General features: G+C 40.9%; 6 protein-coding genes across 8 annotated transcripts in view; all 6 read right to left on the bottom strand.

The window, feature by feature from the left end:
• Positions 1-9,550, bottom strand: part of l3mbtl1 (L3MBTL histone methyl-lysine binding protein 1) — an 11,464-nt gene extending 1,914 nt beyond the window's left edge. The window contains exons 1-17 of the mRNA XM_054609560.1: positions 9,385-9,550; positions 8,188-8,357; positions 7,410-7,539; positions 6,695-6,857; positions 6,097-6,235; positions 5,843-5,891; positions 5,252-5,340; positions 4,650-4,754; positions 4,344-4,479; positions 3,789-3,880; positions 3,149-3,300; positions 2,307-2,383; positions 1,961-2,046; positions 1,291-1,401; positions 878-1,019; positions 225-327; positions 1-86 (exon numbers count right to left, since the gene is read on the bottom strand). The exon at positions 1-86 is cut by the window's left edge and continues 103 nt beyond it. Of these exons, the coding sequence (XP_054465535.1) occupies positions 1-86; positions 225-327; positions 878-1,019; positions 1,291-1,401; positions 1,961-2,046; positions 2,307-2,383; positions 3,149-3,300; positions 3,789-3,880; positions 4,344-4,479; positions 4,650-4,754; positions 5,252-5,340; positions 5,843-5,891; positions 6,097-6,235; positions 6,695-6,857; positions 7,410-7,539; positions 8,188-8,357; positions 9,385-9,550 (1,996 nt within the window). The remainder of the gene's footprint in view (positions 87-224; positions 328-877; positions 1,020-1,290; positions 1,402-1,960; positions 2,047-2,306; positions 2,384-3,148; positions 3,301-3,788; positions 3,881-4,343; positions 4,480-4,649; positions 4,755-5,251; positions 5,341-5,842; positions 5,892-6,096; positions 6,236-6,694; positions 6,858-7,409; positions 7,540-8,187; positions 8,358-9,384) is intronic.
• A 1,453-nt stretch (positions 9,551-11,003) lies between these two features.
• Positions 11,004-16,188, bottom strand: LOC129100344 (serine/arginine-rich splicing factor 6-like). 2 transcript variants are annotated; one of them, XM_054609948.1, is made up of 6 exons: positions 16,002-16,188; positions 14,998-15,158; positions 13,288-13,406; positions 12,950-13,152; positions 12,730-12,792; positions 11,004-12,563 (listed from the first exon to the last, which is right to left on the bottom strand). In XM_054609948.1, the coding sequence occupies exons 1-6, from the start codon at positions 16,106-16,108 to the stop codon at positions 12,134-12,136; spliced, it is 1,083 nt and encodes a 360-aa protein (XP_054465923.1). In that variant the 5' UTR covers positions 16,109-16,188; the 3' UTR covers positions 11,004-12,133. The 2 variants fall into 2 exon arrangements, with proteins under 2 accessions (XP_054465923.1, XP_054465925.1); XM_054609950.1 differs by having other exon boundaries at positions 15,025-15,158.
• Positions 16,189-17,379: 1,191 nt separating this feature from the next.
• eif2s2 (eukaryotic translation initiation factor 2, subunit 2 beta) lies at positions 17,380-22,934 on the bottom strand. The gene is made up of 9 exons (XM_054609951.1): positions 22,751-22,934; positions 21,153-21,336; positions 20,931-21,031; positions 20,684-20,813; positions 20,507-20,607; positions 19,652-19,800; positions 19,479-19,535; positions 19,240-19,325; positions 17,380-18,788 (listed from the first exon to the last, which is right to left on the bottom strand). The coding sequence occupies exons 1-9, from the start codon at positions 22,763-22,765 to the stop codon at positions 18,613-18,615; spliced, it is 999 nt and encodes a 332-aa protein (XP_054465926.1). The 5' UTR covers positions 22,766-22,934; the 3' UTR covers positions 17,380-18,612.
• A 1,084-nt stretch (positions 22,935-24,018) lies between these two features.
• On the bottom strand, positions 24,019-29,058 carry LOC129100343 (charged multivesicular body protein 4b-like). The gene is given in 6 exon segments (XM_054609947.1): positions 24,019-25,339; positions 26,304-26,430; positions 26,975-27,089; positions 27,534-27,711; positions 28,874-29,019; positions 29,021-29,058. Coding segments are annotated over 6 exon segments (669 nt in total). The 3' UTR covers positions 24,019-25,274.
• A 2,566-nt stretch (positions 29,059-31,624) lies between these two features.
• On the bottom strand, positions 31,625-36,774 carry LOC129100342 (vesicle-associated membrane protein-associated protein B-like). Of its 2 annotated transcripts, none has more exons than XM_054609946.1 (6): positions 36,529-36,774; positions 34,605-34,757; positions 33,772-33,875; positions 33,292-33,372; positions 32,712-32,843; positions 31,625-32,466 (listed from the first exon to the last, which is right to left on the bottom strand). In XM_054609946.1, exons 1-6 carry the CDS (start codon positions 36,584-36,586, stop codon positions 32,293-32,295), a joined length of 702 nt encoding a protein of 233 aa, XP_054465921.1. In that variant the 5' UTR covers positions 36,587-36,774; the 3' UTR covers positions 31,625-32,292. The 2 variants fall into 2 exon arrangements, with proteins under 2 accessions (XP_054465921.1, XP_054465920.1); XM_054609945.1 differs by having other exon boundaries at positions 32,712-32,894; positions 36,529-36,772.
• A 1,759-nt stretch (positions 36,775-38,533) lies between these two features.
• gnas (GNAS complex locus) lies at positions 38,534-62,802 on the bottom strand. The gene is made up of 12 exons (XM_054608548.1): positions 62,596-62,802; positions 57,795-57,867; positions 53,293-53,347; positions 53,054-53,173; positions 48,749-48,846; positions 45,553-45,607; positions 44,991-45,064; positions 44,750-44,808; positions 44,534-44,654; positions 42,899-43,029; positions 42,730-42,797; positions 38,534-42,075 (listed from the first exon to the last, which is right to left on the bottom strand). The coding sequence occupies exons 1-12, from the start codon at positions 62,732-62,734 to the stop codon at positions 41,929-41,931; spliced, it is 1,140 nt and encodes a 379-aa protein (XP_054464523.1). The 5' UTR covers positions 62,735-62,802; the 3' UTR covers positions 38,534-41,928.
• Positions 62,803-71,177: the final 8,375 nt, after the last annotated feature.

The following is a 71,177-nucleotide window of genomic DNA, read 5'->3' as shown; positions in this document are numbered from 1 at the left end:
CCAACGGGCAGCCGGATATGCAGTGATGGGCAGTGAAACGGCCGGTTACGTGGCCTGAACCATCGCAACCAGGAGTTGGACACTTCCTGTTTCAAAGACAGAACCCGATTAAGAAGACACATGACTTTAAACTGTTTTGATGTCAGGTATTGATGTGTATCTTGAATGGTTGACCTGGTGAGTAAAGCCTCCATGAAATGATGATAGAGTTGATTTCAGCTGACCTGTTGTGGAAGCTGTACTTGTTGGCTCTGGGGTGGTTGATGGGTTTACAGGGAACAGAGGACAGGTAGGTGGACAGGCCTGTGGCAGGAGGCTCCCTCACACCTACATCCATTCAAATACAGACAGATAAACTCTCACACATAGTATTGGGAGATTATGCCTATAGCTTACTTATGGTGTGGATGCAAAGAGGCCTTTTTAACAGCAGACATTTTGACTTCTCATAGCAGGAAAACCACAGGTGTTACTAACAAAATGAATGCCGGCTCTGTTCTATTCAAGCATGCCAGTAAGCCATGACAGTGAGGTAGTATGAACAATATCAGGACTCTGAAACTGAAGAAGATAAATGAATTCTTACACAATGTATTCATTGTGTAAAAATAACACACAGGTGCATAAATACTTGAGGATTTTTTTTAAACAAAATTAAAGAGGGGTTCTAACTTCAATTAGCATTGAAATTTCCCTTTCTACTTTTCCGTTTGCTGGTGTAATTTTCCTTTAAATGACACTTAGGGGCTAAAACAAGCTAAATCAGAGCTCAAAACAATTGTTGTTGCTAAGATTTAATGCAAGGTATCAAGAACAACTTTGATTTGAATTTTAAAGAAAATCAACTTCCAGTTTTGACCGAAGTGCTGGTTGCTACCATGTGGCTGCTGTGTTTGGGCATCCCGAGGGGGAACTTTGAGTGGGTGACTGGTCGCCTCACACCAGCCTGCTGGGTGGATGTCGGGGTGATCTGAGTCCATCCACTCATCATAGACATGACTCCAGCCGTCATAATGGACCTGAAGGAGGAATAGAAATATATGGTTGGTTAGAAAGATGTACATTACAGTATCACCACATGGAAGCTCTTATTCCAGTGGGGACATCAAAGCCTTGAGCCCAAAGCCACAACTCAGAAGTACACTTGGTTAAAGCTGTCATGGACCTGAGTGTTTGAGAAACATTTTAAACAAAATCACACATATACATGATCATGACCTTCTTTACCTAGGACATTTAGTACTTAAATGTTCAATTATACAAGCTGACAACACACAAACAGAGCATTACCTTAATGCGATGAGTCTCGACCTCCTCCACTGTCGCCACTCTGATCAGACCAGGACTTCTCTTGTCCACAGCCTCCAGTTTCATCTGAGGCTGGAAGCTGTGTGCCGCTCGCTGGAGACAGAGCAGAGGATGATTGAAAAACACCAGCCAAACAACCAAACATGTTGAATATACTTTCCATAAAGCATTGACTTTACCTGCAATAAACATCATTTCTAATATTTAATTTGGGGCATTTTATGCAATTTAGATTTTACAGGAGAAAGATGACAGGAAATGAGGGGAGGGAAATAACATGTAACGAAGTTGACAAACTCAAACGCAAGACGTTGCAGTTCATGGTCTGCATTTCAAGTTCTTTTTGTTCAATCAGTACATATGCATAAGCATTGGATCAGAAATTGAACATTGATTCCCCCCTGTTTTGTATATGATTAAGACAGGTTGGGAAACCGAATTTGGTCTCACTTTGTCAGATGAATAGTGGGACGATGCTCTGGTTGCAATCATTCATCCTCCTCCTGTGCAAGGCTACAATAAATATTTCAATTACTATCCAACATTATTTATTTATTTGATCTATTTATCATATTTTTGGTGAGCAGAGAGGGGCTTGTTGGGGGGGGGGTTATGATTATTATTACTATTATTTTTTATTCTTTGTTCTCACCACATTAAAGGCGTCAGCAGCCACCGCCTTTGAACCAGTCTCCTCCAGGTACTGAGACCAGGAGAACCGGGCCTGGTCTGGGTAATCTGGTGCAGCAAAACACAAGTTCAACAAAAAAAAAGAAAAACAGTCAGTGAATACACACATAAAAACTCCTTCCCTGCATATTCTTCTTATTTTCTTCTAGATTATGTTACAGACAATGCTCTAAAATCTTTGGAAACAACTATGTTTCAAAAAGAGGACAAAATGACTAAGTGGGCAGAGATGTGTTTTTAAGTTAATGGCCCATGTTATGACTATGAACATGATTAAATCAATGATTAACATTGAACACACTTTTCACCTTGGGGTGGTGTTAGGGGGAGGTTCCTCTCCTGGCACCAACCAATATGGTGAATGTACGGACTGCTGGAATCACACCTGCATCATTTGACAAACAACAACGTCCAGCAGTTTAATGGTTTCATTCTAAGAAAATGTTTTTTGTGTTTTTTTCGAGCTGCTCACCTTGATGCTGAAAAAGATTTAACTGCAGACTTAACTGATGTTTATTTGATGCTTTATACTAACACTATAAAGTGTTCAAATAACTACATATGATGTGAATGACCTCACTCAAACCCAGAGCTAACTATCCCTTAAATGTACAGCTCTAATGTGCTTGTTAACCTCATTTAGTTTGTTGTTTGGGGATTATGACAACTTAACTAGTTCACTTACTAACCTAGTTTACAGCAGCAGCAGCTGTTATCAACAGAATGATTAAAATCCTGTTTGCTGTATAAGAAAAAACTGTGTAACACTGACACAGTTAGCAGCTAGTGAATGAAAAAGGTAGAGCATCTAACGGCGAAAGTATTACTACAGTATGTAAGCCATAGCAACTCTAGATAAAGGTAATGGGGGTCAGTTGGTTTTTGAGTTGTTCGTCCCCTTACTGGCCATGTTTAGATTAAGGTAACCTTACTACACCTGTAGCTTGGTTCATTCTGTCAGGCCAACATTGTTGACTTTAAATTCTGGTCCTCTTCTGGTTCACACTGGCTTTTTACAAATGAACCAAATCTGTAAACATGAAGTGAAACCGTCTAAAAGAACGGACAGTTCAACCATAGGCCCAGTGGTTCTGGTCATTTCTCAGTCATTTTCTAAAGCCCATACAGCCCCAATGTTTTTGAGGCTCACCAGTAGTCGTATGTATCATCCCAGTTGTCAAAATGAACCAGGAAGCGCTCGTCCACCATGTCAGTGACGGTTGCTACACAGATGAGGGAGGGGTTCATACGGTCGACGGCCTCAAGCTTCATTCCTATCTCAAAGCTGCACTTCACATCGATCTAAACAGAAAGCAGAAATATTACAAATGACCTGGCAAGTTCAAAGAAGGAAGTAGAGACTGACAGAGCTGTGGGCTAGCTGATCAATGATGTGCCAATTGTACTGTTTGACTGTTTCTACATTTGTTTAAGAATTTAACAATCTTTAAAAAACTGATGCAGTTTCATACGTTGAAGCTTGAACATTAGCTTAAACATTAGCCTGCAGAAGCAAGTCAACATCAACCCAAACAAGCATAACGCTTTTTGATGTCCTGGCGTTAATTATGAATACTACAACAATATCAGACACGACATCGGGCCTGACTTTTGGTCTTGTGAAGTGAAAATGTTTTCTGAAAGAGATAGAACCTGTAAATTGTTTAAAAGAACGTTTTATTATAGCTGCTTCTTGTTGGAGTTGGAGTTTTCCCAACCCCAAATCATTCACCTCATCCATTCATGCTTGTAGATAATACAACTACCGTATATTATATAGTGGCAGTTACCCTCCCAGGACTGGCAAAGAGTTCTTTGGTCGCCACTTGTGCTTTAGTCATTCTCAGGTAGTTGGTCCAGGTAAACTCCTCCTCTTTACAGCCTGTAGGGAAAAAGAGGTAGAGAGAGAAGATTAAAATGATTCATATTTGGTAAAACATCCCATCATTTAAAGAAATAGTTTGGCTCTAAAAGGTAACAATATCCACTTACCAGCACTTCTAAATTTCACTCATCAACATTTTATATCTTGTTTGTTTAATATGTACAAAAGCTTGGCTCATTGACTTCCTGGAGTGTTTTCATCAACATGAGGTTGCCAGGCAACAGGCAGAGACTCCAATATTTGAGGGGAAGTTAATCAGTGAGTTTTAAAGGTGGATTTAGTTAACTATGGACAGGGCAAGTGAATATGAATGAGTGTATTTCACAAAATGTCAAACTATTCCTGAAGATTTCTCCTGTGAAAGGTAAGATCGAGCACAAGTGTTCCTGATATTTCATTCTCTTTAGGTTCTACTTGCCCCTTAGACTTTCAGTATGTCCAGAGTGTTTTGACCTCTCACCTTTGGGAGTGTGCAGTTTGTGTCCTGTGCTCTCACACCACCCTGCAGGGTGGATGTCGGGGGAGTTGGCATTCACCCAGAAGTCGTGGCAATCAGAGTAGCCGTCAAAATGAAGCCGCAGACGGTATCCGCACACCTGGATGATGACATGATACGTTAGATAAACAAAAGCCGGCTGGAGAAGGCCATACAGGGCGGAACTCCTCCTGCATGCAAAGCAGCCTTTGAGTGAATGATGATTTTAATCCTAACTAATCAGCCGGGCCATTAAGATCCATCGACCGTGTTAATGGACGTCTGGCTCACCTCGGCCACAGTGAGAACAAAGTACATGGACGGATGCTGCGGGTCGATGCCTTCCAGCTTCATCCCCTGCTTAAAGCCGTTCTTCACTGTTGGCACTCTCTGGGTCTGGACACGTGGAAAACAAAAGCAAATATTTCATCACATATCACAGAGATTCAAACTAAATGAATTGAAAACAAGGAATAGAGGGAAATTGGATCAGGAAAACCAACAAAAAAAGGACAGAAAACACAGCAAATGGAAAGTTTATTATTCTCATACTACTTACAATGTTGGAACAGAAAGTATATTCAAGACAAAGCTTGTGTTGCAAAAATGTTTAGATTGTTAAAAAAATAAATCAAAAATGAAATTCCCTCAACCGTACTCTCTGTAACAGAATAGGAAGATTAATGTATGAGCTTTGGCTGCATACATCTCTTTCTCCAAGGTAAATTTACATTTTGTATTCCCTTTCTTGAAAATGCGCCACTATTTTTTCAATCAGGGCAATAGATTAGCGACTATGCTAAAGGAAGAGCTGCATTGATGGGTGAACCTGTGTGTACACTGTGCTGCAGCTGAGCCTGAGACTGCAGTCTGAATCTTGAACTCAAACGTACCTCTTGGAAAAGCTTGTTGGGCGCAGCAACAGCTTTGGTTTCCTCCAGATACTGAGCCCACGTCCACTGCTCTGTCTTACTGTCTCCAGCTTCACCAAATATACAAATTCAATAATTAGTTGATTAATTTATACAAGGAGCAGCCAGTGTTTGAAGATCAGTAATCTTATGCACAAGTTCTGAGTGAAAATGTTATTCTCCAAACACTTCCATTCCTCTATAAGGGATACATTTTATTTTTATTACATTTATTACATTTATTAAAGAAAGAAAAATACTCAAAGGTTAGGGAAGGACCATTGAAAAGATATTGAGAACATATAAGGGCTGGATGAAATCATTACTTGACACTACAATAAAACACAATTCAATGCATGTTCAGTGTTAATTAATGTATGGAATTGCATTATATTGTCAGGGAAACGTTATTATGACACTGCATCTGTATGTAATGTGGGAAAAGAGGAATGGAGGAAAAACAGATGTACTGTACAGCAAGCAAATAAGCAAATAAGCAAATAAGCAAATAAGCGCAAAAAAGAATGAAAGAAGACATAACAGAAAAACTTAAAAATAAAAGATCAGTCCAACCTCCTCTGATGTGTCTGCCGTCTGCTTTAGAATCATCCATTTTCTCATCCTAAAACACACGTAAAAGAAATAACACAAGAGCTAAGAGTAAAAGGAAGGTGTAGTCACTGAGTTAGAGCAAACAAACAACAAAGCACTTAACTAAACTTTCAGTAAATGAAACCACATTTATGCTTATCTGTCTGAATGCATCAGATATGAGAACATCTATATTTTTATCTTGATGTTAAATGTAAATAACAATGCCGTCCCACCGTGCCTTCGTTGTCAGAGTCTTCCTCAGAGGGACTCAGGTATTCCTTCCTTTTCCTCTTCCTCATGGGTTTCAGGTGATCTAGGTTAAGGGAGGAGACCCTCCCGCCTGCTGGCACCTTCTCCACCCCGACACTCCTCCTGAGGTGCCGAGAGGACAGATACAGTTTGGCTCAGATCTCAACACATCAGCAGACTGTATTCTCTTTCCCTATTTTTCTATTATCAGGGTATTGTACGCTCCACTGCAGGATTGATTTTGTTGTACTTTACAGTTTCGATGTACCTTATTTGTCTCAAGGTGTCTACTTCAGTAATTTCTTGGCTTATAAATGAAAAAACAAAAACACTTCATGTAATCCTCACTGCTTTTGCATGTTTGTACTTTCAATCTACAATAATAAAAACACATATTATGTTATTTGCCTTTTAAAACGTCCTGTGTTTTAATATTTATATGATTACGTAATTAAGGTTTAACAACAAAATGAAAGTACATAGGCCGCTTTTAATAATGAAAAAGTATCAGCATTGATATCTGCGATTCTGGCCCCGTATTACTTGGTATTGCGTTATCTCCCACAGCTGTTACCAACATACTTGTCAGTGATGGGCTCTCTGCGTAGCTCCTCTGTGTAGGTCCTCTGAGCTCTGGCATCATAGTTCTGATGTCCCAGTCCAACCTGGACCTCAAGTTTGACCGGCACCAACCTCTCTGGCTCCACTACTGCACCTCTCACAGAGCCGACAGGAGCCGAGACGTCTGACATGTAGGAGACAAGAGAAGATATTTAAATGACTACAGGTAAAGAATGATGATAAGGTTAACATTTAAAATCTAATTAAAACTCTGCTGTTCTCTCGTGTCTTTGATGGATTTTTACTTCCTTTACCGGACTCATGTGGGGGCTGTTATCATTATCATTTGTGACTATTTCCACTACTTATTGATTACTTTCAACCATTTTTCAGATGGATTTAGATTTTTCTCAACATGTGAGTGATGCCTGCTTGATATTTTAACATGAACCGGCAGCTGCTCTCTCTTCTCTTGTCAAGAGTCAAGAATTATTGCCCAAGTGATCACTGACAGGGGCATGATGTGAAACACTTAGAACAACAGTCCTTAACTAGTGTGACCTGCAACACTAGGAAATACACTCTGCATTTGTATTCCTATCAAGCAAAATATTTGTTTATCTAGAACAAAAGCAAATAGAACTTCAAGGTATCTAATTTAGTGTCAGGCATTAAAAAAGTGCAGTATTTAGTGTTCAGATCCTGCGTTACTACGTCCTTATGTAACCACGACTACCTGGCTTGTCTGCTGGAGCTCTCTCTGCGTCAGCGGATCTCCCAGAAGTCCCGGCTGCTGGTTCAGTGGTGCTGCTGGCGGCCGCTGGAGTGATCAGCGTGCTCAATGTTCCTACATCACTCACACAGAACTGCAACACACGCACAAACACACACACACACGCACACACACACACACACACACACACACACACACACACACACACACACACACACACACACACACACACACACACACACACACACACACACACACACAATCAATCCATCTGTTTGAATGTGTCTTGATGGGAGATGTCGTTTTGTCCATCCAACCCTTTCTCTTCCTAAAAACAATTTATCAGACTATTTCAAAAGATGCAACGTTGCCTGGTTTGTTTCCATTTTACCAACCTGTTCCCATTCTAGCACAGCTTCTCTATAATGTGTTACGGTTCGACTGTCTATAGCAGTTTGGCTTTGTTACTGTGGCCTTCTTTATGCTAAACCACTGCAGTGAGTTTCTGATCAATATCATTCACATTAATAAAGCGTCTTTTTTAATGATTCAGGATTTTGTTAAGACATTATTCATCATCAGAATCTGAAATAACGCTCCTAATTGTAAACATGTTGTTGGCTTATTTGCTTTTGTATGACAGATGCAGGTTAAGACAGACAAGTGAAATGCCCTTTCCTACAATTCCATACTGGTCCATGATACTTTCACAGAGTCCATTTCAAATCCACATCGTAGTCCAGGTGATAAACAATAAGCAATGGCACAGTTTCATTTTTACCTTGAGGTTGCTGCTGGGCAGGATGGCCATCCCCTCCTTCCACTCTAGGACGTGGACGATGCTACAAGCCCCGCCCACCTGTGCAGTGAGGGTGGGAGTGCCTCCTTTACCTGGGTCTCCCATGGCAACAGCGGGAGTCACCTCGATCTTCTGTTGACTGACAGCAGGAGCTGAGGATAGAGATGCATCTAAATTCATTCAACTTTCTGCCTGAGCTCACCCAAGAGAAGGCATGGGACGATATGAAAATGTAATGTCTCAATTATCCTGGCCAAAATCATTTTGATTCATCATATTTTCTACGATATTATTAGTATAATATAAAGTACATAAACAAAAGATAAAAAAGCAACATTGTGTGAATTTTTTTCTAAAGCTAGCAGCGAGGAAGCTTTATCATGTCACTTATGTGAGGATATTTATGATTGTCTCGATAATAAAATTCACTCTGGTCAACTTGTATTTTTTTCTTTCATGCGAAATGCAAAAAAAAATCATTTAATTTCTGTTTTGTCCTACAATATATTTTACCTTATGGTCCACAAAACTGAGTTGTTCTATGATGACATGTTAACCTGTGTTACTAGAGACACACAATCATTTAAAGGAGTCCTGTGGCTGCGGCTCAGGAGGAGAAGAGGATCATCCATTAATCAGAAGATCAGCCCTTCCCAGTCCAGTCCTCTTCCTTAAACCTGGCGCCTACATTTCCAACAATGCAACTCAACTGCCAACAGATAGTTCAAATTCTGGTGTGTTATGCTAATAGCGGCTAACTTAGCCTTGAGTCACTCGTCTCAACCAGGCCTGAGGAGCAGAGAGGTCTAGTCAGCTCACTCGTTTCTCTCTTGACATCCACAGATATTTTCAAACTTTTAATCTCCATCCCCAACCGACGCTGACTCAAGTGACACTACTTGAGAACCCCGCTCCATCTTGAGCCTCAAAAGGCTTTATATCATTTTTTTTTCACAAGGGCAGCATAGCCCTGAACACTGTGGACAGACTTTGATGTGCAAAGATGATGAGTTCCCCTTTAAAGGACCGGTGTGAAGGATTAAGTGGCATCTAGTGGTTGCAGATCCTCCCCTCCACTCACTTTTCAAGCCCATACAAGAAGCTTCAGTGGTCTTCAACATATAACATGAAAGGCCCTCTCTAGAGTGGGTGTCACACTGGCACCCTCAGACAGCTCACCTGGTAGGAGGAAAGCCGTGGTGGTGTGGGTTTGGGGCCGAGCCTTCTTGGCCACACCATCACTCCCACAGATGAGGACGGCCTCGCTAGGGGACGAGGAGCACGGATCCAAAGGGGTGCGATCGGCTTCTTTGGGTAGAGCCTCCATGTTCACTTTGGCACTCATAACGGCGTCCCTGTCCTTTACTCCGGAGCACTACAGGGACCGCACAAAGCAACGCTCTCAAAGAATAAACAGGTAACAGGTTTGCAGCACAGAGAGGTGAACCTTTTTACGTAGATTGTAATCATCTGAATTGAGTCATGGGTGTTGTATGTGGACAGGCTGTGAATCCCTCTTATGGTCTATATATAATCAACGGACTTGGATAAAAAGTTATGGATCCTCAGTCCTGCCAACCTTAAATGTTGTTTCACAGTTGTTTGTGTCATCTGATTTTATTTTTCTTGCACCAGTTATCTTTAATTATAAAGGTATTTATAAAATGCACATTCATAAGAACACTTTGGTGCATTTTTCAACATTTTACAACAAATTATATCACCACCATTTTTAGATCATACGACTAAAAGCCCCTGCTGATAGGCACTTCTCTTTTTCACTTTTTCTCCGGCTATGAGAAACATGGATTAAGATTTATCAAATGTAAAACTACAAGAACATACTTTGAATTTGATTTATTTCCCCCCAGCTCCAAAAATAATTATATTCATAATTATATTTTAAGGATGCCATTTACAAAATGATGGCAGAGCTTTCCTCCATCAAAGCCATGACCCCGTGTGACTTTCTAAAAGCCATCCATGAGGATACCTCCAATAAAAAGGCAATAATGGTGACACACCAATATTTACGCACAAATCAAGTCCACACACACTAAAGAAAATACATTTCAGATAAAATGGCGGAGGCCAACACATCCAGGAGACAGATGATGAATAAAGCAGTGTTTCAAACCCTGTGAAAATGTCATTTAGTGAAAAATGAACCTGTCACCATCCAGCTGCATGTGGGATGAATGAGCAGCATCTCCTCCAGCAGCAGCAGCAGGCTGATGGAAGCGGCCACTGCTTACTGACTGGTTATCCCCACAGGTTAATGAGTCCGGTGGATATATCAAACATACATTAAAACGCAAAGGTTTGATTCCACACACAGAGACACACACACACACACACAGAGACACACACACACTGGTCTCTGACGCGTGTGTGTTCAGAGGTTCTGATCTAACACGAGCAGAATTTTAAATATAAATGTGAAATAAATTCTTGGTTTCACATCAATTCGGAACTGAAATTTGGCTTACCAGCTATTATCTCCTGCGGCTCCGGGGCTCCAACTGCGCATGCGTGAGCCCCCAGTACAGTCACCGCTCGGTGGCTACAATGTAACAGAGAGACTCTGAGTCGACATGTCGGTGAGCTGGACCACCTCAGCACCACCTCAGCACCGACCGTCCTCAGCTCCACACGGACCCAGCCTCTGCAGCGCTCGGCCGGCTCTCCCCAGACAGAGCCGCCCTCCATGAGAGGTTACATAAGCAGCAGATATAGGTCATGTCGGGACTGCAGACAAGGCTTGTGATGCAGAAAGGAAGCACATTCACACGGCAGGATTTCTTCATTAAGATCTTTAATTGAACATACAAAAAAAACACATTTTTATTTTATATCTCATTTGCACAGAGAAAAAAAAAAATCTGTTCCACAAGATGGAGAAAGAGGTGTATTTACTAAGTCTGGTGGTGTTTGATAAACCCACAGACACTCATGTGAATGATGCTCCTTTTAAGTACAAAAACTCCAGAACTAGATGCACACTTTAAATGAGCAGAGGCTTGACAAAACCCAGAACCCCAGGATCTAACTCGCAGGGAAATACAAATTGAAAATGACTTCATCATGGCTGCAATCCAAACTAAGCGCTAAATGTGAGAAAAATGGGACGTTGGATTTGAGGCCTCGGAGCGCTAGGATGACAAAAATCCAGAAAGTAAAGGATCTTCCACAAGTTTGTAACAACAAAAGGAAGAAATCGGTTTTCGTTGCGGATCACGCAGTTTATGTACAAGTTAAAATGAGATCATAATAGTCCCCCAAGAATGCCAGTTGAAATACAAACCCTTATTCTTTTGTAAATGTGCGATTCTTCAGTACAAGTTCTTGCATCCCAGTTGTGCATTTTGGAGTACCGCAATAAAACACAAAGATTGGCCAATTCTATGAGAAAGCAATTATTGAGACTGCAGCTCAAAAGGGATACCCCACTCCGATGCTCCAGCCAAGCGCTACTTTTCTCCCACAACCACACAGCTGAATGAATGTGAAAACAGAACTGTTGCATCAGACTGTCTGACGGTTGCTCCACACAAATGGACTGGGACCACTTACAGTAAAATAAAACTAAAGTTTTACTGAGCTATATTCAGTCTTTGATTAAAACAGACTGGTATGACAAGCCTACAGTTTACCAATCAAGTTTAAGTTATTGTGACTCAATCACACTTTGAATTAAAGTAAACTTTTTTTTTTTTAAGAGGAGCCGATACATAAATCAAAATAAGAATTATGGTGCATCCTCTAATAACACTGAATTTAAAACATGTTTAAGACAAGTTAACACTTGTAGGAGAAAAGTAGACAAGCAAGGAAGCATAAGCCAGTATGACAACACTGCTCAGTATGTACAGCATAGGGATCAAGCTCAACGATTAGAGAAACACCTCTTTTTTTTTTTTTAACTCCACTAATCCTGAGAAGCTGATCTAGACCTTGAGCGAGACCTTGAGCGAGACTTTGAGCGGGAGGCTGAACGTTTCTCCCTGGACTTGGATCGGCGGTCAGCCTCTTGAGGAGACGGGGAGCGGGAGGGAGATTTAGCGACACGCTCCTCTTTCCCGTTCTCCATCGGGGACGGTGAAGGACTGCGGGACTTGTCGCCACACATCTCCTTGGATCGACTGCGAGAACCCCGCTCTGACTTTACCTTTGAAAGACTCTTAGAACGGGACTTTGATTTCCGGTCAGCCGAACGAGACCGGGATTTCGATTTGCGGGACCCAGAACGGGACCTGCGGTTCCGAGATCGTGATTTGCTTTCTCCTGACTTGGAGCGAGACTTTCTTCCGGATCTGGAGCGGGAATGGCGACGTCTCTTGTTGCTAGGGGAACGAGACCTGTGGGGAATAAAAAGAACACAATTATTTACATGGCTGTGCCATTTAACAATATTATTCATTTTTGGCACAAGGCCCAATACATTACCTCCATTTCGTCCTTATTTATGTCTTAAATTAGAATCCTCATTTTAAATCTAGTTTTTTGGATTAGACCTGTTCTCACCTAGAGTGGGATCTGGAGCGACTCCTGGAGCTCCTGCTGCGGGAGCGGCGGCGGCTCCGAGATCTAAGGATGACAGCACAATGTCAAAAATGGAACTACAGCCAGTTCTTTAGCAAGATTTGGTTGTTACAAGTTTGTTAGCAACACAGAATCAGAGGAGTTTAGCGTGCATCTTCTACCAAAAGTATGAAGAATCAGAAGGATTAAGCCGAGTTCCCACCTTGAGCGGCTGCCGGAGTAAGACCTTCGTTTGCGAGGTTGGTCCTCCACTAGTCGAATCTTCCGTCCGTTGATGTCTGTACCGTCCAGCTTGTCAATGGCCCTCTTCATGTCTGAGTGGGACCGAAACTCAATCACACCCTCATTTGTGCGTTCCTTGTGGGCATCTGCATAAGTCACCTCTCCTGCCTGACGCATAAAGTCCTGTGGGACACCAAAAATAATAAAATATGAGCAGAACAACCAAATATGCAGACAATCTCATTCTGTTTTAGCAGTTGCTGTGTAAAACAATCCACCACAGTAACCAAGGTAAAACAATAGTGTTGGAACAGGTACCTTGAGGTCTTGCCAACTGCAGCGGCTGGACAAGTTCTCCACGATGAGACGGTACTCAGTACGGACTGGAGGTCCGTACTTATCCCTGCCAGTGCGGCTCCGGCTGCTGTAACCGCTACCTTTAAAAACAACAGCACATGATAAGAGTTAGAAATGAAAAAAATGGTTGAGTGACAATTAACTACTGGCCTGGATTATTTAATGAACCCAAGACAGTGACCTGCCAGATAAAAGTCCAAGGGCGTATAAAATTGACTGTAATAACGACAGGGGTCCCTCTGATCCCATTTTTCAAACACAAACTTCAGATAAGTGATCTACAGGCCACTGCACGGGCTCTTTGTTTCGTTTGTATTGTTCAGCATTTTGATGTTGTTCTCTGCTGCAAAGAACACCACTGCATCTGATTCCGGCAATACAAAGCCTGTCTTACACCGGTACATCACACTGTGATGGTTTAGCCGCATAAACAAATGAACAGTGATGTTCTTTCAAGACCTCCGAACCCTGTAACACAAACAGAAAGGAGGTATCCAGATAGGGTGCGGTCAAGGACACTGTTCGATCAAATTGATAAAGAACAATGTAAAGAAACACATACACCTATCTTTTGGCTTTTGACCGGATGTCGGACTGAAATTTTGTTTTCCTGTTTTCTCACTTACAACATTTGTTTTGTTTGCAAGTTCTTTACTTGAGCCGCTCCACTTATGTTTGCTGTCAACATAAAAACCAATGGCAATCCTCACCATCACCCCTGGTCTATTGGCAAAAGGCTGCTGTCATCATGGCTTCCGGTTAGGTCAGCCAAGGATCAAGGGGGGGCAAAGGTCACACACACATTGTAAGGTGAAAGCCAAGGCCAAACGGGACAGGCAGTCATCTTAGCCAGTCATCTTTAGCCTCAATGGACTCTCAGCCTCAGCCCGCAACTGGACTCTTTCAAATTGAAACATCAAGGACTTTTGTTAATGTTGAATATAAAAATATATACCAAAGTTAAGAAATACACATTTCACATGAAAATGTTAATCTAGTTCTAATGATAATGCTAAAATTATGAGTTATCATTTGTGATTAGCTTTCTTCTGTGGTGCAAACAACAAATTTGGATATCTAGGCCTTAAAGCATGGCTCGCCAAACTAGCAATTATCATCCAAGCTAACTTTGATATCTGTGTTCAGAAAGCATTAGCTAATGCCAACTCTACAGCCTGAGTTCTGCTATTTGAGGGCTCTGACTTGCATATTATTGTTCCACCCCGATAATGAACTACAGACCAATCAAGGGTGGCCCATGATCACTAGGGAGGAGCAAAAACCGGCAGGTCACCAACCCTTGACGGTAGGAAATGAGATTTGTTCAGCAGGATGAGGCTGAACACGCAAAAACAAAGTTTAACTGTGTGAGAAGAAGAATGTAGATCAGGAAGTTCTCCATGTGGGCATACTGTGACATGTATACGTTAAACATGAAATAGAGTATAGTGTAACATTAACTCTATGCATGCAATCTGAGTCATAGTAAACATGTAGTTCCGTCACACTACCATGGGCTGTTTGGGATTATACACCATGGCAGTGTACCTGAAATAATCAAAGTGTAAACATGTGCCTCAAGTCTTAAGTTAGCTCTGTGTGCAGTCCACATCGACACCTCACCCCAAGGGGAAGGGGAAGAGAGGGCATCTTTTAATAGACTGCACTTACTGCGCCCACCACCCCAGTAACCCCCACCGTAGCCATCTCGGTCTCGCCGTGGCCCCCGGGCGTGCTCCACGATCACCCGCTCCCCGCACAGCTCCTTCCCGTTCAGCTCGTACACGGCGTCGTCTGCGTCCCGGTTATCCTCGAACTCTACGAATCCATAGCTGCAAGGGAAACAAAGTTTATGTACACATGGATATACACACACACACATATATATATATATATATATATATACACACACATATATATATATATACACATACATACATTTATATACACACACACACACATACATACATACATATATATATGTACACACACTTTAAATACACACACACACGTGTCTGGGTCGTCCCCCTTCAGTCCGCCATGTGTTACACATTGAACCCGCTAGCTTGTTGTGCTTAGCTTAGCTTAGCTGGGATGCTAGCTAGAGAACATCACACAGACGCCATGTTGGCTACGCGACACCCTCACGAGCCTCTTCTGGAGGAGCACACTGTGTGTATATACATATATATAACTATATATATGTATATATAGTTATATATATAGTTATATATACACACACACACATATCTGCTTTAAAGCTTATTCGTCTTAAGGCGCAGCTCGTCCCCGCGACAGCAGCGACGTCGTTTACGTGCACGGTCACGTTAGCTAGCTGGCGATGCTAGCTGGCTATGTTAGCTGGCTATGTTAGCATAGCTATGTTAGCTGGCTATGCTAGCATAGCTATGTTAGCTGGCTATGCTAGCTATGCTAGCTGGCGCTGTTAGCATGGCGCTGTTAGCTGGCTATGCTAGCTGGCTATATTAGCATGGCGATGCTAGCTACGTTAGCTTGGCTATGCTAGCATAGCTATGCTAGCTGGCTATGTTAGCATGGCGCTGTTAGCTGGCTATGCTAGCTGGCTATGTTAGCATAGCTATGCTAGCTGGCGCTGTTAGCATGGCGCTGTTAGCTGGCTATGCTAGCTATGCTAGCTCCGTTAGCTGGCTCACCCGTTCTTCAGGTCCGTCTCCAGCAGCTTCCCGTACCCGCTGAAGAACCGCTGGATGTCCTTCTCACGGACGTGGTAGCTCAGCCGGCCGATGTAGACCCGCGGCATGGTGTCTGCGGTGTGTCCGTGTGTCCGGTTCTTCTCTGCGGCCCGTTACCGAGCTGAACGACCGTTAGCGCTGCGCTGCTTCTTCTTCTCTGGTGTTTAAAGGAGGCTCTGCCGCCCCCTGCTGGACGAGCAGCGGACGGCAATGACGTCACGTCACCTGTTCACCGAGAAACGTCGAGTAAACGATTTAAACACTGTACTGAAGTAGTGAATGGATGAACGCTCCCCGTGGGTTGTCTATACTAATAATGATATAATAATATAATAATAATAATAATAATAATAATATAATAATAATAATAATAATATAATAATAATACTATAATAATAATAATAATACTATAATAATAATAATAATACTATAATAATAAATAATAATAATAATAATAATAATAATAATAATAAATAATAATAATAAAATAATAATAATAAAATAATAATACAACAATAATAATAATAAAATAATATAGTAATATAATAATATATGATAATAATAATAATAAAATAATAATTATAATAAAAATATAATAACCTGTATGATTTATTTCAGTGATGATCGTAGATTATATGAAAATATATTGGTTCAATGGTGCTGATGTTTCCAGCCAGCTGTCCTCTCAGCACCACTAACATGTTTATATTTAAAGTCTTCTAGTTCATTATCATCATCATTATCATCCTGCCATATGCCCGATAAGATAATCCTTTATACATGTTGATACATCCTAATAAAGGGCCTTGATTCACCGACGCTTAACAGAGTTTATAGGTTCACCTGCAACAAAACATCCACCTGCTCATCTCCCTCCACACCAACAGGAACCCAAAGGAATCACCGTCCTGTACGCTCTGTTGGTTTATTTCCTTCTTTTATCTCATACTTTAATATGGAAATAGAATTTTATATATATTATATATATATATATTAAAATATAGGAAGATTATTAGTAGTACAATGTTGGCTCTATATAATCATTGGGGTTGATGTGTGGTTTAAGTGGACCTGACGAACTTCTCGTCTCAGTATTGTGCTTTGCATGTAAATTCTGATCCAGCAAATCTAAGTACAAGCTGCAACGTGTAATCTGTGGGAGTGAGGAGCAAACCTGCTGCTGGGTAATCAAATCACTGACCAGAGAAAACCGTCTCTGGTCCCTATGGTTACATTTTTCACAGGAACTTTTTATTGATTGAATATTGAACTAGTAAAGAGGCACTGTACAAAGCAAATTGATGGAACATGGATGTAAACACAGAGAGAGAGAGAGCAGTTATAGAGAGAGAGAGTAGAATATTTTATTTTTGTAAAAACCAGGTTTTAAAACAATTCCAGCCAGTCATACTTATCCACATCCTTCTCAAACTTTAACATCACCAGTATCATTGGACTGAAACTCCTCGTAACCTGGACAGCTTGTGGTGTAAAGTTGTTGAAATCACACTTGAAAATAAAGACCTGTTGGAGGAGGCCCCTGCTCAGAAGCTGTTTTTAGGGGGAAGCATTTGGGCGTTTGTGTTCGGGGACTGGCATGAGCTCAAGAAAGCTGCTCTTCTTGACAAAATTCATTGTATTAGATTTAACATCAGATCACAAATGATTGATAAAGTGTGTTGATCTTAACCTTAGAAGTCAAAAAGAAGCAATAATGAAGTACAAAATTGCTCATCAATGCCACTTACAAACTCATTTCTGTGTCTGTCTCACAAACAACCCCTCAGAGTCTTAAGCGAGAAAGTGCTCTCCCCTTTATCAACCCCTAGTTCTTTGACTTTGTGGTCCTCTCCTGCTAAAAGATTATCAAAATGAGGTCTGTGTCGGGGCTGTCACGGACTAGTAATGAGACAAATCTTCCTCCGTGTACTCCGGCCCGGTGATTTTAATATTTTTATCCTTGAAAAGCTAGAGCAGAAAATTCTGGACTGGCAGTTTTGTCGTTTCGGGCCAGAACAGAAACAGGAACGCAATCTTGAATTCAAGAACAGCGATGTAACCTTATGAGCCAAATGGCTACAATTAGCAGAGCAACTACGCTGTCATTGGAGATCAACATAGCTTAACTGCAATTTGGCTGGTTGCACAGAGAAATCCATTCCTTATCTAAAGAAATATTCATCTCTTGTGCATGTTAAGTGGGAGAGTAAAAGATGAAGAAGCCATATCAAATCAGGAATTAGGAATCACAGCAAATGGAAAAAAGAAAAAACAAAACCTAGGGAGGTGGAGAGTTCAACCAGACAACAAATCAAATGCATTCAATGGTGTGTGTGTGTGGTACACTTCATCTGCTAACGGTGCCTGAACCCAATCTGTCAGCTCTAGATACTCTCTCACTCCCTGCCCTGTCAGGCCACGACACAACTTAACAGCCAAACCCTCCCGCAGTTCGATCCAGAGAGTCCTTTTAGCGAATCAGAGGGGCGTCCGACCCCAGCTTCGGCCCCTCTGAGGAAAAAAGGGGAAGCCGAGTTGGGAGGAGGCGGAGCCCAGTTTCGGTGGTCTTATTTTAGTTGGCTTTAGCGCGCAGCTGTGCCCTCTTGCCCGTCACAGCCTGGAAACCGGTCTTGATGCTGGCGACGGAGCAGCGGGAGTGGCACGTTTCACACTGCAGGAAATAGAGGCGAGTGTCTTTCTGCAGGATGGTCTCCGGGGAGCGGCAGGTGTGACACGTCACATATTCCTCTGTGGGAGGGAGAAGACAGTTATTATCATCGCCGTACTCACAGGAGTTATCTATGTTCTTTAGGACGTTCTCGTGTTGAATTAAAAAGGGGTGGAACCCATGACGGGCATGTTGGAAACAGAGAGGATTAAAAGACCACTGATCCAGCATTGTGATCCTATAACACTGTCAGACTCAGTTAGAAAAAGAAAAAACATTGTTTTTCATTTCATAACAGGTTCAATTTTATATCTTCTTTCATATATTCTGCTTATATCCAATTTTCTTTTTCGGGACTTCCATCCCTCAGAGAACAAAGCATAGGCTGCATTTACATTACAAGTGATAAATACATTTTTAGATTCAATCCATAGACTAAAGCTGAATACAGACAAAAAAAAACCTTCAACCAAAGCATTCATTTAAAGAGTCTAATTGGATTTGTATTCACTATAATGAATTGGTACTTACTGATATATCTTCTCAACACGTTTTCTATCTGTTTCTGTTGAAATCTGCCTTTGATCACAAGCTGGTTATTTCCATCTATGGAACCACTGTGAGCAAAAAAAATAAAAAACACAAATCAGACTTTCATTATAAAAAAGGCACAGAAATGTTTCATTTCATTTGAGGAACAAGTGCCTAAAATTTCCAAATCGAATTACTGTGTATCCATGAATTGTGATTGTAAATACAAAAGTGTTTACCTTGTTCCCAGCTCGGCCAACAGGAAAGCGAGGAGATGTTTAGGCTGACGATGCAACCTGTGTTGAAGTACATGAAAGGTCAATTTGTATATATCACTTTAACAATGTTGTATTGTCAGTGACAACTGGGATTGACAGTAACGGTTTGATGTGTGTGCGAGGGGGAAGCTCACAGTTTGCAGATGTCTGTGAAGTTGACAAAGGAGGTTTTCTTTGTTCCCACTCGGACCACCTGAGGAGGCTTCATCACAAACTTCCTCTTCTCTCCGGCCACCATATCCGGGTTCTTCTCTCTCATTATGTTGAAGACTCGGTTCAGGAGCTGAGACATAGGAGGTGCAAAGTTTAAGCCAAAACAAAACATTTAATTGTTGACTTTTCTGGTCACAGGTTTTCCTTAAAGGGTGAAAATCTGAATATAAATGGGGGAGGAGGGTCAATATTCCACAAATACAAATAAAATATTGCAACATGGAAATAAGTCGTGCAATGTTGCCATGAGGTCAGGGAGTAAGATGAGGGCTACAGTTTGAGCCCCAGTTTTAAGGCCATCTTATTTACTTTTTGGCAATTTCGCATAATTAAAATCAAGGAACTGTTCAGTTCCCGTTTGTAATATACCCATGAATGTACAGACAGCCATCACTGGATAACTAAAAACATGATGATTGTCATGCCTATTCTGGGGTTAAAAGTATTTTTCCTGTGATTACTAAGCGGATTTATGGAAGTTTACTCACAACCTTCTTTTACTCAGTACAGTTTGTGTCAGTTAAATAAGGATGGTAAGAAATAAGATACCTTCCTCATTTTCCGCTACATTCTTTTCTGCATGTGCATACAGAACCAGTAAGTGCGACATTTGAGTAGATGAAAAGATTTTTCATCTCTAGCACAGCATTTTTAAACTTACATATTCCAATTTCCCTGAGCACAAACAAGCTGTCCTTCCTCATTTCAAATTAATCGCATAATAACATTTAAATAACATGGCTGTGTGTGTGTGTGTGTGTTTACAGCTTTCCTACCTCATCATAAGTGTAGTCTCTTTCAGTACCGGCCCAGGACGGCCCTGTGATGGAGCTGAATGAGATCCCATCGTTGTTCTTCCCCTCATCATCCTCCAAAGCTGGAAACAGAAATATGATGTAAACATATGCTTTCCTTTAGTTCTCTGCTTCAAACATGCAGTGACCTATTCTCACCGTCATCCTTCTCCGGCAACTCTCCCTCATCAAAGTCCACTTTCTTTGACTTCTTCTTTTTGGTAGGGAGCATCAGGTCCAGGTTGTCCTCCTCCAGCACTTCCGGTTGCTCACCCTCAATTTTCAGCTCCTGATTTGGATCAGCAAGAGGTGAGAGTCAGCGAGGAGATGAGTAATGATAATATGTGAATGTGGTTAGGACATAAGAGAAAGAAGAAAAACTGGTTGTGGATTAGCAGTGACTGACCTTTAATCCCTCCTCGACCTCATTATCAAATACTTTCTTGGGTTTCTTCTTCTTTTTCTTCTGGTTGAAGAAGTTCAAGTCGTTCAAATCATCGGAGGGTTCTAGAGAAGACAAAACAAACTGCTTAATTCTGACTTAATGCATGCTGGTGGTTCAATACGAAGTCACATCCCCCATGAAGAACACCCATCGACACCGAGTCATCTCTTTTTCTCTTCTAACCTTTCTTCCTGCCTTCATCTTCATCTAGATCCAGCTCCTTGTCGTCTCCAGTCTCTGGTTCTGCCTCCTTCGCCTCCACCTCCTTAGCCTCTTCTCCTCCCACCCCCTCTCCTCCTTCCTCATCCAGCATGAAGGGCTTCTTCTTCTTCTTCTTCTTCTTGGTCATGTTGGGATCAAAAATCATCTGAAGGAGAGGAAAAGACAAGAGAGAAAATTAAGTTTTACAACTGAGACAAGTTTCTGACTTTCCCCCCGTTCCCATTGCTCAACTAATTGTATCGTTGCTTGCACTAATGTGATTATTGATATTCATGTGTTGGCAGGTGTTCAATGTATTACAACATTTTCTTAGAACACATCTTAACCAGTGTTATACATTGGTGTTTTTCAGTGTGACAACGTGATATACAAACACACCAGATGAGCAGACGGGAAGGACATCTCCTTTTCTGATTCTATTATTTTCATGCACCTTGAGATGTACAGGTCATCAATGTAACCCCTGGTTATTTTCATCAATTAGTTATCTGGTAACAATAAATAAAAGATAAGTGCGGTCTCATATGTTGGGCCCTGATTTAAAACAGCGTCTCAACGACTGACCAGCTGTGACTGAAGTATATATATGTAATAGATCATAGTTGACATTGATTGAAAACTCAATTGACCGAAAATGGATCGGCAAAAATTAATCTCTGTTTGAGTCACATTTAGCAAAAAAGCGGGATAAATGGATGGACATATATAAATATATCTATATAGATAAATATATATAAATAAATGTACATATAAATATACACATATACATCATGGAGGTGTTGATACAGGACCTGATGGCAACACTGAGGTTCTTCCTGTTCTCTCATCTAACTGATGTTCAATAAAGGGTTATAATATAAATATGAATTATAATAATATTATTAATAAATATAATATTATTAATATATAATAATATTATTAATAAATAAATATAATAATATTAATAAATATAATAATATTAAATATAATAATAATGACGTTCATCTGATGGATTAAGGCTGACGTGTTGATGAGTCAGTAAATCACTAGAATCTATGAACGCAGTTTATTGATCAGAGATAATAATCGATTATTAATCGAATAATCTTCAATTCAGAGTCTCACTGAGAACCACGTCCGCTAACGAGAGCTAACGAGAGCTAGCATTGAAGCTAACGAGAGCTAGCATTGAGCTAACGAGAGCTAGCATTGAAGCTAACGAGAGCTAGCATTGAAGCTAACGAGAGCTAGCATTGAAACATTGAAGCATTGAAGCTAACGAGAGCTATTGAAACATTGAAACATTGAAGCATTGAAGCTAACGCTAGCATTAGCTCTCGTTAGCTCAGTGCTCCGGGCGGGTGAGTGGAACACGGTGTGTGTGTGAGGTGTGCGGGTCTGTGTGGGTCTGTGTGTGTGCGGGTGCGGGGCGGTGCGGGGTGTGTTGCGGGCTTCGGGTCTCGCCGCTGCGGCCATGTGAGCGGCCCGTCCTCCGCAGCGGGCCCGTCCGCCGGCCTCCTCGGGGCCTCCCGGGGCCTCTCGGGGCCCTCGGAGGGTCAGAGGGTCAGCGGGGCTCTCACCTCGTCTCCGGACATGTCTGCGGGCTGTGCGGGCTGTGCGGGCCGTGCGGCTTCGGTCGCTGCTCTCCGTCTGCTGACACAATGCTGCGCTGAGGACGTCTTGCATCAGCGTGGGGTCTGCACTGCGCAGGCGCGAACTCACCCGATCCTGACGTCATTAGCCTGCGACGTCGCGTTGCTTTGACTGCTCTAGAGCGAAACTGTTCTAAATATCCTGTCTGCTGATTTATCTCACAATATCTTCATTTAGATTTTCAATAGTACAGACATCTAATCTGTGATCAATACTGATATCATGTGTTCATAAGATGCATATTCATGATGACAGTTATCCTGCTCTTCTCCCCCAGGTTACACTATGTTACTCTGTGTTACAGTTACACTGTGTTACAGTTACACTATGTTACTCTGTTACACTATGTTACACTATGTTACACTATGTTACAGTATGTTACAGTTACACTATGTTACACTATGTTACAGTACTATGTTACAGTAACACTATGTTACTCTATGTTACAGTTACACTATGTTACACTATGTTACAGTAACAGTATGTTACTATGTTATTATGTTACACTATGTTACAGTAACAGTATGTTACAGTTACAGTATGTTACATTATGTTACACTAACAGTAGGTTACAGTATGTTAGTTACACTATGTTACTCTATGTTACAGTATGTTACAGTAACACTATGTTACAGTATGTTACAGTTACACTATGTTACAGTAACAGTATGTTACACTATGTTACAGTATGTTACACTGTTACAGTAACAGTAGGTTACAGTAACAGTATGTTACACTATGTTACAGTTACACTATGTTACAGTAACAGTATGTTACACTATGTTACAGTAACAGACTGTTACACTATGTTACAGTAACAGTACATTACAGTAACACTATGTCACACTATGTTACAGTATGTTACAGTAACAGTAGGTTACAGTATGTTACAGTATGTCCTTCTCTATATACATTCCATTCTAAGCAAACCCCAACAGTCAGAAGTTTATATCAGTCAGCATGTGAGTGTAAACATAACTGAGCGCTGAACAGTTAACTTTGCATCTATTAATCACTTTTCAAGCTAAAATGATGATACATACAGCCATACATCTGATGACTGGATCATCTGACAGTTACCTGAATATTTGAGGGATTTGGGCCGGTGGTAAGACGTGACCCCCGGCTATGGAACATGATGTTCTGACATATTATAAATGACAAAACCACAATAAAAGAATTGAAAACCTTTAATGATTTTGCAAATAATATTCTCATCTGGATAAATAAAACATATAAATGCAAACATGCTTGTCCATCCATTCTTGGGTTATGTTTTATTTCTATGTAAAAAATGTACATAATGACTTTGAAAAACTAACGTTAATAACTCTTTAAACTCCAAAATGTTGTAGATTGACTTTAATCTAATCTTTTACAAACCACTATCTCTTTCAAGATGCAGTTAATAAGGTGTGACAATGGTTTATTATTATTTTTTCAACATTATACAATTTGAAACAAAAACCTTTATAAGAGGGACGGAGAAGGACAGACAGACAGAGCAGAATGAAAATGTTTAACATCTCTTTCTAGCCGTGCCTTGTGATCTGTATAGGGATTTATCCATTGTTGCATGCTTCACACAACCTCAACACAAACTCTCAGTGATGGCTGAAATACAGTATATAAAAAGAGACACATTTGGGATATTTACACCAAATAACAAGAACCACTGGTGAGAATGCCTTTGAGGGAGGGAGAATCTGCTGAAATGGCGACAGGAGGCGAGGAGGAGGGAAAAAGACAAAGCACGCAGCCTGAAACAAAAGAGGTTTGCATTCTCGCAAACACGCAGCTCATAGCTTATTCATCCAGCTCATGCTCAGCTGTACTCCTATTTTCAACAGCATTAACAAAAAACAAGACAGCAAAGGGTTGTTATTTTTGTCAAGAAGGGGGAAAAAAACAAAAAACATCCAGCCAGTTTAACGCCACAAAACACAGGTAAATATGTGAGTCAGAAACAGATCATTGAGGATCTATGAAAATTCCCCTGTCATCCAGTGATGTCAGAAACACCATGCAGTCGGTAACACTAATCTGGTAACAACTCCTTTATCGCACCACAGAGCTCATGAGATTACACCTCAGTATGAACTCCGTGGGCGCTGACATAGCCCTGAACAGTACAATGATCAGTAAGTGCTAGTATTGTTAAAATTGAGGGTAAAAATATGAGGTTACTTTTCCAAAGTACAGTGATAGAGCTTCAGTATAAAAGCCCCTGAAAGGCTCATTGGCTGAGCTCCCAGGGGTCTCTGTAGTTGTGAAGGGGACGCAAAAACAAAAGTCTACAGCATTTTTGCTTATTTTGTAGTGTTACATAAAGTCAGCTCTCCTCAGACACACAAAAATATACTCATACACAACATCCTATCAGTCCATTCATTCCCACTTGCTCCTTCCTCTTCCCTCTGTGATGCAGGTATGATGTGGCAGACGCTGCCTCTACATAGCTTCCATCGCCCAGCGCTGCAGGTCCTCCATGTCGTCCTCGTCCTCTTCTTTCTTGGCTTTGGGGGTGAAGAGATAGAAAGAACAGTTGTGAGAGATGTGAATGAATTGGTACGATTACGCTTCCAGACCTCATCCTGAACCAGGATGAACCTCCACCTCAAACCTCTAATTTAACAGCTGAGCCAGAAGCAAACGTTCAACATTTCAGAAAATAGTATTATTTGCCTTCTGGTTAAGAGTTGGATGAGATCGACTCATGTCTGCGGATGCAGGATATATTACTGGATGATAAGAACTTCAACTACATTGTCGTAATTGTTACAATAATTACGTCCGGTAATGTGGTGGATGAAGAGCACCTAAACCTCAGTTCTGTATGGGGATTGCTGTTGGGAGCTCATTATGCTAGTGGCGAGTTGTTGTGAACAAGCTTAAAATGGAAACTAATTGTAGGTTTGATTAGCTTTGTGTCTTAAAAGATTCTGAACACTTTGACACACAAGCAACTCTACACAGGACCACTGTTTAGAATAAATTCATTTATATGTTTACTAGCGACACACACTAAACACATTAGAAAAATAAACACACACACACACACATATATATATACATATATATATATATATATATATATATATCTCTACTAGAGATGCACAGATACTGATATCACATATCAGTCCGATACTGACTCAAGTAGCTGGATCGGGTTTCAGTGACAATGGGCCGATCTGGTATCGGATATCACTGTTTTAGTAAATAACAATGGGGTTATGCGCTGAACTATTTCTTGGCCTTGAACAATAACTTCATGGAGTCTCTACTGGTTACTTGGCAACTGCACAGAGCCGAGAAATATTGCCACGTCCCTAAAACGGCAAAATCTTCCATCTCCGTCATATATAGTGACAACTATTCCTCTAACTAAAAAAAGATGCTGCCACAGAAATAGAATATTATACAAAGAATATAACATTTCTTTCTATAAATGTAATAGTCAGTTTTTCAAAAGGCTCTTACCAGGTCTGGACGGTAATGAAGTAGAAGGCACGTTGGGAAGGGGGACGTTCTCTGGTCCCCCGATCTCCAGCAAGTTTTTGTCCAGCTCCTCCTGTTCCAGCTCATCCAGCTCCGCCAACAGCTCATCCTGGCCAAAGACAGCAAACAACACTAAAGTTAAGGATAATCATAAACTAATCCATGCAAAATCCCAAACCACAAAGATATTGATCCTAGTAAATCAATGCAGATTAAATAAGAAATTAGTTTTTTTATTTTTACAAATGAAGTCTGGGGTGGTATAAGCTCTAGTGTGTCTCTCCACTTGAGTTTAATATAAATACTTCCAGTCAGTTGACTGAGAATTTGGGAAAGAGCGTGTTCATTCTTTCTGCTATATTGTCCCCTAATGACGCAATAGCATAACATGTGGTGAAGTTGGTCTATGAATAAAACCATTCAAAAATAAGGAAGCCTTAATGCCCAAGTAATGACTCAAGAAACACAAAGACGTCAACAAACTGTGCTTAACCTGGCCGGTCTCACAACAACACTGGGCAGCAACGACGGTGATGTTGAACTTTGTGGTTAACCCTGTGTTATCATAAGTCCATCACTTATTACTGTATGTTAAACACAGAGGAAATCTATCTTATATCTATCTAGATCTAATATCTGAAATCGTTGCCCACCTCATCAAACTCCGCTCCAAAGCCGACGGGTTTAGAGATGGCGTCAGAGATTTCCTGGGCCAGCTCCTGCTGCTCTGTAATGTCCTGCATCAGGTCGTCCACCTTGTCAATGTCCCTGAAACAACAAGCAGGGGATTAGTCATGTGAGAGTGAAACAGAATGCACTAGAACAGCTTTTAACCAAGCCTCATATACCTACACATACTGACAAGCTGGCAGAGTTAGAAGTATGTAATCATTTTGGCAGGTAAATGTGTATGAATGTTTTATTATATATTCAAATAGTTTCTGATCCTGTCACTGATAACATCATAACATCCGGTGCTTATGTGTTTGGATAAGGGAGGCATCACTATATATTGCTCAAATCCTTTGTATTTTGTTACGAGTAAAGCATATTCCTCATAATATTTCTATTGATTTGAAGCAGACTGGCTCTTTCTTCTTGCCCTGTAGTCCCACGAAGGAAATCTAGAATCTAGAAGCAGCATTTACAAACAGGCTTCACATCAGTCGGATCCATAAAGGACTTAGTCAGTGACTGGGTGCTCCCTCTTACATGTTTTCATGGGCAGACTTCATGGCCTTGGCAGCGAAGCCCATGTTCTTGAGCACTTCAGTGTTGGTGTTGGCGTTCTCTAGAGCCTCTCTCTGGAACTCGATGGTCGACAGCGTGCCGTCGATCTGGGTGAGCTGCTTCTCATACCGCTTCTTTCTTTTCAAAGCCTGCAAGGCCGCTGATGAGAGAAAGACGGGGGTGAGGTTGATTAGACTGTCCCAAAAATAGATTGACTGCGCTCAATGAGAGGAAGTGAAACTGTGAATCATTGGGATTGTTTTGTCCTTTAACAGGAATGAGAGCCTTACAAAGCAGTTCAACATTTGCATGGCATATCCTGTGAAATGATCAGAAATGAAATGCTTACTCACTAATCTACCGGGTGAGTGCCTCTACGGTCAACAAGGAGGAGTGTTAGAAATAGCTTGTGACTGGCTCTCTCTCTCTCTCTCTCTCTCTCTCCTAGTAGAAATGATTCAGCCACAGTAGTCACATGACCACAACCACAGAACTATAAGACAGTGTCAAGACTTAGCCTGGGCTGACTCATTCTATCCCCCTTTGTAGAGCTAGAGGAAGAAAGAAAACAAGCTAAGATCAATGTAAAGTATCCAAGTAAGGTACCAGAACAAAGCTTATTTTATAGTGAACGCAGTTTAACACCAAGGGGTCTGCAACTTCTCTGTCAACATTGAGTGATTCTTCATTTACGGATAACCTAAAGTATAAGGCTATGCAGATCAATATTGTTTTAAAGCCTATGTTTTAGCCCCACTTGTGGCAACAAAAATCAATATATTACTCTGTCCATCAACTACTACTAGACAGGTTGGCAGGAGATGTTTGGGATATTTGTCCAATAGATTTCATGAGGTGGTGGAGGTGAGGAGGGGAGGAGGTGAGGAAGGGAGGAGGAGGAGAGGAGGAGCAGTCTGAGGAGAGGAGGAGAGAGGAGGAGGAGAGGAGGAGAGAGGAGAGGAGAGGAGAGGAGAGAAGAGAGGAGAAGAGAGAGGAGAGGAGAGGAGAAGAGGAGAGGAGAGGAGAGGAGAGGAGAGAGGAGAGAGAGGAGGCTGCCAGCAGTCTGACAGATGGGGAAAGTTAGCCGACCCAGCTAGCTTCGGGTGATGAAGACTCTGATGAATGAAGACTGATGAAGACTCTGATGAAGACTGATGAAGACTGATGATGAAGACTCTGATGAAGACTGATGAAGACTCTGATGAAGACTCTGATGAAGACTGATGAAGACTCTGATGAGACTCTGATGAAGACTGATGAAGACTCTGATGAAGACTCTGATGAAGACTGATGAAGACTGATGAAGACTGATGAAGACTCACCTCTCTTGTTCTTCGTGCCGTTCTTCTTGGCTATCTGCAGCTCGTGCTCGATCTTCTTCTCCAGGAACTCCTGCTTCTTGGAGAGCATCTCCTCCGTCTCCCGGAGCTTCTGGATGGCCTCCTGAGGGCTCGGGCCCCGGCCCCCCGGCCCCCGGGCCCCCGAACACCTTAGCGAACAGCGACATGTCTGTGTCTGTGTATATATATATATATATATGTATATGTGTATGTATATGTGTATGTGTATGTATAATGAGTAGAGGAACACCCAGAGGAGTCTCGCCTGCTCCTCTCAGCTAGGCTACACGGACGCTGAAGCCTGAAGGATTGTTGACGTTTCTCTACTTCCGGGATAAGGCCCGGTGACGTCATGCTGTCCGGGGAGGAGTGGGCGGGGCTAGCCGGGGTCAGAGTTCACTGAACACAAAGAAGAAGCTGCTCACGCTCTTATCTGCTGAATGACACTTTATAACCTGTAGATATAGTGTTATTTATCAGAATGCACCTATAAGCTGAGAGTGTTCTCCATGGAGCAGTGCAGTGTTCTCTCCTGGTTCTCTGAGCTCCATGGAGCAGTGCAGTGTTCTCTCCTGGTTCTCTGAGCTCCATGGAGCAGTGCAGTGCTCTCTCCTGGTTCTCTGAGCTCCATGGAGCAGTGCAGTGTTCTCTCCTGGTTCTCTGAGCTCCATGGAGCAGTGCAGTGTTCTCTCCTGGTTATCTGAGCTCCATGGAGCAGTGCAGTGTTCTCTCCTGGTTCTCTGAGCTCCATGGAGCAGTGCAGTGCTCTCTCCTGGTTCTCTGAGCTCCATGGAGCAGTGCAGTGTTCTCTCCTGGTTCTCTGAGCTCCATGGAGCAGTGCAGTGTTCTCTCCTGGTTCTCTGAGCTCCATGGAGCAGTGCAGTGTTCTCCATCAATGTGTCAGACTGTGGTTCAGTATGAAGCTCAGAACCTTTCAGTGAAGAAGACATAGTGTGTCATTCTAACATTAAAACGGTTGAATTGAAGTGTTTGCATACTCACAAATACTTGATTTTTCAATGATGTAGGAGTAAATGTAGGCTCCTCCCACTCTGTAATGGAGTCCATCTTCAAAGAGTTTGTAGTCTCAAGAGCCCTAAATATGACATCACACCACTGTGTTCACATGAAGTTTAAACTGATCTCGATGTGTAGAAACAGTGGAAGTAGCAGTTTAACCTTGTATTTAAACGTTCTTCCGTTGTATTTCAGTATATATTAACCCCCTAGTGAAGGCTTTTCTTAGTGGTTCTGCACCCAGAAAGTGTTTTTGCTTCTCACACACATACACACACCTTACAATCTCATTTTAATCTAAAGTAAACGTGAAAAAAAAAAAAAGATTAAACTTTTCACAGAAGCAGACAGTTGGGGTTTATGCATTTTAATTCATTATGATGCTACATCATCCATGGTGGTTGTTTAATTATTCCCCTCCTTTACTACAGTATGTTAATAACTTTGCCAGTTATATTTTTAAGTTATTTTATTTTATGTACATACAAAAGAGTATCCAATTACTGTGTGATTACACCGTTGTGTGACTGTATATTTGCATGTGTGGTCTGAAGCACTGATGCCTTTTTTTCTCTTAATGTAGTGTGTATTCACAAGTCAGTCCTCCCACATCCCCACTTCTCCGAGCTCCCTCAGGCAACGAAAACACAGATATTTATTCTTTTTTTTTTTCTTTAACAACTTGCTAAGATGGTCATGTGACAGCCGAGATAATACAGCTGTGTTGTCTCAGTTATCTCAGAACCACCAGAGCCCAACATAAAACAAAAGGATAATCAAAAGGAAAAACACACACACACACACGCACGCACACACACACACACACACACTGATAAACAAGACTCAAGATGGTCCCTTTTGAGAAGACAGTATTTTTTTGTTTTGCCAATATAACTTCAACACTCAAATAATAATAATCATAATAAATCCAGGTCATTTCATGCAGACTGCAGAGTGGACACTTGAATATAGTGCATTTGAATATTATAAACAGAAGCATCTGACTACATGATAATATAAGAAAAAAAAGAAGAAAAAAAACTGCTGTAACACACTAGAGGACGCAAATACAATACTTCATGAGCAAAATTAAACACGGTGGCCAAAGCTTTTGTTACATACCGTATGTTATATATTGAAAATGTCCACTGTAAAACGTTGGTTTTGCATGATAAGTGCACTGTTTTAAGAGAGGGGTTGTCATTTTGGTCGAATGCCTCTCTGAACCCGAGGAAGCAATTACCTAGAACATTTAAGGGTTAACCGGGAAAATCTGAACTAAATTACAGCTTTGCTTTCTTAACTAGATCACCCTGCAGCATGGATGTTTTTATCATAATCTTGAAGGTTATAGTTTTCAAATGGCAAACAAAATAATTCATCGGATTTCTACTGATTCATTGGTCAGGTCAGAGAGAAAAAGTTTTAATCAGATTTTCAACATATACCCCAATTTTTTTGGTGTGTGCAGGGAATCTTTTCAGATGACAGTTAAGTTTTCAAACCACCCCTCTTCCTTTGTTCTAAAACAGCCTGTGATTTCACCATTTGTGATCTCCTCACATAAAAACATCCACACAGACACATCAGCCCTCCTGCAGGAGGCAAAATCAACACACACACACACACACACACACACACACACACACACACACACACACACACACACACACACACACACACACACACACACACACACACACACACACACACACACACACACACACACACACACACACACACACACACACACACACACACACACACACACACACACACACACACAGTTTACGAAAACAATACATTGAGTTTGAATCTAGAGAAAAAGTCTTTCACTGATCACTTGTGTTCACCTCTTCTTGTAGATTATCAGTAATAAGTGGAAGAGAGATTATCAGAAGAGGAGTGTTAGATCTTTCTTATAGACAATGTGAGTGAGAAACTTGAAGACTTAAGAATCAATAAAGAATCAACAAAAAGACTTTAGACATTCAGCCAGCGTGACGCCACTTCCACACACCACTAACTGTTACCTGTGCAAGTTGCGGAAGATCATTTAGGAAGGAGGGATGGACGGAAAGAACAGATCAGAGGTGGTGATTACTTCAGAAAAAAAAAAAGACAAAAGGCAAAACCTGTGACAAAACCCCTCACACTCATGGTTTAACTTGGGATCACCTTGCTTCGTTCTCTTTTTACACATTAAATTATATTCCATCCAGACAAACCATCGTGATATTGCCTTAAATGTTAAAAGAAAAGAAAAGAAAAGGAAGAGAAACAAACAGAAACCCAGAAGACATCCCCGTTGCCGTCATTGACACGTGTCCTGCCGAGCACGCCGTCCGCCCGTCTGTCACTGTGCTCTCTGTCTGTCTGTGTCTCTACAGGGCCAGCTTGCCAATGATGACTCCAATGACAAAGAAGAGAACGCAGAGCGCCAGGACGCGGGTGCTTAGGCCTTCGTCCCTCATGGCTGAGGTAGCCATGGCGGAGGAGGAAGAAGAGTGAGGAGAGCCCATTGAGGTCACCTTTCTCTTCCGCAGCCCGTCGTCCTCCTGCGTTCCAGAGAGAAGAGTCAGAGACACGGTCAAACCAGCTCAACACACAAACATACACAGTAAACAGGAAGCATGTAGAATATTGCAGTCTTAAAGTGCTGTCAGAAACGTCAAATCACAAGCTAAGTACACACAAATCCTCAACATAAGTACAACACTATAGACTCACGACACCTTTGTTGCCTAGTTGTGATGAGAAACACAACTAGGCAACATTGCCTCTTTGTTTTTGTGCGTCTCACCCTGATCTGTTTGTTTTCTTCCCGTAGCCTGTGCACCTCCATCTGCAGCCGCTTACACTCCTCCATGATCTTCTTCACCTCCCCGTCATCCAGGGAGGCGCTGGCTGACTTGGGCAGTGTAGAGAGCTCAGTCTTAACAGAGGAGGCAGAGGAACACACAGTTTTGTTGGTTTCACTCTCATGCTGTGGAGAGAGTGAGGGTGGGGGAGGATGAGAGGCAGGAAGGGGATGAAGAGACATGCAGAGAAGAGGTAGAGAGTGAAATGAAAAGTGAAAGAATAAATCCCTAATGAATAAACAAGCATGTAATGGGTGATACAGTGATGTGTTGCTGATGGGTAGGAGACTAGGAAAACATTGTGCAAAAGAAATTGAACTAAGGTAAAAATGCAATGTGAATGTTTCAATATGATATGATGTATTTAGATCTAATATGGCTATCATAAGTCTGAATACATTTAAATCTGTGAAATAAATGAGGCAACCTGGGAAAATGTGACTTTTGTGCAGCTCCACCTGACACTTAATGATTGAATGCTTAAAATAAACAAATGACCATAACCCAAAGAGTTAGACTTACAGTTTTGTCATTTTCTAGAGGCATCTCAAATGCACATCTCAACTTTGAATCCATCAGCTCTTCAGGCTTTGCCTCCTTCCACTGTGGGCAAGAACATCGAGGAGAGAAACAAACAGGAAGAATATGGTGTGAAAATTCATCCTGGGATTCTTTAGCATCTGATCAGTTCTGTTCATCTTTCACGTATTACAACGCATTACTTTACAGGAAATGTTCTACAGAAATTATCAAAAAAAAATGACATTCTCCAGATTATCGAAATGTATTATAAATGTTTCAGAAGAGTTTCTGCAGAATGAGACAATGCGACCCTGAGAGGGTTTAGCTGGAGGTAGTGTAGGTCCCTGAAAGATGAAGGTGCCTACAGCCTGGTTCACCAAAAGACACTTAGGTTTAACAGTCACATAGTTTAAGGAATAAATAAATAAATATGTCAACAAGAATATAATCACAAAGCATATCATATGCTCTGGTACTCACAACTCCTTCCATGTCAGTCATGCCGAATGGAGCCAGCATGGACTGCACCATGAATTTGTGTTTACTCTTTTCATTGGGGTCGTAGTCAAACGGCTGTAGCATAACTGTGGAGAAAAACAGTAACAGAATGGAGAGCCAGAACATTAGGGAAAGAGTGACGTCCTTTATTGGCCCATAACAACTATGACACAACCTGTAAATGAAAAGACGGCAGTCAGGTTTATGATTTGGGTTACACTGTGACCTGCCTGGATGATCATTTATTTTATCATTAAAGAGCACCATACTTTTGCTCGCAATGAATGTTAGAAATTCAGGTTATCAGTTTGATTTCCATGATAGTAAAACAAACAAAAGAAGTGTATTTACCTTGCTGCTGCAAAGATTTAACAGATATGCCTACTGATGGTTTCTCAACATTTCTAACCACAAGAGGCCGACTGCTGTATCAGTACAATCACTTTAGATCTGAGGTGGGAAGATTCATGCTGGTACTGACTGGTAGCTTGATAGAACTTTAACTCTGTTTTGTCAAGTTAAATGTTACTACTTATATAAGTGTTAGTGCTGGGGGAACTCCTCAATACATGCCTCCTTCTGCTTGGCCATTAGATCCACAAATGTAGTGATTTATTTTCCTCTGATACCAAATACCTAACCCTAATTTAGACATATAGTCTGAAAGCAAATGCAGATCATAACATTATTAAAACACAAAGTCAAAAATACAGTCATCTGATTGCATCAGTATCATCTAATTATCTGAAGGAGATGTGTGGTTTTGACTGGGCTTTTTACCCATGTTGTCAGAAGAAGCAAACATTTTTACGAACCAGAAACATTGACGGAGTTTCCAGCGTCAATGATGCCACTGTTTGGGCGCACACAGTATCTGCGAGGCGCGGTTGTCTTGACTTTGAAACACACATTCCTATCCGTGGGGTTGGTGAGCTTCAGAGTGGCAGTGACAACATCTGTAAACGGGCCTGAGGAGGAAACAGAGAAACAGGACAGTGACTCAAGGGTTAGTGATTTTACACTCGTATTTACTAGTAGTAGTTTGTGTGAATGGCTTAGTTTCCTAGTTAAGAATCAAAACTCAGTGGGCATGAGACAGACACTGTGTGTCTGCAGGGATGAATTTATAAGTAGTGCATGTGTGTGTGTGTGTGTGTGTGTGTGTGTGTGTGTGTGTGTGTGGGGCTCCCCAGAGTCTGTCGTAAACACTGCACATTAAACATTTAAAGGCAGTGGAAGAGCAGCAAAGTGTGCAAGCCTTTACGTTACTAGTCATGCCCCGCCCTCAGCCCAAACCTGGACACCAGAGGAGACTTACTACTGGTTTTAAGAAATGTGTTTTCGACAAGTAGCATCAGATACACTGAGTATCAGATACACTGAGCATCAGATACACTGAGCTTCAGATACACAAGCATCAGATACACTGAGCATCAGATACACTGAGCATCAGATACACTGAGCATCAGATACACTGAGCTTCAGATACACGAGCATCAGTAACTGAGTGGGCGTAGGCATCATACTCTTGGGTTCTCTTTGCAATTATCAATCCCTGAACCAGCAGCTCCTGACTGAACCAGTAGCTCCTGACTGAACCAGTATCTCCTGACTGAACCAGTAGCTCCTGACTGAACCAGCTGAACCAGCTCCTGAACCAGACTGACTGAACCAGTATCTCCTGACTGAACCAGCAGCTCCTGACTGAACCAGTAGCTCCTGAACCAGCAGCTCCTGACTGAACCAGTGGCTCCTGACTGAACCAGTATCTCCTGAACCAGTATCTCCTGACTGAACCAGCAGCTCCTGAACCAGTATCTCCTGACTGAACCAGCAGCTCCTGGCTGAACGTCTCTTTAGGCCATCTTGACCCGGTTCTACAGCCACATCAGCCTCAAGGCTTTCAGAGAGCAGCCATCAGGAACACCAGCTGATCTGTACATAACAACCCCTCTGCAGCTCACAGCAGCTGGGAGGGGATGGATGCTACAGTGAAGGACACCGTCACACCTCCATCCACACCGGGACACCGTCACACAGGGGTCACACAGGGACACCGTCACACCTCCATCCACACCGGGACACCGTCACACAGGGACACCGTCACACCTCCATCCAGGGACACCGGGACACCGTCACACAGGGACACCGTCACACCTCCATCCACACAGGGACACCGTCACACCTCCATCCACACCGTCACACCGGGACACCGTCACACCGGCGTGAAGAGGACGAGGTCCCAGCAGATATCTGGTGGTTCATCCTGTAAACAGAGGCCTGCTGACGCTGCAATGACAGCCAGGAGTGCAGCTAGCTAGCTAGGTTAGCCTGGTGCTAGCTAGGTTAGCTGGATGCTAGGTTAGCTGGCTAGCATCCAGCTAACCTAGCATCCAGCTAACCTAGCTAGCACCAGCCTAACCTAGCTAGCACCAGGCTAACCTAGCACCAGGCTAACCTAGCTAGCACCAGGCTAACCTAGCTAGCACCAGGCTAACCTAGCTAGCACCAGGCTAACCTAGCTAGCACCAGGCTAACCTAGCTAGCATCGTCGCACACAGAAACGGTTTCGTTTCCTCGGTCGGGGCCGCGCAGCGTGCAGCACAGAGCGCGGCCCCGACCCGGACCGACCCGGCGGGTCACTGCGGGTCTGGGTCGGTCCTGCGGGTCTCTTGTCCTGCGGGTCTGGGTCCTGCGGGTCTGTGTTCCTGCGGGTCTCTCGGTCCTGCGGGTCGTTACCTCTGAACTTGAGCTCATGCTGCGGCTCCAGCAGCAGGACCTGCTCCGTGCGGGCCATGTCCCCGCGGCTTCTGACGGCGGAGAGGAGACGACGGCTCAGGGAGCTCCGGAGACACGGTCTGCTGCTGAGGGAGGAGGACACGGGAAGAGCGACCGACGAGCGACACCGACAGCTGCGCTACCTGCTAATGCTAACTGTGCTAACAGACGCGACCGACGGAGGAGCAGCGACGTCACTGAGGGGCGGGGCTGCGGCGACGCGTCACGTGATGCCCGCAAACAAGAGAGCACACCCTGAAACACACCCTGAAACACTTTATACATAGATATATATATATATATATATATATATATATATATATATATATATATATATATATATATATATATATATATATATATATATATATATATATATATATATATATATATATATATATATATATATATATATATATATATAAAGAGAGCACACCCTGAAACACTTTTATATATATATATATATATATAAATATATAAATATATTATATATATATATATATATATATATATATATATATATATATAATATACCCTGAAACACTTTATATATATATATATATATATATATATATATATATATATATATATATATACATATATATATATATATATATATATATATATATATATAAAGAGAGCACACCCTGAAACACTTTATATATATATATATATATATATATATATATATATATATATATATATATATATATATATATATATATATATATATATATATATATATATATATATATATATATATATATATATATATATATATATATATATATATATATATATATATAAACATATATATATATATATATATATATATATACATAAAGAGAGCACACCCTGAAACACTTTATATATAGATAGGAGTAGAGCCGCTGCTCCTTCACGTAGCTGAGGTGGTTCAACATCTGATCAGGATCCTCCTGGACGCCTCCCTTTAGAGGTTTTCCAGGCACGTCCAACTGGTAAGAGGCCCCGGGGTAGACCCAGAACACGCTGGAGAGATTATATATCTCGTCTGGCCTGGGAACGCCTCGGGGTTCCCCAGGAGGAGCTGGAAAGTGTTGCTGGGGAGAAGGACGTCTGGAGGAGCCTCCTTAGCTTGCTGCCCCCGAGACCCGGCCCGGATAAGTGGAGGAAATGGATGGATGGATGGATATATATTATTATTATATATACCCCTTTACAGCTTATGTCAGTATTTTATCCCTCATGTTTTTCTAACTCTGTATTTTCATATCATCTACATACACACTGTAACTATTAGGATTCAGTTTGATACTTGTCAGAGTGCAACAGTTGAGACACAAACACGTGTGAGCAAAACTTCACTGTTAGACATGGGCTTACATCCCCAGGCCTCATATGAATCAGGGTTTAACAAAGGTGCAGTTTTAAATCAGTTCAAACTGTGGGGAGTTGAATATTTATTATACCCCGACACAGAAGTCCTGACATAATTTCTACCTTTGTCCTTTTCCCGAGCAAAATGACTATTAGTTATTTTCCAGGCACAAGATTCCTCTTCTAAATACAAAGAAATTTCCTGGTAGGACCTAAAACCACTTATATAATATGTTGGTATATATTGCCTTACAGCCAACAATGTTTTCCTTTTGAAATCCCTTCGGTACTTCACCTCACTAGTTATTTGTTGAATTTTATATTTGCTGCATGTCTTCATAGCTGACACTTAATTACATTTAATACACAGACATCAGATGTTGAGTACGACTGGTTACCATGCTGTGTTCTTCCTTCCAGGTCACAGTTCACCTTTACTTACTTTAAATCTACTTTTACAAATGGCTTCTTTTCCAGGGGGAAATATAGCTTCCTCAAATCCCACCGTACTCCACTTCTCATAGAAAACTAATATAAGATAGGAGCTAGGTTGCTGTTGCATCTTAAAGCAACAATTCACACCAAAAGCTAAATTCTGTCATGTTCTGCTTACCTCCTCATCATGTTGATAGGCCCACCAAACAGAGTGAATTTGCTCCTGTAAATAAAGCTCAACTATTGGTTGTATGGCAATAATTTCACATCTCAAAAAGCATCAAATAGAACATTTTAACAAGGTAAATGTTGTATTTGTAAATTCACATTGTGGCTTTAAAACACTTGGGCTGAACGATAAATCTGTGATTGGAGTCTTGTGTATATCCATCATGTATATCAAGCATATTTGGCCACAAAACATTCCCTTGGGGTGAATTAAGTTTTGTCTTGTATTTGCGGTATAAAAGAGATGAAAAAGTTAAATTTAACACTTTGTGTGTGAACCTACTTGCCGTGTGAATTTGATGGTGTGAAGTTTACTCAGGGGCTGGCTGGATATTTGACAAAATTGGGGGTAAAGTTATTCCTCTCAACAGTTTCAATTCTTCATAAAAAATGTCAGGACTTGTATTTCCCGTATAAGGTTGGATATTCACTGAGGATCTGGCTGCAGAATATAAGCAACCGGTTACACTTTTATGGGGACGGGGACTTTATGTCATTTTTTAACCTGAATTACCACATTGTTGAGCTTCAAAACCAGAGGCCCTCCCGTCAGAAACAGTTTTTTGCAATCTGAATGGTCGTCCCCATAAATACATACTCTGTGAATCTGAAGGGGAAATGATTGGTAAACAAACAGGAATCTTCATTTCCTCCAGCCTGCCTTTTCAACACTTTTGGCTTGTTAAAATGTAGGGATAAGATTGTAAAAAATGAGAAAGTACTGTGGCCTGTGTCTGTAAGTGCATTTACATATGTAATCACAGACCTGCTGCTGTCTGCACCAAAAGAAAACAACCTTTATTTCTTAGAGCTTCTGTTCAGAAAGTAGAGACCCATATTTGTTGTACACATTAAATGAGGACTAGGGCTCTGAAAGGAGAGAGATGCTAATACTGTACAGGCCGCCTCTGCTGTGCATCAGAAAATGAACTGAAATTGATTCTTTTTTTGTCATATTTTTTAGCCTTTTTTTTTGCAAAAGAATACAATTTGTGTAGAAACAAGCAAAGTTTTGCATCTGTCATCTCCTCTTTAACCCTTCAGAATGTCCTTTGCAGATGTCACTGAAAGAAAACAAAAGAAACCTGAACACAACTTCAGTTGAAAGCATTTAAGTTATAGCAATACGCACACTATCAAGTGTACAATTTGTCAAGGTTCATTTGATTCTAATAAAATACTTTTTTTAAAACCCATATACATTTCATATATTTATCTTTTTGGGGTATATGGATTCAAAAATAGACATTTAAATCATAAAGAGAGAATGGGAGGGTATGGGAGAGAAATAAAACTACAAAAGCTACGAATGGTTGTCCGCTGTCCCAGAGGAGAGGGAGAGAGGGAGAGAGAGATAGAGAGAGGACAGGGGAGAGAGAGAGATAAAGAGCGAGAGGGATAAGGAGAGAGAGAGAAAGAAAGAAAGAGAAAAGGAAGTGGAGAGGGAGGCTGGGAGTTAGGAGGGGATTGGCCAAGCTATACAGCGCAGTATGACACCCACTTTAGCTCATTACACACGTACAGTCGTGATCAAGGCACAGGGATCTTCTAAAAGTTATTTTTTTTCAATAAAGTTGTACAAAATAATACATTTTACAGTCTGTACAAGAATAATAGTTCAGCAGTAATGTAAAGACAGACATACAAAGGAGCAAAAGGTCAGGGAGGAAGGAGGAAAGGCAGGAGGGAGGGAATAGTGGGGGAGGTTCGAGCAGGCTGTTTGACCACACAAGTATAAAAATAACATAAAAACAAAAAAAACATTAGTGTCCCGTTTGTTGTCGTCATCTTATATTTTATACTTTAGGATTATTATATTTTGTTTTCTCTTGAAAAGAGCACTGCCAGGAAGGTAGAAGTGCAGATGGGAAGGTCGTGGTCAGAGGAGAGGAAGGGGAGTGAAGGAGAAAATGAGAGAGAGGGAGGAGAAATGTCAAGATGGATGGTCAAATCATCAGAGGAGAAAGAAGAGGGGTGAAAAAAGGAGAGAACGACCAAGACGGAGAGAGTAAAGATAAAGAAAGAGAGCGCACAGGGCACAATGGCACAAAGTCTACACAGACAAAAACAGCTGTGGAGACAGTAAAACAGGGTCAATCATGACAAGATGAGAGCTCTCTTTAACTTATATGGTACTGTACTGTAGTAGGATGCTTTCTGCCCTCCGTCAGTCAAGCTCCATAAAAGTTGGTATTTTTTTTGTTTCTTTTTTGTTTTTAACTCAATGTGTCCTCCTCACGTTTTGCTCCACTACCAACCAGACGAAGTCAGGTGGCAAAACAGGTCTGTGGAGAAGTCAAGGGACTGTCATCGTCGTCTCTGTAAAACGTGTCTAGACTCCATCAGGGACTCACATCGGAGTTGGCTCTGTCCTGTTCTTGTGAACCTTCACCCCACCCCATCCCTGCGGGCCCAACTGATCACAACACACCCCTGGTCCGTTGAGTCCGTGGTAACGCTGCTCCTCGGGGCTCAGCTGCGCAGTCACTCCGTCCGTTTAATCTCAAAGCACTGCGCCGGAAAAATCAGCCGACAGCTCAACCAGGCTGCCACTCGTCGGCATATCAGTACATGTCCGGAACCAACCGGTTGTGCAGTCCAGTTAAAAGCAGGTGTGATACGTTTCTGTGTTTGAGCAGATTCTGTGGTTGAAATTATGAATGTGTGTGAGTGATATGAAGGATTGGTGTTCACGGTTTGAGTCTGAGCACAGTGCTTTTTGTTTTTTTGTTAGATACAGTGTTCAGCTGATCTGTTACGACAATAATTCAACAGTTATCCGTTTCCCAGTTCTACTGAAGTAGTAGCTCGCGCCGTTTCCCTTCAGAGGGAAATCGCAAATTCCCAACCGCGGCTCAAACCCTCCACACTGCAGTTCATACAGTCCAGACTGGGCCGACCTGCGTTTCTAGAAAGGTGAGAGTAACTTGTGTGGGGGGAAGATATATGATGTTGAGAGGAGTGGAGCTGGGAGGATGGCTGAAGGTGAAGATCAGAGTCTGTTCATGTGTTAACCCCTAAAACCCTCCATCAAAATAGCTCTGTCTACTGCAGGTACGGAGGTTGCATCAGGGGAAGTTCTGGGTTGAAGGTGTGTTTACTGTAAGGGTGTCTGTGGGTGTGGGGTGTGTGTGTGTGTGTGTGTGTGTGTGTGTGTGTGTGTGTGTGTGTGTGTGTGTGTGTGTGTGTGTGTGTGTGTGTGTGTGTGTGTACGTTTTGGCCCCTGTTCCTTCACAAGAGCTCACACACTTCTGTGGAGGAGGGGAGTTCAGAGACTCAGGGGTCTTTCATAGTCCAGTTCATGTGTTTTTGGCCAAACACTTTTTTTTCTTTCTCCCATCACAACAGCTCGTACTGTCGCAGGTGCATCCGCTGAATGATGTCTCGACAGTCGTTGAAGACACGACGGATGTTTTCTGTGTCAACGGCGCAGGTGAAGTGGGGGTAACAGTAGTGCCTCCCGTCACCGCTCGCTGTGCTGATCCTCTGTAGACGGAGAAAGGAAAAGTGAGAAACTATTTCACTATGTATATATCAACCAACACATTTGCTGATTCACTGTTGAGATCTCCATAGCAGCAGTCTCCAAGTCTCATTTTTAACAGAGAGCCAATGCAAGGCAAACACATCAGCGCCATATTTAGCGAATAAAAGGATTCTAGACATTTGTTTATTGCCGACAAATCATTAGACTGATTCTCAACACTTTTCAACTCTCCGATCCTGTCTTTGGCGCTCAGACCAAGATCCATTGGTTCCTCCTGAAGATACATTTGTAACAATATGTCACAAATATATAGTTTCTTTTCTTTTTTCTTTAAAAAAAAAAGAAAAAAGGGAAAAATAGTTTCCAGCAGCAAATAGTGCATTTGTCTGGGACTACTTTCAGCTGCGAATGTATTCACATTTGGTGCTCCAGTGGGTATTACCAGCAGAGGATCAGTGTATGGGGGAAAATATAACATTTTGGACAACAATGGAGTTCTATGGCAAAGAGGAATAAGAAATCAAACAATATCGGTTTATAGTAGGTTTGGTCTTAGAATGGGATTTGTTAACAATAAGAAAAATATCGACTATTACCCTTTACATTTTGCATGTTAGAGAGCACAAAAGCAAACATTTGCTAATAGCACTTACCAGGAATTCATCTCTTATGAAGTACTTTGCCCTTGTAACACGTGGATCTTCTCCAGGCTCTGGTGTCGCTGGAAGAGGAGGGAGAGGCTATTGAATCCACATTTCTTAAGATATGCAATTAAACGGTTGAATGAGATCAAAGTGTCTAGAAGTGGATACAACTGCTCACCATCGTCAGGTGTGGTGTAGCGAGCAAATTCAGGAAAGTATTCCTCGATTTTGGACTTCCCTGCCAGCACCTTCTCTGCTAACAGGTCCTGTTTATTTAGGAACAAGATGACAGAAATGGTCCGCAGCCACCTGAGGAGAGCAAAACAACATGCATCAACATCACACACTGAACCATAAAACTGGGTGAACAGACACAAGAAGAAATATCTGCTTGGAGTTGGCCAAATAAATTCAAACAGGGTGTCAGTGGGTGTCAGCTCCATCTGCAGATGACATTAGATACTTCTTAGAAAATACTTCATACTGGATGGATCCCAACTGCAGAAAAATGCGTCTGTTTCATGAAAAGACTTAACGGTTCTGAAGATTTTCACAAGTGAAACCTCCAACATAACGAATACATTTTGAGGGTTTAGATTTAGTGTTCGGACAAATACATTCTAACTGAGGCATTAAACTCAGTTACCTCTGTCTGCTGTGATGTGTGACACGCTGCCAAAGATCTTGGTATTTTCCCACCATTCTGCAACTCTTACAGGGGTCACAATCTTTTCTAGAGATCATTTTCCAGGACTTGACCAGGACATTTCCAGTGAGGATCTAGCTGGTTAGCTGGTATGACTGACAGGGATCAAACTGTGCTCTAATATGTTCCTTTCTGTGGGAAGTGTGATTTAAAAGAAGTGTAGTCTATGGCTGTAATTTATCTATGAAATGCTCTCTTACATGCTTAGAGATTACAACAAATTGATTTAAAAATGTCAGTTTGCTAGGTTTATTAACTGCCACTGGCCCTTACCAGCTTATCACACAACACTTTAGCCCCTTCACTTGTGATATTAAATGGAGTTTTAATGCTATCACAGTCAATTCTGTTAGCCAGTATTTAGCCGGTGTTTTCGGCTCCCATTCATTGTTTTGACACTGGCTTCCCATTCATTTATTCATTATCAAACTCCCTCAACAATGCCTGAGACACATTTCAAAACATGCTAACCAATGTGAAAGTCATCCAGCGGGTATGTGACTGTGGTGTGAGAGCAGCCTATTCACACTGTGATCCATGAACTAGCATTTAAACGTTAATATGATCCTGAACTTAACTTGGCCCTTTCAGATGAAAATCTTTTTTAATCTAAGCTAAAGGAAAATTGGAGAATGTTGAAATACTTTTTCCAGGACAACACAAGATTTAACATTTTCAACGAGTTTTCACTGACTGGAAAAATCGGTCAACCCCTTTCAAGGTTTTCCAGGACGTGTGGGAACCCTGTTGTATTTGCTTACACATGACTCGTAAATACAGTATGTGATCCACCCATGACCGGTGTTAAACCGTGTTTGTTGCTAGGAAACCCCGCACTGGGTTATGCAAACATTCAAGAGAAAAAGCAGGCCTGTTTATAACGTTTCCTAGCCTTGACACTGGGCCTGATCGATTACCATCTGCTGCTAAACATTTCTTTTCTAAAAAGGGCTCTCCAATTTCAGTCTACAGACAGAATCCCCATTCATTGTGGAACTGGGAATCTGTGTAAACACACTTTTATAAAGGCACTTTTCCCACCACGTGTACTTCTACAGAACAACAGAAAACAACAGGCAGGCAGATCAACTATCTGTGTCTCTTCACCTGTTGTTCCAGATGTTCTTGAAGAGGTTGAGAGCTTCCTGTAAACGGTTGGTCTGATTGTCCTCTCTGATCACCATGTTGTAACTGCTACTGGCCACCACGAAGATGATGGCCGTTACATCTGAGGACGAGAGGGACAGAAAGAAATCAGACACAGGGACAGAAAAAGCCTTGAGCTGTGTGAGGTGAGAGGAAGCAGAAATAAACTCAAGTTACCGTTAAAGCACTGAATCCATTTCCTGCGTTCGTCTCTTTGACCGCCAACATCAAACATACTGTGTAAAACAAGAGACATTGGTGTCAACAGGACAACTACTGCCATCATGTGGAGAAACTTCAACTTAAATCTCATTTGTTTATATCCTGAGTCATTGTACATGTTTAACACTGAAGCTCTGTAGGACATTCTCATATATAATGTTATTTCACTGCCGTTTCTTCACGTGTTTTTACTCACTGGAAATTAACTTTGTCCACTTGGAATCTTGTCTCAAAGATGCCTGAAGTCAGAACTCTGCACCGCAGCAAATCCTGGTAGTAAAAAAGAACAAAACAGAAAATGTTACAAAAATGTTCCTAAGATCATAAAGACATCACGCAGGATTCTGAACGATTACACAGCAAGTCTGGAACAAGCTTTAGACTCTGCAAATGGCTTCTGTGGCCTGAACTTGTCGAATGCATAATATTTATCTTTAAAGGTTTAGAAAATTATCTGGAATTCAAAAGTGAATATAACAATGTGAAGAAGCTATGCTGCTCTACTCCAGGTCAAAAATGTAAGCAGAAAACGCTCAGATAAAAAAACAACACGGCTCCTATTTACTCTCAACCATGGGTGTGCACTGTTCAATTTGAGGAAGTGTTTTCAGGGATGCCAAACCGCATTAGCCTGCTCATTAATGACTGATATAGACAAGACTTTCAAACCCTCTTCCTCTTGAAATACCTCTGTGAGAAAACAAGATATACACGCATATTTAAGTGCAGGATATATTAACTTTGTGAGATTCACCCACCTGATCTGTTGGAGTGTAGTCATTCTGTTTCACAATGTCAATCTTGTCTAGAAAACTGTAGAGAAAGAAGAAGAAAAAGGAGCAGTAAAAACACTGTACTGATGAAATTGTGGTTTCATTGTAGAAGACTTGTACAGATGTGCTCAGGCACCACAATCAGTATAAAACAACTAAAAGAACAGTTTAAACTCCAAACATGACAGAGGACTTTTCTGCAGCGAGCAGCATATCTTTAACAGTCTGGTGTTTTAGTAAAAGGTTGAATAGATAGTTCACTCATAAACCTCAGCTGGGATATTATATGAAGTACAGCAGTTGTTTTATACGTGGCACAGACAGGCCCTTTAACACTTTCCTTTGAAATCAACATAAATGATATTGTGTTTTGCTTGTCGGGTGACCTTCAAGAGAGAGGCATCCTCCCTAATCATTCAATAGCCAGGGAAAACATTAAAGCACACATCCAGCATGTCAAAATACTACAGCACATGTGACAGAAGGAAATACACATAAAAACCAGTGATCAGGATGACAAAAACAGCAGAGGACACGTGTCCAGAAATCAGACTCTATATTACTCATTTCAAGTTTTAGGTCTGCCATGCAAAAGAAAAAGAAAATCAAGCTCTCATACACAAGCAAACTCAAACAACTTCAATTGTGTGCCACAATTATTCCTTTAATGCTGTTTTTGTCATACTGACTAAACAATTTTACTGTAGATATGAAGTTGGAGACGATAGGCCACCTGCAGCATCTGCCATGATTTCAAATCTCAAGAATAAATATCAGTTGGATGGGCATCCCAAAGAAAAGCCTTCAGGATCACACAAACATCTTCACTTTCAAATGTCTTCTGAACTTCAGATGCTCTATCAAAGTGAAATACAACCGATCAGAAATCTACACGAATGGTGTATTGTACAAAGCTGGTGGATTGATACGGTATGATTTGATCAGTTCACAATCAACACTGTGCACAGTGGTCGACAGACAATACGTTTGAAAACAGTCAAAACTCCAGACATGACTGAAACCATAAAGTGTCATCCTCCCTTATCAAGGTATCAACCGGGGGATCAATTTAGTAACCTCTTTTCCAACCCTGTCAATATAAGCTCTTTAACACATTTCCTAAAAACATGACAGACTGGTCAGGCTGGTCAGATTAATGTTGATGTGGGCAATGTAGTCATCTTATCATATAAGAGAATTCCAATAATATAACTTCTGTTTCATTTAGTTATAGGCTTGTTGAGTAGCCCAGGGCTGGTTTTTAGCATCACAGTTGAAAGGTAAGAGGGAAAGGAAATGAGCAGTGAACTTGTCATCTCACAACAGTATGGGAATCTAAGGAAATCTGTGTATTTCTGAAAAACAAAGTGAAACTCAATAAAAGAGAGATAGACGGAGAAAAAAAGGCTAAAAGGAAGTGCACGTGAAAGGGGAGAAGAGAGTGAACATGAAAGAGGGGAAGACACAGACAGAGAGAGGACGACAGAGAATGAAAGCATAGTGGCGTCTGTCTGACATTACAGAGCAGATTTCAAAAATAGCTCCCCAGCGCCCTGGCCTCCAGCACGGTTACCATGGAGACCCAACCGCAGGCACTATTAATAGTCTATCAGCTCCCAATCTAGTTTTGGCTGGACTGGATCCAGAAAGACGACAGACAGACGGATGGAGATGTAGAAAAGGAAGACTTGGGAGAAAGAGAAACAAGAACAGGATGAGCTCCAGCTTTCATGCTTCATGTGTGAGAGAGAGAAGGGAGGGAACAAAAGACTGGACCGTACCATCTCAACCACCCGAGGGATAAATAGGGGGGAGAGGTTCTGGTATGAAAACTATTAAAAAACACCAACTGAGGTGCTAAATTAAATGCACGTTATATTCACCAATTTACAGGTAATAAACCAGATTCACTAGTAAAAAGCTGCTCAGGTTACAGGAATGCAGTCCACAGCGGAGAGCGACGGGATCCTCCTAACACATCACCCCATCCTCCTTAAACATCCTCTGATCTGCAGATGACTCAGCCTCGGCCATGTTTGCTCCCAAACACTGCAAACTGCTGCTGTTACATGAAAACTATTCCACCATAATGTTTCTTTTCTCTGTGTTTTACCTGCCTTTGCTTTGGAAATGATAACTAGACAGTCGATCTGAGCAGTAAAATCACATTTTAGATGCCCTTGTACAATCAAATACATATGTGTCATTTAGATTTTGTGTATCTGACATTAATTTAGTCTGAGATGTTGGACATGTGCATCAATAAAGAAACAATTTAGTGGCTGCTTTACATAACAGAGACAAAACAAATGTTTGAGATCACAGCCAGTGACGACTGAGTTGCTTCAACACTGAAGCTTCAGAAACTGGTCAGCTCGGCTTTGAGCATTTCCTGAGATTTCTCTAAGCTTCCACTGATAAAAACTCCTAAAAATATGTCGAATTGCAAAATGTTGCTAATGCTGGTGCTATCTATGCATTGCCTTAATATCCATATGTCAGTTTGTACAGGAAGGAAATAAAACAATTCTTCAGTGAACTGTATGCCTGTGTAAATAACATAATAACATAAGCGAGGTACACATGGAGGCTCAATCATATCTCTGAAGGTATCTAATGGGCACAATGCTTGTGGTGGTGTCCTACAGCTGCCACTAGATGTTACTGAAGAGCCAAATCCTACAGCACCTTTATGATAGTACATGAACTGGGTACTTCTAAGAATTTATTTTCTTAGATACACAACACATTACTGTAAAGCTGTCTAAAGTTTACATCAGACATGTCTGTGGTATTCAATCAAAGCTGGATAACGACTTCTCCTTTTGATTACGTTGTGTAGGGAGGAGAGAAGAAGAACACTTGTTTATTGCTGTAACAGCAATTAGAACTAGAACAGAAACTGTAAAGTGTTTTATACTGGAGACACAACACCTAGTCTGAAATGTAATAAATCTGTCCGATTGATAGATCACATCCCTTCACATCGCTTCCCTTCACAGTAATGAATCAAAGCTTTTCGCAATATCGGTAAAACAGAAAAACTCTGTTCATACATACATACATACATACATACATACATACATACATATACACAGACACAAACACATATACACACGTATATATATTATTTTGCATTAAACGGTACTGTGCCCCTCATAAACTGGTAGCTGTTACTTACTATTGTGCACAGTCGATTAGCTGGTACTCGTTGGATCTCTCGAAGCACGCCCTGACCCCCTCATCCTGCCACAGCGTCTTCGTATGGTCATAAAACTCCTGAGGAGGAAACAGAATTACATGAAGGACACAAAGTCTCTCCGAGCCACAGAAGAGTAACATATTCGTTCTTGCTGCTTATTAGGATACCCAAATTAATGTACTGGTGTTTGTGTGTGTTTACCAAGCTGACATATGATGCACAGTTTCATCTCATTGCAATGTTGGATTAGTTACTGTATTGTAAGTAAAAAAATGCTTTGCTTGAATAAACAGGATCAATTAACCCTCCGTTATCCAACATTCTGGGTTATTAACTGTGCATTTTACACCAAATATGAAAGCTAGAAGAGAGAAAGGAGGACAGGGTTGTGTGTCTGAGGGCACTGAGCTCTAAGCGTACTGTTGACACCACATGCGGTGTACGTTGTGCCTAGGCAATGCCTGTGTACATGTCTGTTAATGTAAATAGTGGTGTGGGGAAAGAGAGACACCTCACAATACACAGGCACTATAGAAGGACTCATTTACATGCTGGGACACAGCTTGGATTAACCTCTTCACTTCTTGAATTCTTTGTACTGACAGAGCAACAGGTGCCCTCTGTGCATTTCATTTCAAGGGTGTCTGTGAAGTTGCCAGAAACACATTGATCCAGGCAGCAAACATGAGCTGGTAACAAAATCATCTAACAACACACACCTGCAGTTTGTGCCACATAATGTCATCAGCATCATAGAATTCATAATCACAATAAAGTAGATATTTTAAACTGAGGGATCTGGAGTTCTTGTACATACAGTTTCATATATTTAGAGCAAGTTTTAAGTGCTAATCCTAAAAGTGGTGCCAATATGACACGTGTTTTGCTACAAAACTTTTTCATAAATGCAGACATACGTTTTGTGTTCAGTCTTAATATGAACTTTGTCTTCACAAAATATAGTACAAAACTAGCAAAGAGGAATACATATACAGATATATTACAGGCCAACTAGAGGGACTCAGCAGTGTGTGCTGCATGTGTAGGGCTGTTAAAATAAATTAACAGAAACCTTGTGGTTTATTTGCCCACGAACTGTCCTAATTCAGGCCAAACACAGGCTACTTCCTTGTTTCAGAAGGGGAAAAAACAGACGCCTGTCTATATACACACACATTCATATCAATGAAGTAAAACTATAATGAAACAGATCAATTAGCTATGTGTAATGATTTGTAGGAAACTATCCCATGTTTAGTAAAGCATAAAAGACAACCAGATAAATGAACAGTGTCACAGTCCCCCCCCCACACACCTCAATGTTGTGGAGTCATGTGCTGGGTCATACGCTCTTGTCTGCCTTAGGTGCTGATTTTCTGGTCTAACCTTGCAAAGATGCTTACATCCCCATCACAACAACCAGACGAATACACGCCAAGTCACTGCACACACACACACACACACACACACACACACACACACACACACACACACACACACACACACACACACACACACACACACACACACACACACACACACACACACACACACACACACACACACACACACACACACACACACACACACACACACACACACGATTCGGAAACCAAAAACCAAGAAAAAGAGTAAAGACTAAATTTAAGAACTGAATATGAAAAACAGACAGACAATCAACAAAATTTACATCCACATGCTTGTGTGGAGTCTTTCAAGTAGATCGAAAAGCTGAATAGACTTTCGCCATCCTGTTTTATAACTTGGAAACTATGCCATGCTCGTCATAAACAAGTCAACCAACTAAACAAGTAAAGCCAAACAGCAACCGTAAACAAATAAGTGCTTCCCAACAGTTCAGCATGAGTGGAATTCTTGGGGCAGGAGGGTGATTGAGTGGTTAAAGAGAGTATCCCGCAGAGGAAAACTCACAGATTTGAATCCTGTACTATCTTCCATAAGTAACTTTTTTGGGGATCTATTTCTGTATTGTTTAATAAGTGAAAATGAATGTCCATTATAACCATCCTCTGTAAATGAAAACTGTGTGTTTGTTAATATTAAGGGCCAAAGATGAACCATGACAGTAGCTGAAAAATCTAACAGACGTTTACAATGCACAGTTTGTGTAACACTTTAACATTTGCTTTCATTTTCATTTCCAAATAAGTTGTTTTACTAATATGGTTCAACCTCTGAGTCATATACAACCCGTTTGCTTTATAGATCTGTCACATCCAAGTCTCTGCATTCCTGTATCTCTAAAGTAACATGTTGTGTAACAAGTTGCATTTATGTAAAGACCCAGGTTACACAGCATACATCTAATTTTCCTTTCTTTCACCTCTTTATGCTTTGTGATCATGAATAAAATCACAAATACTTGTAGGACTAAAACTAACCATTATTGTACCTATTAATTATTTTCTAGCCCAAAGTCTATAAACTTTACGTTACGTTGTTATAATTCCCCACTGCCTGAGGAGACGTCCTTACTTTTTTTGTTTAATTTGAACAGCATAAGAAAAGCATCAAGTTCTCACATTTCAGAAGCTGAAACTTGAAAAATGATCGGCATTTTTGCTGACATACAATTTCTTGATTATCACAATAGTTACCAATTCATGTTCTGATGATTATCTAATCAGTTAATCAAATTGTCACCCATCATCCTTGTTAGGATCAGTTGCTTCACACTACCACTCACTTTGTGCCCTTAATTGCAATGTTAACGACCTGTTAGCAACAAAAATCTTTTTAGCTGCATTGTCACTTGTATGTGAAAAAAAAACATTCTTTCATTGTGCAGTTTTTCCATGACAGCAAACTCATCATGTGTTTACAAACAGAGCGCTCTTTTATAATCAGTCATGCTATTTATTCACTCTTCCTCTCTTGATGTAATGCTCTCCCTCCTTGCTTCCTCTCCCTCTTTTACAGCCTCCCTTTCTTCTTCTCTCTCCAGTAACTGTTACAGTACATCAACAAACCTCAAACCGGGGACCAGAAGATCTAAATCCTCCATATGAGATGAGACACTGTGTGACATTTCGTGCGGTTATTGTTTCCATTTAGTTTGGATTGCTATGGAAATCGTTTCTTATCAACAGTGTGAACATCAGTTTTAAAAAAAGAAAATCTAAATCTAAATGATCACAGTGTGGAAATGTAGTTCAAGCACAGAATAAAGTGTTCCTTAAAAGCAAACAAACAGAGGTTGTGATAACAATGCTGTTCAGCTGCCAGCTCTCAAGTCTCTAGTTTCCCACAAGGAAGTGCAGACTGTTCAAATGAACCCACACTTCTGCATTCAAACACTAGGAGACTCTAAGTTTGAACAAAGTTTTATGAGATTTATTTTAGTCAGTGTCATGGTTTGTCTATTTCAAGTCCGTTTCAAGACCCGGAGAGTTGACTTTGATATTATACTGAAATAAGAGGTGGCCAGGTCTGCAAATGTGTATAAATACAGTTTGTGATAAATGGGCTTAACATTTAAAAACACTGATATGGTTGTTCAACAAACTGCAGCATTTTCAGGGCAACATGTTTTTATTTATCTCTAATTAATAAGCAGATGTGTCAACAAACATGTACTGTATCAGGGGAACCAGATTTGATCATTTACTGGCAGACAGATACCTCAAAGACAACATAAAAGACATATGGCGAGGACTGTGGTGGCAACATGTTAAAAGGAGATGAATTCCTATTGCTAAAACTTAAACTGCTTCGATTCATACATGAGACTTAGTGAATGCAAAAGTGAATTAAGCCTGGCCCCGCAGGTGGCTGTGGATAAACAGTGAGACTCCCAGACTTCCAGGTTTAGTCTCCTGGCTCAGACAATTAGTGATGTCCCACTGAGAATACTAAACTCACAAAGACTTTAACCATCAGGTCATTAGTAAACCTCAGTGTTTGCTACCTGTGTCAAGGGACTATCACCTGGGATTTTGGGACCATTAATACCTATTATCATCTCCTGAAACACACACAGCTGTGGATATCTGCACCTGTTGATAATGGATTACATCGGCCAGAGCTCTACGACAAGCCCACTTTTTGGGGGGTAAAAACAACAAGGGGGACACCTGAAATGTTCATATAAAAAGGTACTAAAACTACTTTACTACTGTAAATGCGGTAGATCAAACTTTATCCACATGGTAGTTATAATTAAAATTTGAACTGTAGGCCACATAGTGAAAGGGCAACAATAAGAATAAGATGTTGTGTTCTTTGATACGTCTGTGATTGTGTGTCTGATATTGTACTACTCACGGAGGGAAACTCAAAGTCCTTCTGGCTGACGAGGTTGAGCACGTATTCGATCCGGTACTGGTTCTGTGGGCAGGCCAACTGCACTGGTGGTGCCAGGCTGCTCATAGCTGTTACTATGGTCTATAACAAACACACAAACCCAAACAAAATACATTGAAGTGGGGATGACAGAAATACAGAAGATGGACAGCATTTAGTAAACATAGTATCTAGTGCTACTTTATGTTTTCACCACTTACCTCAATAGCCTCTTTAATATTATTCTTGATGTCATGAATTTTCTGCTTCTTCTCTCTGAAACAGACACACAGATTCAGTGACAATCATGTTAGGGATAAACGATGTACAGCAGTAACACACAGACTTCGGTGTGTTTTCACGATGAAGGAATACAAGTAAAGAAAGAGATACAGTGGTATCACAGTGGTATATCACATTAATATCCACCATCAATCATCAGCAGAACTACAACACACTGTGGATCATGAAACATGTTGTTAGTCTATATCCCCTGATACAGAGAAACTACAAATTAAAGCAATATTACAGGGGTGCTACGGAGATTGAGTTTTTCACTTAAGTGGAGTTTGGGGAGCACCCTTAAAATCTTTGTGCGTATTTTTTCTGTACACAGAAGACGTTTGCAGATGTTTTCATGTAAAAAGTGTTTAAACATGAAAAAAAACTACAATTATCACAGAAAATATTTGAATAAGATACAACTGTTGCTGAAAATGCTGTTTAAATACAGTAAGTAATACAAATATTTCAAAAATAGACATAATGGTTTACATCTGATGACTTAAAGTACATGAAATGTATGGCACGATTGTCAGTGGAATACAGGGGATCCTGCAAACTGTCCATGTATATATATGTATATGAGCCGTTTATATATATATATATATATATATATATATATATATATCTCACAATAGAGAGTTTAGTTAGCAAGTATTATTTTAGTGAAGTAAAAAAAAAGGAAGCAGTTTCATGATACAGCGACTGGTTGATTCAGTGAGCTGCAGTGAGATTGTTTTTGATCTGGGAACGGTAAACAGACCTTCATTGGCACGCGTGCTGGAGAAATTATGTCTGTCTGCTGTGAAGGATAGCTGTTTGTACAAGACATTTGGACTCTCTGTGACAGAAATGTTTCTATTAAAGGCAACCAGAGAGCCAGTTAGTCTATCTCTCACCTTGAGCCTGCCAGGACAACAGCGCATTGTGTTTACAATAGTTCTATGTCAGTGACAAAGGGCAAGATGGGCCTCTTTGGTCTGTGCCAATTCCTACTTTTCACAAGAGACTCTGCTGCACTCTACCAAATTGATGCAAATGTTTAACAATTTCTTTACACTAGTGCAATTTGCATTCATTAGTTTGACTAATTCATTTGATTACCAAAAACCAAGGTTGCACAATTCCTTCACTATGCAACCTAACAGGTCAACTCTGCCAGGAGGTCATTGCTCTAACAGTCCCGGTTGGAGCTGCATGTTTGCAGCAGATTATCAGATGAGGTTTCTTAGTTGCTCACAAAAGGACCCACTTATATTTAGCAGGCTGCCGATTGTCCACACAGAGGAGCTTTTTTAACCCGGTCAAACTTTGGGTATAATTTAAAAGTGTTAAATTTAAAAAGTGTGAAATTAATTAATTTAACACTTTTAATTAATTAGTTAATTTAAAAGTGTTAAGTTATAAGTAGAGGGTTTTCTCTGAATTCTTGGTAAACGGTGAGAAGCGATGGGTCGTCTGCCCCGTGGGTTAGGGTTAGGGTTGGTAGGTGTTTAGACATGCAGATGCAGACATGTCAATATCGCCACCTACAGCCAAAGACACTCAAGTAGCGTAGACTCTTCGTCAAGCTTACGAACAAGATTTCTATGTACGAACAAGATTTGCTGACATGTTGGCTAAAGATGATCTTAAATCAACATCTGAATGAACACAAATGGGTCAATAATGAGAATGATTTTGTCACATCAACAAGTTACCATGTCGTTGCAGTAATACTAATTTGATTTCTGTCACATTTTAGCAGATGCAATAATAACAACAACAACAACAACATAAAAACAAGAAATGATAATATTTACAATTAATAGCAACTGTACTTTTGACAAGAAATGAATGCCTCAAACAAAATCCCCAATCTACAATCTGTTTGTTCAACAAGTTCGGTTCAGAATTTGTTACAGAAAGGCTTGAATAATACTTTAGTGAGTGGTTACGATCCCACTAACATTATTTTACTGCATGTATGAGACTGAAAATGCATGCAGTCTTACAATACAATTACTACTTATTATGAAAGTTGCATAATACTCATTGACAAATGTTAAGAGGGGGTAAGAGAGTTTATTGGGTTATGAGGGAAATTGAGAAGGCCTTGTTTACTTTTTCAACCTGATAGTCATTAAAAATCACATGGCCGCGTGTGTGTGTGCACTCTCCAATCATGGGAGGACAACTGCAAGCCTATGTGTGGTTAGAGAGAGGGGGAGAAGACATGACAACATGCTTCATTGATGATATCTCATGATAGTATGTTACGGTGAATAAATGCAGATGACAGGGACTGAATTCAATATCACAGTAATTATAATTTTGTTATAATTCAGTGTGTCGCTGAATGGATTTGTCTACAAAATCTTATGATGAATAATTAAATGTATGTTCCTTGTATTGAAGTCCATAGTATAAGAGAGGCAGCTGAAGACACGTGCACATCTGGAACTAATGTCCTGTGTTCGCACAAACAATGGAACGGGAACTTTGGGCATTGATAAATGTATCAATTATATTTTCAGTTAACTAACTGATCATTTAGTCTATACAATAGGAAGAAAGAAATTGTGAAAAAAATGCCCATCTCAGGATTAAAGACGAAAATAAATTTACAATGAAATGATGTTTGTTTTATTTAACATTAATAAAAAATGAGAACATTAGAGGATCTGGAACCAGTCAACGTAAAACTGAAAGGCAAAATACTTACTTGAAAGTTAAAGCGTCTGTTATTCAAAACTTTTTATATTGATAATAATGAATAATACTGGACGTACCCAAAGAGAATCATCAGCGGGCTCTACATCCTGTTAGCTCTGTGGAGCGCTACGCGTCTTTCAGCTGATGTTTCGGTTTAACGGCCCGTAAATTGGAAACTGTTTCGTTTCATTCTCACTGCTCTCATCACATCACGGCTTTTGGGTTTTATCTGAGCTTTTCCGACCGTAACAAAATGTCCCACGCATACAAAGCTCTTAAGTTGACCACCTAACAGCTCCAGTGATGGGGCTGGTGGTTATATGCCTTGTCTAAGGGCAGATCAGTCATAGTTGAGAAGAATAGAGAAGGCTGAGTCAGTCAGTCAGTCATTCATTCATTCATTCAAATTGGGCCAGCACTTGGAACCAGCAGCCTTCCGGTCACAAGCCAATTACTCTGACCTTTAGGTTACAACCCTCAATCCATTCACCCAAAATCTTTTATCGAGGCGTTACTGAACTCTTTCAGTCCAACACCAGTAAACATATGTCCTGTTTCAGGATCCAGGTCTGATAGAGCATGTTTCTATGCTCGTCATGTGGGGACCCACAAGCAACTGGCCTGCAACACTATAGTTTTGGTTTTAGAAGAACTTCAAAGACACATACAGTCAGACACATACATATGGAGCAACATAGAGTATATGGAAGTTTACTACACATAAAGAAACTAAAGAAAATCAACCAGATAATCCAAACAATGTGACGCATCAAGCTAGAAGTGAGGACGCCGTTTGTGTTTTTGTGTCTTGTCATTGAGGACTCCCATCCACCTGTACACAGACACACATATCGACACACACATTGGTCAGCGTTGTCTCACCGGGCAAAGATGCTAACATTCCCATCACAAGATCGCAACAGCAGAATTGTAATCTTTTGTAAGATGTTGTTGAGAGTTGGGTGACAAATCAATCAGCTGTATATCCACAAGAGCAGGAGACTGTTTACTTTGGGCAATAAGGGGCAGAAGCTGGGTGTCTTCTAATGACAGTCAAAAAATGATTTCTCTTTGATATTTTTTTCTATTTAAGCCTAATGGGCATCTACTCCTATATTTATTAATACCTTGTTATTTTAACTAAGATACGACAACAACAATCATCAGCATTTAACAACTACAGTTCCTCCAACAGAGTTTATTGGAAGATATAGTTCCTGACACAATGGAGATAAACGTTTGGAATATACAAAATTGAACTCAATTAACTTGGTTAGACTAACTGACATCTATATTTACCTTTTATGGAGCTGCTAGCCAGCTAACAGTCGGTGGATGAGCTCAATAGTTACTGTTGTCAAAACAATCAAGTGTCTATCATCTCTTCCAGCCGACATTGTCACAGCATATTAAATACAACACTTTCATTTCTGCACTGCAGTCTGACTAGGCTACCACACCGTCTTGAAAGCACTGGTTATGTGTCAACACACAGGCCTTCTCTAGCGGGAAAATACATGGTCAAATTATTGAAGACTAAATTTACATCATAATGGCTGACTAGTATGGTGTGATTCAAAGAGCAGCCATGTTAACCTGAAGACTGCATCTTATTTCAAATTGTCTGTAAAGTCCACACTTCATACAACAAACACATGATGATTGGTTTACGGAACTCTATCATTTTAAAGGGTCCTCCAAAAGTGGCCGTCAGTATATAGTAAGACTTTAATCATATCATACTCACTCTGCATTGAAGCCGTTGACATGAAGGATCCTCATCTGTTTCACTATGGTGCTCTTTCCTGACTCTCCAGCTCCTGGGAAACAGAGATGAAAGAAGAAATATTAGGAATCTCTTGACATGTGAAACAAGACAACGCACACGCACACGCACACGCACACGCACACGCACACGCACACACACACACACACACACACAGTTGAGATAAAGACCATACATATTTGTCTGAAATGTCTCTTTACAGTATGTTTACAGAAGTCTCATTTCCCATATTTGGATACAAGCGCTGTTTCAGCTTTAAATCATTTGGCAGAACATTTTCAATGAACAAACAACAGATTTCACACATGACTGGGACATTATTTGGCAAAACCGGGAGAAGAGGCAAGGACAGTGCTGCATGGTCATGGCTGAAATAATAAGTGGGTTATTCCACTTGATACGGTGATCACAATCACAAGATTGAGACCTGATGATGACTGTTTTTAGACTTTTCCATGGACAGTGGGTTTAAATATTTCCCTTCAAAAGCAGGTGTAGAATTAAAAAAAGCTCAAAATATGTCAGTATGTCCTGAGAGGAAAATGTGATCACTGTTATGGTCTGTGCTATTTGCTGTCAACGAACAGTAAACTGCAAAAAGGATGAATGTTGCTAAAAGGCATTGTGACTAGAGACGAGCTAGTTAGTGGTGTGCTGCATGTTTGTGGATGGCCTGCGCTGCTGTAAGAACGAAACTTGCATCTCTTGTTCTGTAACGCCACGCCTGCAGTATGTTCAACTGCATGAAGGCTGGGCGGCTTAAAGCTCAACAAGTTGCAACTCTCACACGGCCCATTGCCTTTCCTGTCTCAGACCTAAAACCTTTTTCTTTCTTTCTGCGGTCACTTCTCCTTCCTTATCTTCATCTTATCTCAAGGTGAGATTAACAATGACTCATAACTTCCCCTGAATCAAATACATTTAATTATTTGAGCAAAGGATCTATACAAGTTGTACAGTTTATATATAATAAAAAATAAAGTAATGTGAAGTAGAAAAATGCACCCATCTGCCATAAGATCAATCCTAACAAGCTAATCTTTTTTTTTATAAAGTGAAGACTGTGGAGTTAATTGTTTATTTTATTAACATTAATATTGTTCTTTATTATAGCTCTGTATGCTTATAAACTATTTCAATAACTTTTATTAATTCAATCTTTCATAGTTAAGTAACAGTTCAGGGACTATAGATAGAAAATGGCCACTTGGCTCTCTGATGCATTTACAGCAGTGTGTATTAATGTAAGTGTATCTGTTAAATAAACCAGTAAATAATATAAGGAATGTATCTTATTTTCAATCCAGTTTGTCTTAATAATTACACATAGTGGTATCACCATGTGTGTCACTTCAATACAATGTTGGTCATGTTTAGTAAATCTATAAAACGTTTCAGCTGCAACGTGTGACTAAGGGACATGTTTGGATGGACATGCTGCTATCTGTGTTCCACACAAACGAGCTGGAGACCCTGGTGAGCTTTTGGTGACTTTTATTATAGCTGAGAATAGTCTCCCTATATAAAGATTTGATCTGAAGGAGTAGGCGTGACATTTCTAAAAGTAGACTTCATTCTTGGTAACAACATTCACTACATCTATGCTGTTTGGTAAAGGCAAAGACCATTTCCAAATAACAGCCATTTGTCAAGTATCTTTAATGACTGGCAGTTTTTAACAGCCAACGTTTCCCACCCCCGATACGCATTTGTGTTTGTCAGGCACACTATCAGACAAGTCACAGAAGAGTCTGGGACTTGGGCATTTTGGCGGCTCAGCAAGCTACAGCACATACCATGAACTCAAAACATCATGCTCTCAAATCTAACTGATGACCTGAAGTCATAATGTCAGCTCTCCTCTTTCTCTCCCGTCCCGCCGTCTTTTCCCACACTACAAAATGAAGCAGAAATGCCACCACATCTTGCAAAATACCTGCATGACATAGTAAAGAACAATAGCGTAGCCTGTCTCTCTTGTGTATGAGGAGAAACCATTTTAGGTTGCAAAAACACACAAAACTCAATCAAGTGGAGTTTTGAACCTGAATCATTTTGAGTAGCAGAAGTGTGTCCATAGTACAAAGTATTAAAAAGTTAAGTACATAAAAATTGGACCTCAATGATGGTAAGATTCGTCGTCTCTATACTGATTACTTTAAAAGATACTTCCATATCGTACGTTTAGCATTTCAAATACTATTTTAAATCAGTGCAAAGTTGTTGTACAGCTTTAGGTTAAGACAGCGTTAAACACTGATGCATTTGAGAAGTTTAGCCGGATTACAGTCTGCAAAGCGAATTATCGGCAAAAGTAAAACTAAGAGGATAATGGTCATCAGCGGTGCATCCGACAGGCTGATGAAAGTTTAAAAACACACCAGTAGACTTTGACAAACTGCATAAACACCTCCAAAACATACTCTATAAAAACAAAGTCCATCCAGGGTGTATGTCTCTTCCGACATGATACAGACCAGGTACAGAGGTCAGGAATGATACTAGCATCTACCAGTATTATCAATACAGCTGTTTCGAGAAGTTATGAAACAAAACAGAAAACTTATTGTTATAAATATTACACGGCATTATATTAGCAGATAGCATGGCTGCTAATGGATCTGGTCCGCTCTGAAGGATCTATACATTTGATGACAAATTCCCTGAAACATATCAGTAATGATTTTGTGTATTCTGAACCCGGAGACATGGAAATACTTGGCATATCAAGTTCCCAATGTAAAGCTTTTTTTTTTTGCTTTGCAAAAATTGGGGTAGTATTGCACTGTCAACTAAAATACCTGCTATGATTTTACTAACAAGGTCACTTAAATTGTTGTCACAGAATTGTGTTGTGAATAAAAAGTTTAGATGAGTCTGATTGGGTAAAAACTATTAAGTGAAATAAACTGTCTGATTAAAAGCAGGAAACCAATAAATATTGATTTTGAATAAAATAATGTAATCTGAAGGTCATCATCTCTTCAGTATAGAGACTCTAGTATGTAAAAGAGGGGACTTAAAATAACTGCCAGCTCTTAATACACCACAGACTTTGTACCGTCACTCCTTTTGTGGGTGTCACTTTATTAAAGTGAAGCAAACTTCAACATGAGCCACGAACCCATCACCACTTTGATCAGGTGATCTGTTTAATCCAATAACTCGTGTAGTTCCAGTTGCAGGTTACACTTTTGCTGAGCACCATAATCCAATAATCAATAAGTTCATCCTGATGGACAAACACACTATAAGGTCTGCTCTGCAAAAAGATGGCCACAATGGGTGTGCCAACAACAATTAACATACCACACCACAGCAACTGGCCGTGTTTTGGTTCAAGACCCTTACAAAGCACAAGGCATTACATTTCTCAGCTGCATTGACCGATCGTCTCTTTGGCTTTGTTTGCCATTCAGACGGATCATCCACAATATGCAGAGGCACGAATAACAGCCTGCAGGTCCACAGGTCTGTCCTCTACCAGTCAAACTGGGAGATGATATAAATGAAAGGCGACCAACTTTACGGCAGACATCTTTGTTTTGGTTTTCATGTGGGTGCTGTTCTTCTGCTTTCCTTAAGTCACCACAACTTCCTCCCCAACATAAATACAGGCGTGTCGTACGATACGCACCCTGCCTGGCATCTCGGTAATCTTAGATCATGATTCTGACCAAGAACACCACGGCTTCTTAGAAGTGGTCAGCCTGCTGCGTACGGACACATGAGGAGGGGACAGAAGGGCCGGCAGGGAAAGTTAGACACTCGTACTCGTCTCTTATGTAATGTAGAGACCCAGCCCACCTCCAGCTCACTGTCTGACACACACACACACACACACACACACACACACACACACACACACACACACACACACACACACACACACACACACACAACACACACACACACACACACACACACACACACACACACACACACACACACACACACACACACACACACACACAACACACACACACACACACACACACACACACACACACACACACACACACACACACACATCGACACAACACACACACACACACACACACACACACACACACACACATACACACACACACATACACACACACATACACACACACACACACACACACACACACACACACACAACACAGACACACACATACACCACACACACACACATACACACACACACACACACACACACACACACACACACACACACACACACACACACACACACACACACACACACACACACACACACACACACACACACACACACACACACACACACACACACACACACACACACACACACACATGTTGAGCCTCATACATGTATACATGTTATCTCTGACACTACCAGGTAACATGAGCTGCTGGTTGGTGCTCAGGCCTGAGCTTCATAGCATGCTATGTAGCTAAGCTAATGCAGCTGATGAGACATGTTCACATCATGCAGACATGAGGAAGCAGGAGGTCGTCTCCTCTGAGGACCTGGCAGCAGGGTGCCGTGCTGTGCCGTGCTCCCTGTCCTGTCTGTCCTGTCCTGTCCCTGTCCTGTCCCTGTCCTGTCCCGCAGCAGCCCGCAGCCTGCTGTATTCTGCGGGCTGCGGGCTGCGGGGGCTGCGGGCTCCAGCAGCCTGCAGCCCGGCTCCGAGCTGCACACACAGCCTTATGCAACAGCACGGCCACACAGGTTCTGCAGGAGGTTCTTTAGGAGGTTCTTTAGGAGGTTCTTTAGGAGGCCGGAGCACAGACTCACCCAGCAGCAGCAGCCTGTGCGTGGCTCTGTACAGCTGCTTGTCCTTCTGCAGCTGCTTCTCGATCTTCTTGTTCGCTTCTCGCTGAGCCTTCTCCTCGTTCCTCTGGTCTTCCGTCTTGCTGTTTCCCAAACAACCCATCTTCCCCAAGAACAGAGGACGGGTCCAGGGAGGAAGAGGAGGAGGAGGAGGAGCAGGAGGAGGAGGAGGAGGAGGAGAGGAGGAGCAGGAGGAGGAGGAGAGAGGAGGAGCAGGAGGAGGAGGAGAGGAGAGGAGGTGCAGCAGGAATAATCCCCCGGCTGTGGTCGCTCCTCGTCGGACGTGCGGCTCTCTGTCCCGCGTGTAGGCCGCCGGGCTGCGGGAGAGCTATGCGTCCATGCCGCTCCGTGCGTGCGTGCGGGGCTGCGTGCGTGCGTGCGTGCGTGCGGGTGCGTGCGTGCGTCTGACGACAGCGAGGCCGCTCCCGCTTCACGTGCACACGCCTCCTTTTGTTGGCGTTGCTCGCTGGGCTGCGTGACGTTAGCGGCTGTGATCCTCCACAGACTGTGCGGGGCTAACTCACGCAGCAGCCCGGGACCAGCAGCACGACCCGGGGAGACCCAACACCTCTACCCCTCTGTGTCTATGTCTATGTCTCTCTCTCTCTCTGTGTGTCTCTCTCTCTCCCCCTCTGTGTGTCTATGTCTCTCTCTCTGGGTCTCTCTGTCTCTCTCTCTCTCTCTCTCTCTCTCTCTCTGTGTCTATGTCTCTCTGTCTCTCTCTCTCTCTCTGTCTCTCTCTCTGTCTGTGTCTATGTCTCTCTCTCTATGTCTCTCTCTCTCTGTCTCTCTCTCTGTGTCTCTGTCTCTCTCTCTCTCTCTCTCTCTATGTCTCTCTCTCTCTCTCTCTCTCTCTCTCTCTCTCTCTCCCCCTCTGTGTGTCTATGTCTCTCTCTCTCTGTCTCTCTCCTCTCTCTCTCTCTCTCTATGTCTCTCTCTGTCTGTGTCTCTCTGTCTCTCTCTGTGTCTCTCTCTGTCTCTCTCTCTGTCTGTCTCTCTCTCTCTCTGTGTCTCTCTCTCTCTCTCTCTCTATCAGACCCTCACATCACCACTGAGCCTCCTAAAACTTCGCACCGATACTTAATAAACTCCTGCTCAATGAATCCCTTCAAGGGAAAAGAATCATTAGAAGAGAAGAGAAACTAAAAGAATCATTAAAGAGAAGAGAAAAGAAAAGAATCATTAGAAGAGAAGAGAAAAGAAAAGAATCATTAAAGAGAAGAGAAACTAAAAGAATCATTAAAGAGAAGAGAAAAGAAAAGAATCATTAGAAAGAAAGAAAAGAATCAAAGAGAAACTAAAAGAATCATTAGAAGAGAAAAGAAAAGAATCATTAAAGAGAAGAGAAAAGAATCATTAAAAGAGAAAAGAAAAGAATCATTAGAAGAGAAAAGAAAAGAATCATTAAAAGAATCATTAAAGAGAACTAAAAGAATCATTAAAAGAGAAGAGAAACTAAAAGAATCATTAAAAGAGAAAAGAAAAGAATCATTAAAGAGAAGAGAAAAGAAAAGAATCATTAAAAAAGAAGAGAAAAGAAAAGAATCATTAGAAGAGAAAAGAAAAGAATCATAAAAAAGAAGAGAAAAGAAAAGAATCATTAAAAAAGAAGAGAAAAGAAAAGAATCATTAAAAAAGAAGAGAAAAGAAAAGAATCATTAAAAGAGAAGAAGAAAAGAATCATTAAAAGAGAAAAGAAAAGAATCATTAAAAAAGAAGAGAAAAGAAAAGAATCATTAAAAGAGAAGAAAAGAAAAGAAAAAGAATCAAAGAAAAGAATCATTAAAAAAAAGAGAAAAGAAAAGAATCATTAAAAGAGAAAAGAAAAGAATCATTAAAGAGAAGAGAAAAGAATCATTAAAAAAGAAGAGAAAAGAAAAGAATCATTAAAAAAGAAGAGAAAAGAAAAGAATCATTAAAAAAGAAGAGAAAAGAAAAGAATCATTAAAAAAGAAAAGAAAAGAATCATTAAAAGAGAAAAGAAAAGAATCATTAAAAAAGAAGAGAAGGGAAAAGAATCATTAAAAAAGAAAAGAAAAGAATCATTAAAAGAGAAGAGAAAAGAAAAGAATCATTAAAAAGAAGAGAAAAGAAAATAATCATTAAAAAAGAAAAGAAAAGAATCATTAAAGAGAAGAGAAAAGAAAAGAATCATTAAAAAAGAAGAAAGAAAAGAATCATTAAAAAAGAAAAGAAAAGAATCATTTAAAAGAATCATTAAAAAAGAAGAGAAGAAAAGAATCATTAAAAAAGAAAAAAAGAATCATTAAAAGAAAAAGAAAAGAATCATTAAAAAAAAAGAAAAGAAAAGAATCATTAAAAAAGAAGAAAAGAAAAGAATCATTAAAAAAGAAAAGAAAAGAAAAGAAAAAGAATCATTAAAAAAAAGAAAAGAAAAGAATCATTAAAAAAGAAGAAAGAAAAGAATCATTAAAAGAAGAGAAAAGAAAAGAATCATTAAAAAAGAAGAGAAAAGAAAAGAATCATTAAAAAAGAAGAGAAGGGAAAAGAATCATTAAAAAAGAAGAGAAAAGAAAAGAATCATTAAAGAATCATTAAGAGAAGAGAAGGGAAGGATTCCTGTACATGTCTCCAGGTGTCTTGCCGGCTGTCAGGCTCTGTTATTGGGCACCAGCCTGCATCATGTCCTCATGAACAGCCTGCATCATGTCCTCATGAACAGGCTGCATCATGTCCTCATGAACAGCCTGCATCATGTCCTCATGAACAGCCTGCATCATGTCCTCATGAACAGGCTGCATCATGTCCTCATGAACAGGCTGCATCATGTCCTCATGAACAGCCTGCATCATGTCCTCATGAACAGGCTGCATCATGTCCTCATGAACAGCCTGCATCATGTCCTCATGAACAGCCTGCATCATGTCCTCATGAACAGGCTGCATCATGTCCTCATGAACAGGCTGCATCATGTCCTCATGAACAGCCTGCATCATGTCCTCATGAACAGGCTGCATCATGTCCTCATGAACAGGCTGCATCATGTCCTCATGAACAGGCTGCATCATGTCCTCATGAACAGCCTGCATCATGTCCTCATGAACAGCCTGCATCATGTCCTCATGAACAGGCTGCATCATGTCCTCATGAACAGCCTGCATCATGTCCTCATGAACAGGCTGCATCATGTCCTCATGAACAGCCTGCATCATGTCCTCATGAACAGCCTGCAGGCCTGAGACTGCATGTGCATTAACACTGACCACCAACAGGACAGGCTGCAGCTGCACCTCCACCGAGGAGCAGCCACTCCCTCCCAGCCACCGAAAACCCTGGGAAGGACCGAGAGGAGAGGAGAGGCCGCTTCGCCTCGTCACGTGGCCCGGACGGCGGAGAAAACGGCGCCCTCTTCAGAGCAGCTGGACCTAACCTAACCCTAACCTAACCTAACCCCAACCTAACCTAACCCCAACCCAACCTAACCTAACCCCAACCTAACCTAACCTAACCCCAACCTAACCTAACCCTAACCTAACCTAACCCTAACCTAACCTAACCTAACCTAACCCTAACCTAACCTAACCCCAACCTAACCTAACCCTAACCTAACCTAACCCCAACCTAACCTAACCTAACCTAACCTAACCTAACCTAACCTAACCCCTAACCCTAACCTAACCTAACCTAACCCCAACCCAACCTAACCTAACCTAACCCTAACCTAACCCTAACCCTAACCTAACCTAACCCCTAACCTAACCTAAACCTAACCCTAACCCCAACCTAACCTAACCCTAACCTAACCTAACCTAACCCCAACCCTAACCTAACCCCAACCTAACCTAACCCTAACCTAACCTAACCTAACCTAACCCTAACCTAACCTAACCTAACCTAACCCTAACCTAACCCTAACCTAACCTAACCTAACCCTAACCTAACCTAACCCTAACCTAACCTAACCCCAACCTAACCCCAACCTAACCTAACCTAACCCTAACCTAACCCTAACCTAACCTAATCCCTCCAAGCCTAATCAAATAAACCAACACATACCCTCACAAACATGGACCATATACCATCAACACCACAGCCCGACATTAACCTGCAATTGTGTTGTTTGTTTTTTTGAAGCATCTTTTATACACGTCTAATAAAAACAGAAACACTTCTATTATTGTTTTAAAAAACTAACATTTAGACATAAATTCATGTCTATTATATCTAAATTGCTAATAGAATACATGGGTAAATATCATAGGGCCCCAAATGATCCATCCATCTTTCCTTCCTCCACCCAGCATGTTTTGGGTGATGGACGTTGATCTGTCCATCACAGAGCAACGCAGTCAACAATATGTCCACCTAGGTGTGTGTGTGTGTGTGTGTGTGTGTGTGTGTGTGTGTGTGTGTGTGTGTGTGTGTGTGTGTGTGTGTGTGTGTGTGTGTGTGTGTGTGTGTGTGTGTGTGTTTACAATGTAACTTATCTGCAAGTCTTTGGACTGTGGGAGGAAACAGCAGAAGCTGAAGGGAACCCCTTTGCTAACACGCTAACTGCACACAGTGAGTACCTGAGCGTGTGTGGGCCCCTGAAGGCATCCCTGCTCATGCTAACAGTTTAGAGTCCTTAGGTGCAATGTAGCCAGACTGTGGTTAAAACAACCAGTTTATTAGGTAAACAGGTACATCTACAGCATACCAATATATATATACAATAGCCCTGCAATAAAGCCTTTCACTCTAAAAGGTATACTAGAATACCAGACTAAAGTGAGAAGACTATGAAAGTGATCAAATGTGTGAATTATTACGCCTGGTTTTCATGTCTTTAATCTTCCTCTGCAGATGAACTTTACTGATGTTACTGTTACTGCTCAGACATTTGAATAATTAAAAACTACTTTTACAAAAAATCATCATCTTTACCAGACTTATAATATTTATAGCATCATTAATGTTAAAACAAACTGTTATAATAAAGAAATTGTTCATACATAGGTCCCATGAGAGGTTTTAGAATGTAAATATAAGCAAAAAATAACAGATGAAATACCAACAATTTTCTTTGACCGATTTTCAAGGCTAAATGTGGATATTCTGTAAATTTGAGATGAAATCATAGTTCTTGAAATGAATTATCCTTCCATAGATAACAGTCACAGGGGCAGTGGAACACTAGGTGGCAGCAGTCAGTTAACTCTGAGCCGTGGCTTTGTGGTATATTTCTGCCAACTCTACCCAAACCACTGCATAATTGTCATACATTGGCATGTAATAATGTAAATAAAAAAGGAACAAATTTGATTTATAAGTATTTTTCTGAAGTTACTTTGCTAAATTTCTACTCTAAATAGCCTTACATGTTTTGGGTAGTTTTGTAAATGAAATCTGAACAGAAATACAATTATTTAAAATTGATAATTCAATAATATGCTATCAATTAATTCATAATGTATACTACTCTATCTTTCATTCCTGTTGTGTGGATATGATATAGATTGATTTTAGGAGCACGCAAGACTTGTTAAAAGGATAAAGATGCCCTGCGTTTGTTGAGGCATTTTCTTTATAACACACACTTCCTGATGAGCTATTTCCTTCTCTCTATGTGACTTATGAAAACGCCCTGTATCCTGTGCCCAAACCTTCAAACTCCACCCAGATACATAAGAAGGGCAAAAAGCAAAAAATGATTTGTCTTCGTAGAGTGAAATGGATCAGCGGACTTGAAGCTGTGGCTCTGTCTTTGAATCCCCTGGCTGTCCTCAGGGCTTTGTTGTGGGCTTTGAGTGTTGTGATGACCTGCTTCTCTCTGGAGGCCAAATCAGTAAAATCCCAGAGGAGCCATCGTCCAACTGTGAGACGTGAAAAAATGACCTTGCCATGTCTCTTTCCCCTAATTTAGGTTTTCACAGTATGTTATTTCTAAATTTCTTTGCACATCAACTTGATGAAGTAATTATTAATAGACTGAGATACCAGACATACAGGTAGAAAAGTTTACCTTTCTTTGCATATGCAAAACACTGAAAAAACCTACCTCACATTAAAACTGGAGCCAAGTCATAACTTCAAGCATTAAATCACAAGCTTGTTTTGTAAACATTAGTTATGTCACTGTTTTTACACACACAGTCTACCATGTGAAAATGCTGATTGCAGTGCCATTCCTAGAACTTTGGTGCTTCCCATTTAGCTCTTAGTTGTGCTCAACACTCCCTTTATCGTTAATGTGTTGGGACACAACATGCCAAATACCAGCTCTTTACTTTTGCATATTAATAGTACACATACCTCAAATAGCATACTCTGAGTGTGCAGTATCAACAGTTTGGACAACTGTTTTGTGTTGTGGAGAAGTGAAGCGACGGAGGTCAGACGATACGTTAAATGTCAGAGGAGCTGATGTGTGACTGTTCCCGGCTCAGCACTCATCAAAACCAGGCATTAAAAATTTGCGAGAAATTCCCAGTCATGCATCGGCGTGCCAGTTAGCCATTTTTGTTTGAACAAGACTGATAACATTTTGGAGAAGAAACGTCTGCATTTCCTCTGGCACACATGCACAAGCTGAGCATAAATGATCAATCAGGTCTCGATTCACTCTGGACTACACCTAATTCTGATCCTAAAACCTAAACTTTGACTACAATCCGGAGACAAGTGAGAACTTCCCAAACACTTTTCATCATCTTTTCTATTCTGTGTCTCCTAACTAGTCACACACACACACACACACACACACACACACACACACACACACACACACACACACACACACACACACACACACACACACACACACACACACACACACACACACACCTCACACCCACTTTCTCGGCCTACATCACCACCCAAGACCCTTTCTCAGCAGGTCCACTCTCTTCTCTTTTTAACTGCACTGTCATGAAATGTTTGCTTCCTGCTCTGCACTCATTCTCATCCTAATCAATTGAGATCTACTGCTGCAGAGTAATTGAGTGTGTTCTTTCCTCTCATTTAGTCAGGGGGTTTATCTGTCCACAGAGGAGCATCATCTGTGATAATCTCCAGACAAAAACAGACAATGAAGTTATTAGCTTGGTTTGAGCTAAGTTAACTAGGTTAGGATCTCCTGGATTGTTTGTGGTGTCTAAATGATTAAATGGAGATTAATAAATCAGATTTTATGGTAATCTGAGCATTTTGTAAAACTGAGAGGAAGAAAAACAACTAAAACTCCTCTTATCTGGTTTCCCTTGTTATGTTTTTTCAGCTTAAACCCAAAATTGCTCCTTTTAACACCAATGTGTTCATAAGATAGTTGGTCCTTAAATACAGTAGTCACACAAAGGGCTCCGTTTAACAACTGCTATCATTAATGGTGATTTGTTTCGTGTATAAAATGTGAGAAAATAGTGAGATATCACCATCACCATTTCCCTAAAACCTGATTTACTAAAACTATCATGTAGGACTTTAGAAAAGCAGCAAATCCTTATAAATACAAAGCCGTCCCACACTGTATTGATGTGCTTCACATTAAGACATGAACACTAAACACTACACAGAATAATCATCAGAAACTTGACAGCATCCAGTGCATAACATCCCTGCTTGAAATGGCCCCTCATTACATTAACAGGCTCTTTAAATGTCTGTCACTGGTAATAAAACAGCAATTTACAAATGTTCCAGACTGACCCCTTTAACACTTGTACAGACTTAGTCACAGCTGCTTTTTGAGTAGGTTTATGTTGTTAGTTCACGATGTCTACAACATTATTTTCATTTGATGCACAAAAACGTCACATTAGATCTTCCATGGAGGATGGTGCAATGTTTTCTCTTATATTTTGGAGTAAAGTTAATGTTTTTGCTTGTCTCAGTCCTTGCATTGATCATTCCTCTGTAGTCACACCAGCTCTTAATGGCCTCACAACCATGAATATTAGATACACTTCCCTTCACCCAGCGGCACAAATATGATGAGCCAGCCTGACGCGGCTATAAGGAAACAAACACAGTGCTGTATGAGTATCTAGCTGGATCTCAGAAATAAAGAAATCAGACATTCAACATAATGCAGGAAGGAATGCAAAAGATGCCTGCAGGCACCAGCTGAAACAACAAGACTTTTAAGCACAATCCCCATCAAAGCCGTCATAATATTTTGAGCCTGGCTTTATGTATCAGTAAAAGCATGTTTTGGCGTGATGTAGTAATAGCGGATATTCTCCTGAGTGAGATTAGCCTCAACGTGAGGATAGTAACAGAGATGCTGGGTCACAACCCATTATGTCTGGGAGAGAGACAGAGAGACAGACAGAGAGAGGAAGAGAGAGAGAGAGAGATGAGGGAGGGAAAGGAGGGTGCGACAGAGACACAAGCAAAGATCATCTTCACCCAATTTTTAAATCAAGATTCTCTGCTCTCTCTCAGTGCTGCCTGTCACTGGACTGACATCCTCTCCGTCTTGATATAGTTTGAGTGTTGGACTCAAACTATATGTGCTGTATTTTCACTGCTGTATTGGAGGATGCTTTGACCGAGGCTTCACTGATGTTCTTCTGAGAAATGTTTGAGCGGGTCGGAGTTTCCCC

This window comes from Anoplopoma fimbria, chromosome 12, assembly GCF_027596085.1.
Source record: "Anoplopoma fimbria isolate UVic2021 breed Golden Eagle Sablefish chromosome 12, Afim_UVic_2022, whole genome shotgun sequence".
Lineage (NCBI taxonomy): Eukaryota > Metazoa > Chordata > Actinopteri > Perciformes > Anoplopomatidae > Anoplopoma > Anoplopoma fimbria.
This window is presented reverse-complemented; position numbering and strand designations above follow the sequence as displayed.

Coding starts and splice junctions, on each gene's coding strand:
- LOC129100344 (XM_054609948.1), bottom strand. CDS start 16,108: ATGCCGCGGGTCTACATCGGCCGGCTGAGCTACCACGTCCGTGAGAAG. Junction 13,407..14,997: donor TTACTGGGGTGGTGGGCGCA/GTAAGTGCAGTC, acceptor TTGTTTTTAAAG/GTAGCGGTTACAGCAGCCGG. Junction 12,793..12,949: donor TACTCCGGCAGCCGCTCAAG/GTGGGAACTCGG, acceptor TGTCATCCTTAG/ATCTCGGAGCCGCCGCCGCT.
- LOC129100342 (XM_054609945.1), bottom strand. CDS start 36,586: ATGGCCCGCACGGAGCAGGTCCTGCTGCTGGAGCCGCAGCATGAGCTC. Junction 32,895..33,291: donor CTCTAGAAAATGACAAAACT/GTAAGTCTAACT, acceptor CTCTCTCCACAG/CATGAGAGTGAAACCAACAA. Junction 32,467..32,711: donor AAGAAAACAAACAGATCAGG/GTGAGACGCACA, acceptor TCTGGAACGCAG/GAGGACGACGGGCTGCGGAA.
- eif2s2 (XM_054609951.1), bottom strand. Junction 19,536..19,651: donor TTCACAGACATCTGCAAACT/GTGAGCTTCCCC, acceptor ACTTCAACACAG/GTTGCATCGTCAGCCTAAAC. Junction 19,326..19,478: donor TTGGCCGAGCTGGGAACAAG/GTAAACACTTTT, acceptor TTTTGCTCACAG/TGGTTCCATAGATGGAAATA.
- gnas (XM_054608548.1), bottom strand. CDS start 62,734: ATGGGTTGTTTGGGAAACAGCAAGACGGAAGACCAGAGGAACGAGGAG. Junction 53,348..57,794: donor GTCAACGGCTTCAATGCAGA/GTGAGTATGATA, acceptor TGTCTGTTTCAG/AGAGAAGAAGCAGAAAATTC. Junction 42,076..42,729: donor TCATAAGAGATGAATTCCTG/GTAAGTGCTATT, acceptor CTCCGTCTACAG/AGGATCAGCACAGCGAGCGG.